The sequence below is a fragment of the Bos taurus genome, chromosome Y (genome assembly GCF_002263795.3).
Source record: "Bos taurus isolate L1 Dominette 01449 registration number 42190680 breed Hereford chromosome Y, ARS-UCD2.0, whole genome shotgun sequence".
Taxonomy (NCBI): Eukaryota; Metazoa; Chordata; class Mammalia; order Artiodactyla; family Bovidae; genus Bos; species Bos taurus.
The window spans coordinates 1,562,666-1,634,500 of record NC_082638.1 but is presented as its reverse complement, the minus strand read 5'-3'; the positions used below and the strand labels follow the sequence as shown (position 1 = coordinate 1,634,500).

Below are 71,835 nucleotides of genomic sequence, written 5' to 3'. Positions count from 1 at the left end.
TTTTTTGCCATACACTGACGTGAATCAGCCATGGGTATGTATATGTGTCACTTGATTTACAAAATTTTAAGGCAGGAAAATGGCGGTGTTCCAAACAAAGAACTAGAGAGATTGGATCTTGCCAGTGGCTAGTTAGAAGTCACCTCGACACACACTGCTTGATCTTTTGCCAAAGATGACGACGAAATAGCTCGGGGAGCAAGCCGCTCTGGCCGAATGTGACTAATATTCTTTTCCAGTAAGCATACTCAGCCTCCACCGGAGACCATGAGCTGGATTTCAGGGAAAAACCCAAGAATATTCCACATTTCTCCTAGGATATTCCCAGCAGAGCACATTCCCAGGTCTGGAAGCACTTAAGCATCTCTTGCTTACTTGAGAAAAGTCAGAAAGGATTATTAAAACAGATTGGAATGTCGAACCCAGCCTGTCACTGTTGCTAAGCGGTGTTTGTGAACCGAAAAAAAAGATGCTGAAACAGGAGAAACAGTGACCCTGGCAACATAGCTGTGAATGCAGTTCACCGCTCCCACAGGGGAAAGGAGCTGTGAATATTTCAGAGAACACAATAAGTTGGCCGCTGACAACCAAGAAAATAAGAGAGAGAAGTTGTCCAAAGAAAATACAGTTAACTTTCTCCTTGTCATGGTTCCGTTACTGAGTCGTGTCCGACTCTGCGACCCCACGGACTGCAGCACACACCAGGCTTCCCTGCCCTTCACCATGTCTCGGAGTTTGCTCAAACTCTCATGTGTTGAGTCAGTGATGCCATCCAACCATCTCATCCTTTATCATCCCCTTCTCTTCCTACCTTCAATTTTTCCCATGATGAGCAGCTGTTCCATTGAGTTTGGAGGGCTGGAAAAAAAAAAAAAAAGATGGAAAAAAAAATGAAACAGAACTCTTACTGTTTATGATGTCAGCTCTGAAAGGTTGTTGTTGAATCACGCGAATACACCGGGATTCTTGGCCCCCAGAGGAGAAGAATTCAATCCGGGGCCAGAGACGAGGCTTGATCGCTCAGAGCTTTTGTGTAATAAAGTTTTATTAAAGTATAAAGGAGATAGAGAAGGCTTCTGACATAGGCATCAGAAGGGGGTAGAAAGAGTACCCGCTTGCTAGTGTTAACAATGAAGTTATATAATCCAAAGAATATCTGGAGGTAGTAAAGACCTCATCAGACCTACTCCCATAATTTACATTTTAAGATAACACTGTCCTTAGGCAAGATACATCCTTGTAAAGACCAGGTCTACTCCCATTATTAACATTTTCAGATAACAGAAGGTTGAATCCAAAGACTGTCCTTAGGCAGGATACATTATTGTTCTATAATCCTAAGGAATGTGGAGAAAGAAAAAAGTTTGTCCTTTCTTCCTCCTTGAGAATTCCAGAGCCCTCTCTCCTTGGGGACCCCTAGACTCCCTATCAACCTGCCTAGGAAATGACTCTCTCAGCTCTTTGGGTGAAAGTGTAATGGATTCATTCATCAGATAAGACGGGGCTTATTCAGCACATCGATTGCACAAACACTGCTTGATCACCTCGTGCATACAGGTCAACGTACTTTTTGTGGGCAGCAGTTGAGTAAAAATGGAAGTGGGATCTCAAGGGCTTCCCAGATAGCGTTCGTGGTAACCCACCTGCCAATGCAGAGAGAGTCAAGAGACACAGCTTCTTCAATCCCTGGGTCGGGAAGACACCCTGGAGCAGGGAGTGACAACCCACTCCAGTGTTCTTGCCTGGGAGACCCCCTGGACAGAGGAGCCTGGCGGGCCACGCAGCCTGTGGGGTTGCAGAGTCGGACAGGACTGAGCACACACAGCAGTTCTGTAGGAAACGGGAACGCTCCGTGGATGCTTGAGCCATATTGAGAGAAGGATACGTTCTGCTTCAGGAAAGGAGACAGCCCTAAGGGTTCATTTCTTGCACACACAGTCCTGCAGGGAGCATGAGAAGTCAGGTGGTAGATCAGATAGCCCCTTGGTTCTGCCCATGTAGACTTTACACGGTATGATTATTTTTAATATTTTAGTTAATTTATTTGTCTGTGCTGGGACTTCACTGCTACGTGCGGGGGGCTTTCTCTGGTTTCACTGTGCGGGCTTCTCATTGCGGTGGTCTCTCCTGCTGCGGAGCTTGGACTGTGGGTCCAGGTTTCCACTCCCAGGCCCCAGAGCAGAGGCTGAACAGTTGTGGTGCACGGACTCAGTTGCTCCGAGGCAGGTGGGATCTTCCTGGACCAGGGATCGAATCTGTATCTTGCTATCTATCTACTGAGCCACTGGGGAAGCCCACATTATGATTTTTGAGTAAGGGTCAGTTCTCTGCGTGTTATCAAAACCATCAGGGAAAAAAAACAAACATAGGGAATCTGAGGAAGGTTAGTATTCCACCTGTAGGGAACATTCTAGAGGTGAAGTGTGCTTCCCTGGTGGCTCAGCTGGTAAAGAAGCCACGTGCAATCTGGGAGACCTGGGTTTGATCCCTGGGTAGGGAAGACCCCCTGGAGAAGGGAGCAGCTACCCACTCCAGTATCCGGGCCTGGAGGATTCCATGGACTGTATAGTCCACGGGGCCGCAAAGATTCAGACACGACTGAGCGACTTGCACTCCGCATCACGTCACTAAAGGTGGGAGATTGGAATTTCAGCTGCGGCCAAGTACATCACAACTTTCTGGATGCAATTGGTCAGGGAGAAATTACGAAATAAGACATGTGACAATCTCACATTCACAAGTTACTCAAGTTGCCCCAGATCACATCGGTTCAGTGCAGTTCAGTTCAGTCACTCAGTCGTGTCCGACTCTGTGCGACCCCATGGACTGCAGCACGCCAGGCTTCCCTGTCCATCACCAACTCCCGGAGTTTATCCAAACTCATAGCCATTGAGTCAGTGATGCCATAATAAGGACAAAATTGGGAGTAGACTCACAGTTAACGTCTGGCAGGGACGCTTTATTCATGAAAGCCTGGAGATCCCTCTTTATGGGAATCCAAGGGTCCCCAGACGAACCCTACCAGCTCGGTGTCAACTCAAAGATTCTAAAGTGTCCAATGAGGAACTTCAAAGAAAAGTTTCCTGTAGGGAAAGAAAAGAGGGGTTTTCTTGGAAGTCTTTCTGTTAGGAAAGCAATCAGATGCTGATTCGCAAAAGTCAAACTAGGTACTCTTTTTTTTGTATCCTGAATCAAAAGTTATTTTCCTAGAGAGTAAAAAGCATGGTTCTTAACTCACTCCTCTCAGAGGACTTTAAAACAGCTTTATTCTAAAGTCACTCCCGTGCTCCCAGGGAAATTCTAAAGCTGAGTTTCCTTCCTGTGATTGTCAGAAAATTGCATTAGGTGGGTATGAACCAGAAGTCGTGACAATCAGGTATTGTTTCTCCATAACTCTTAGATGTATATTTTAGCATGTTTTTTTCCCCCTGCATACATTGGTTTAAATATAGTTGTTTGTTCGAAAGGTGGTGGTAGCTTGAAGATGTAAATCACAGGCTTGTTACCTCCTGCATGGGAAGCGGTCGTTTCCTGCACACGCAGGGAAGGTCATTCTTTTCCTGACCCCTTGGTCCTGAATGGTGCTCCAGGTGTGTGTCACAGACAAATGTGATACAAAAAGCAGCTGGAGATTCAGGGAGGTGTGTACTCATCATATATGTCGCTTTGTACTCAGCTTGATGCATCTGTTGTATGGTCACTAAGTCGTGTCTGATCTTTTGCGACCCCACGGGCTGTAGCCCACCAGCCTCGTCTATCCATGGGATTCTCCAGGCAAGAATACTGCAGTGGGTTGCCGTTTCCTCCTCCAGGAGATCTTTCCGACCCAGGGATCAAACCCACATCTCCCGCATCGGCACTGGATTCTTTACCACTGAAGCACCAGGGGGGTCTTCAGCTTGATGCATGCCAATGAGCAGATGGTTCATGAGGATATTAGGTTGTTCAACAGTCAGTGCAGTTTCAGAGTCGTAGGACAGATCCAGTTGGGGGCGTCACAGCCATTGGGTGTCCCTCTTCAGAAAAGCAAGGCCGTGGGTTTGTTTGTCCAGTCCCCTTCCTGTGCTGTGCTCAGTCACTCACTTGTATCTGAGTCTTTGTGACCCCGTGGACTGTAGTCCGCCAGGCTCCTCTGTCCATGGGGTTCTCCAGGCAAGAACACTGGAGTGGGTAGCCTTTCCCTTCTCTGGGGGATCTTCCCAACCCAGGGATCAAACCCAAGTCTCCCGCCTTGCAGGCAGATTCTTTACCAGCTGAGCCACCAGGGAAGCCCAAGAATACTGCAGTGGGTAGCCTATCCCTTCTCCAGCAGATCTTCCCGACCCAGGAATTAAACCAGGGTCTCCTGCATTGCAGGCGAATTCTTTACCAACTGACCTAGCAGGGAAGCCCAGATATATGATAAATCCTTAATAGATGATAAATAGTGAAAAGGTGGTATCTGAGACAGATGATGGACAAATAAGTATTTCAGTTCAGTTCAGTCGCTCAGTCGTGTCCGACTCTTTGCGACCCCATGAATTGCAGCATGCCAGGCCTCCCTGTCCATCACAAACTCCTGGAGTTCACTCAGACTCACGAATATCGAGTCAGTGATGCCATCCAGCCAGCTCATCCTCTGTCATCCCCTTCTCCTCCTATCCCCAATCCCTCCCAGTTCAGAGTCTTTTCCAATGAGTCAACTCTTCGCATGAGGTGGCCAAAGTACTGGAGTTTCAGCTTTAGCATCATTCCCTCCAGAGAAATCCAGGGCTGATCTCCTTCAGAATGGACTGGTTGGATCTCCTTGCAGTCCAAGGGACTCTCAAGAGTCTTCTCCAACACCACAGTTCAAAAGCATCAATTCTTCGGCACCCAGCCTTCTTCACAGTCCAACTCTCACATCCATACATGACCACAGGGAAAACCATAGCCTTGACTAGACGGACCTTTGTTGGCAAAGTAATGTTTCTGCTTTTTAATATGCTATCTAGGTTGGTCATAACTTTCCTTCCAAGGAGTAAGCGTCTTTTAATTTCATGGCTGCAGTCACCATCTGCAGTGATTTTGGAGCCCCCAAAAATAAAGTCTGACACTGTTTCCACTGTTTCCCCATCTATTTCCCATGAAGTGATGGGACCGGATGCCATGATCTTCATTTTCTGAATGTTGAGCTTTAAGCCAACTTTTTCACTCTCCACTTTCACTTTCATCAAGAGGCTTTTTAGTTCCTCTTCACTTTCTGCCATAGGGTGCTGTCATCTGCATATCTGAGGTTATTGATATTTCTCCCGGCAATCTTGATTCCAGCTTGTGCTTCATCCAGTCCAGCGTTTCTCATGATGTACTCTGCATATAAGTTAAATAAGCAGGGTGATAATATACAGCCTTGACATACTCCTTTTCCTATTTGGAACCAGTCTGTTGTTCCATGTCCAGTTCTAACTGTTGCTTCCTGACCTGCATACAGATTTCTCGAGACGCAGGTCAGGTGGTCTGGGATTCCCATCTCTTTTAGAATTTTCCACAGTTTATTGTGATCCACACAGTCAAAGGCTTTGGCATAGTCAATAAAGCAGAAATAGATGTTTGTCTGGAACTGTCTTGCTTTTTCCATGATCCAGTGGATGTTGGCAATTTGATCTCTGGTTCCTCTGCCTTTTCTAAAACCAGATTGAACATTAGGAAGTTCACAGTTCACGTATTGCTGAAGCCTGGCTTGGAGAATTTTGAGCATTACTTTACTAGCGTGTGAGAGGAGTCCAATAGATGATAGATAAAATAGAGACAGATATAGTTTATACATACATGTCAGAATAGCTAAATAGAGAAACAGAAAGATAATGGAGATGATAAGCAGGTAGATGATATTAATAAATAGATAGGTATTGATGGATTGATGGATGAATAGGTAGATGAATACATGGGTATATGAACGGGTGGAGAAAGAGAGGTGAAGGATGGATAGATATACAGATACGTAGATATGGGTGAATGGACAGATAGACAAATGGATGAAAAACAGATTAATGGATGGATGAATGGATAGATTATATGGAGAGAGACAGCAGATTGGTAAATAGATCGAGGTAGCTAGGTAGACACTTAGATGATAGATGTCTATACATCATTTATCTATTATCCGTCCATCATCTAAAAATGTATCTACCTACCCTGATCTATTTACCTATCTTCTCTCTCTGTCCATGTAATCTATCCATCCATCCATAGATACATAGACGTGATAGGTAGGTAAGCAGATAGAAAGACAGACACATAGACAGATAGATGTCATAGGTAGGTAGATAGAAAGATACAGAGATGGATAGATGTCATAGGTAGGTAGGTAGGTAGATCTATAGATAGATGTGATAGGCAGGTAGGTAGATGGAAAGATAGATACAATAGGTAGGTAGGTAGATAGAACGATAGACATAGATAGATGTCATAGGTAGGTAGGTAGAAGGATGGATACATACATCAGTTCAGTTGCTCAGTCGTGTCCGATTCTTTGTGACCCCATGGACTGCAGCACGCCAGGCCTCCCTGTCCGTGACCAATTCCCAGAGCTTGCTCAAACTCATGTCCATCAAGATGGTGATGCCATCCAGCCATCTCATGCTGTGTCGTCCCCTTCTCCTCCCGCCTTCAATCTTTCCCAGCATCAGGGTCTTTTCCAATGAATCAGCTCTTCGCATCAGGTGACCAAAGTATTGGAGTTTCAGCTTCAGCATCATTCCCTCCAAAGAAATCCCAGGGCTGATCTCCTTCAGAATGGACTGGTTGGATCTCCTTGCAGTCCAAGGGACTCTCAAGAGTCTTCTCCAACACCACAGTTCAAAAGCATCAATTCTTCGGCGCTCAGCTTTCTTTATAGTTCAACTCTCACATCCATACATGACTACTGGAAAAACCATAGCTTTGACTAGATGAACCTTTGTTGTCAAAGTAATGTCTCTGCTTTTTAATATGCTGTCTAGGTTGGTCATAGCTTTTCTTCCAAAGAGTAAGCATCTTTTAATTTCATGGCTGCAGTCACCATCTGCAGTGATTTTTGAGCCCAAGAAAATGAAGTCTGTCACTGTTTCCATTGTTTGCCCATCTATTTGCCATGAAGTGATGGGACTGGATGCCATGATCTTAGTTTTCTGAATGTAGAGTTTTAAGCCAGGTTTTTCACTCTCCACTTTCACTTTCATCAAGAGGCTTTTTAGTTCCTCTTCACTTTCTGCCATAACGGTGGTGTCATCTGCATATCTGAGGTTACTGATATTTCTCAAAGCAGTCTTGATTCCAGCTTGTGTTTCATCCAGCCTGACATTTCTCATGATGTACTCTGCATATAAGTTAAACAAGCAGGGTGACAATATACAGCCTTGACGTACTCCTTTCCTGATTTGGATCCAGTCTGTTGTTCCATGTACATACATAGATAGATGTCATAGGTATGTAGGTAGAAAGATAGATACTTAGATAGATAGGTGTGATAGGTAGGTACCTATGATAGGTAGATAGATGTCATAGGTAGGTAAATAGAAGGATAGATAGATAGATAGATATGACAGGTAGGTAGGTAGATAGGTAAGTAAGTAGATAAGTAAATAGATGTGATCAGTAGGTAGGTAGGTAGATATTATTGGTAGGTAGATAGATAGATTGATAGGTAGGTAAGTAGGTAGGTAGATGTGATCAGTAGGTAGGTAGGTAGATATTGGTAGGTAGATAGATAAATTGATAGGCAGGTAGGTAGGTAGATAATGATAAGTAGGTACTTAGAACAATAGACATAGGTAGATAATAGGTATTTTCTAGGTCTCTCTCGTGTTGCTGTGTTAGTTCCTTTGGAGCCACGCATGCATATATACCGAAGCCATGCTCATGAAAATCTGAGATGTGAAAACACGAAGGTCATGCAAAGTCTCAGCAGGTCTGTTATACGTAGGGTTATGTTCATCCAGACCTAAAAATCCAGCACATCATGGCAGCCGCAAAAGTGCCCCTGCGTTTCTCTCTGTGACGCCGTCTCTTGCACCATTAATCTTTCAAATGTCAATTCCGGGAGCATCTTATTAGAGGGTCCCCTCCCACCGTGAACACAGCACAGCGCTCACACCCACGAGAGCAGCGGGTCAAAGCCTGACCGGGTCTAGGCAGGTGGGATTCATTACCGAACGTCACCCACCCCAGCACGCACACATTCGCTGGTCCTCTGGGCAAAAGCAAACGCTGAAGAATGAAAAAAACACAGCCTACACATGTTCTTGGGAGCTTTCCCTTGCTCCTTGGGGCGGGGCAGAAACCCGCCCCAAACATGAGGGACACTCAGAGTCTCTGCAAAGCCTCCCTGCCAAGGCAGTAAAAAGGGAAGTGTTAGTGACTCGGTCGTGTCCGACTCTCTGCGACCCCGCCGTGGACTGTAGCCCACCAGACTCGTCCATGGGATTCTCCAGGCAAGAACACTGGAGTGGGTTGTCGTTCCCTCCTCCAGGGGATCTTCCCGACCCAGGGATTGAACCCAGGTCTTCTGCTTTGCAGGCTGCAGCCCGCTTGTCTCCTGGTTCTTTGTCCCAGGCGGTGCCAGCCACGGGCCCCTTCTGCCACATCCGCCCTCTGGTTCTGACCTGGGTACTGCCTTTCACCTTAGTGTGTCTGGTTGCATGTGTGTGTTTCTGCATGCATTTATATGTGTGTGTGTACACGCTTTTGTGTGCACTGTAGACGTGCATGTGTTTCTGCATGAATGCACGTCTGTGCATGTACTGCTGTGTCAGTGTAGGCATGCGCGTGTCACGGCATGACTTCATCCGTGTATGTGTCCATGAACATATGTAGCTTTACCTGTCTCTGTGTGTCCTCGAAAACAGTGCCGTGTCTTCGGAAGGAGAAATATGGTGTGACATCCCTTCTATATGGAATCTAAAATGACATGATGCAAAGTAACTTACTTACGAAACAGAAATAGACTCAGAGACTTAGAGAGTGAACTGGTGGTTGCTGGGGGAGGATGGGGAAGGGATACTCAGGGAGTCTGGGGTGGACATGGACACACTGCTGTGTTTAACATGGAGAACCAGCAAGGACCTGCTGGACAGCACAGGGAACTCTGCTCAGTGTCACGTGGCAGCCTGGATGGAGGGGAGTTTGGGGGAGGATGGATACATGCATATGGACGACTTAGACCCCGACTGTCCACCTGAAACCATCACAACATTGTTAATCAGCTCTACCCCAATACGAGATAAAACGTTTTCAAAAAGCAGTCTGCTTCTCACCTCCATTAATCCTGCATGCTTTTCCACTCCCCAGATGCCGCCGTTCCAGATAACAAGGCAAAGAATGAGCTCATTAAAACGTCCCTCGTTTGTGAAGCTCACAGCACATCTCACCAGCATTTGTTTTTAGACCATGAAAGGTTTATGTTAAAATAAATCCTGAGATACTCCACACCTTCAGACATATTTCCAAGAGGAAAAAAAAAAAATGTTTACCCGTATAAATGTCTGACAGATAAATGAAAACTTACTTCAGTGCCTAGAGATCGTATCTGAAACTTCAGGCAGTACACACATCCACAGCAGTGGGTGTCACCTATAAATATTATGAGATTCGTATTGCCAACAGGTTTCTCTTCAGGGCATTAAGATGACATTGGATATCTCATGTGTACGCTGGTTAATCTCGTCTAAAATGAACGCTGTCTCATAAACACACACAGATATAGAGAGTGTGGAAGCCCAAATTCATCGCTTCTATCCACCATCCTCCTGTAGCTCACAGTGACCTCTGAGAAACATAAGGAACAGATTCTATGCCCTTCCAAATGTGACATATGGTTAAACTCAGGGCCAGGAGATCCATGGTGTGAAAGGGAATATTTCCTGCCGTATCACTAAAGAAAGGGTGTCACAGTCATCAGAATTGATGCTTTTGAACTGTGGTGTTGGAGAAGACTCTTGAGAGTCTCTTGGACTGCAAGGAGATCCAACCAGTCCATCCTAAAGGAGATCAGTCCTGAATATTCGTTGGAAGGACTGATGCTGAGGCCGAAACTGCAGTGCTTTGGCCACCTGATGCGAAGAACTGACTCATTGAAAAAGACCCTGATGCTGCGAAAGATGGAGGGCAGGAGAAGGGGCTAACAGAGGATGAGATGGTTGGATGGCATCACCGACTCAATGGACATGAGTTTGGGTAGACTCCGGGAGTTGGTGATGGACAGGGAGGCTTGGCGTGCTACAGTCCATGGGGTCGCACAGAGTCAGACACGACTGAGCGACTGAATTGAACTGAGTCGTTAGCTCTTGCAACCACTATGGATGGTGAGCCAGTGAGCCCTGAGGAAGCTCAGGATTCGAAGACACAGGATACAGACCCCACGTAGCTGTGTGCTCAGTCGTGTCTGACTCTTGCAACCCCATGGACTGTAGCCCTCCAGGCTCCTTTGTCCATGGGATTCTCCAGGCAAGAACACTGGAGTGGGTTGCCGTTTCCTCCTCCAGCGGATCTTCCGGACCCAGGGACCGAACCTGCGTCTCTTGTGTCTCCTGCACTGGCAGCCGGACCCTTTACCACTGAGCCACCTGGAGGCTCCTTGGCAGCTGTGCGGTACAGATCGAAGCAATGATTTCAGCAAGCCTAGACCCTTACATCTTCCTGTAAACAGAAAGGCACTGCAATTCCCTAACTTGAGATATCTGATCTTCCTTCAGTTAAGAATAATCGTTTGATGTTCAGACTACCTGCCCTTTCTTGCAAAACTTCTGTATCATCTGATTCCTCCCTTTGCCTCCTTGGAGTAGTGCTCTCAGGGCCGTTTGGGATGCCGCCTCCCAGGCTTAAAGTCCTGAAAATTCCAGCCAAATGAAGCATAGCTCTCAACCCTTACATTGTGAATGTTTGTTAAGTCCTCAGTGGGTAGCTCTGTCCCACTGCTAACATAGCTTTGCATCAGGGCTTCCCTGCCGTCTCAGTCGGTAAGGAATCGGCCTGCCGTGCAGGAGACCCAGGTTCAGTTCCTGCGTTGGGAGGATCCCCTGCAGAAGGAAATGGCAACCCACTCCAGTGTTCTTGCCTGGAGAATCCCATGGACAGAGGAGCCTGGTGGGTTGCAGTCCATGGGGTCGCAAGAGTCGGACACGACTAAGCAACAAAACCAGCCCCTGGCAGAGGCAGATTTGGGGGGTAATGCAATTCAGATCCACAAGGAGCAGAAGGAAAAGATACATCACGGCGACCATTATTTTGCATGTAGGTCCAAGTCAGTTACGGCTACTACGCACAGATGTGTTAGAGTTCCCCGTGTCAGCTGCAGACTGATAGTTGCCATCCATCTCTACAAAGACTAAATCAAGCATTGCTGCACCTGCCAACCTTCAACATCCCCTGAAAGGAGTTGAGGGTGGAGAGCAGGAATAGGGCATGTGCTCCTGGAAAAACTGGCATGAGGGGTTTTCAGGTAGTTAGATGTTTTTCAGGAGCTAATTTCATGAGCCCAATTCTTGTATCTCATCATATCTAGAAAAAACACTAAAATCCTTCGTGGTGATGACTCGTCCTTGTGATTAGCACAAATTGCAGAAGACCCACAAAAACTTTCTACAAAAATTGTTATTGCGTGAACTCCCCTTTCGCCAAAATCATATATGTATCGACCTTCCTCCCCTGCCTGTTTGGAGAGGTCTCAGAACTATGTGAGATGCTGTCTCAGCCCTCGTTTTCCCCTCACACCTGATGGCGAAGAAACAACTCATTGGAGAAGACCCTGATGCTGGGAAAGATGGAAGGCAAGAGAAGAGGGTTGGCAGAGGATGAGATGGTTGGATGACATCACGGACTCAATAGACAAGAGTTTCCGCCAACTCTGGGAGGAAGTGAAGGACAGGGAAGCCTGGCGTGGGTCCATGGGGTCGCAAAGGGTCGGACACGAGGACGCCAACAGCAAAAACTTAACTTGCAACTCTCACCTTTTTTAAGTCTCGCCTCCCCCCCCACCCCCCGCCCCGTCTCCAGAGAAACACAGCCCCTGAAAGTCACGAGGCAGGAATGCGTCCTTGCCTGGGACGGATGGTGCGGGCAGACAGCTCAGGTATCAGACACAGTAAGCTTGGAGATTTATCATCTTGGAGGTTTGCACTCCGCTCTGCGCCTCTGGGCAGACAGCTGCGCCCCAGCTCTTCCAGGGGAGGTGACGTAACTGGGTCTGGAAAAGGCAGGCAGAGCGCTGCTAAGTCTAAAGCCTGTGTTGTCTGCAGAAGGTTGGGAGGAGATCTTATACCCTTTATCAGTCTTATCTACCGCCTTTGTAGCCAAAAGCCCTCCCTGGGGGCGTCCACATGTCCTTGTAAAATCTCCAAATATCACCGGCCTGGGGGCGGGGTGGGGGCGGGGAGGGGAAACGTAGCCTGTCAGAAAATGTTGTTTTTGCAAAAGCATCCTCTTTTAAGATAACGTGTTGGAGCCACAAAGAGGGCCTCGCTGGCAGTCCAGACTTACTCATTTTCTCTGGAAAAAGAAAAAACTTGGAAAGATTAAAAAAAAAACAAAAAAAACACACACTCAGACAAGTTTCCCAAACTGACCCTGGGAGCATTTGTCACGCTTGGCCGATGGTAAGTGCAGTGGAAATATTGTTAGAAGGTCTCCTGTCAAGTCATTTCTCGGGCCGGGGGCGGGCGGAATAAAGGAAGGGTCTACGGTGACCGCTTGTACATCGGCCAAAATCGGTGGGTCTTGTTGCGTCCCGGGGAGCGCTGTCTTCTTGGCAATGAGCTGTAGCACAGCTAAGGAAGGGGCAACTGTGCTTAGATGTCTGGGTAGTTGATCAGACCCAGGGATTCCTGTGGAGAGAGATGTCCAACCAGAGCTTACGTTTTCCACTCTGGGTGCGTGTTAAGCTCAGTTCAGTTCAGTCGCTCAGTCGAGTCTGACTCTTTGCAACCCCATGGACCTCAGCACACCAGGCCTCCCTGTCCATCACCAACTCCTGAAGCTTACTCAAACTCGTGTCCATTGAGTCAGTGATACCATCCAAGCATCTCATCCTCTGTCGCCCCCTTCTACTCCTGCCTTCAATCTTTCCCCAGCATCAGGGTCTTTTCCAGTAAGTCAGTTACTCACACATTCAGTTCAGTTCAGTTCAGTCAGCTTTCATTAAAAAAAAAGAAGAAGGAGCGTTTTCAAAAACTTAATGATAATTTCCTTCGCTATGACACTAATGCTAGGTATGCGTCAGTCACTCAGTCGTGTCCGACTCTTTGCAACCCCCTGGATGTATCCCGCCAGGCTCCTCTCTCCGTTGGGATTCTCCAGGCAAGAATACTGGAGTGGTAGGCATTCACTTCTCCAGGGGATCTTCCCGACCCAGGGATCAAACCGGAGTCTCCTGCATTGCAGGCAGATTCTTCACCAGCTGAGCCACAAGAGAAGCCCATATTATATATATTAAATAGTAGTAGTAATATATAAGCTATTTTGGTTCTGTGTCCGACTTATGTTTGTGCAAAGGTATATGAATGGCGATGAATCTGTGAAAGTGAAGTCGCTCAGTCGTGTCCGACTCTTTGTGACCCCCATGGACTGCAGCCTACCAGGCTCCTCCATCCATGGGATTTTCCAGGCAAGAGAACTGGAGTGGGTTGCCATTGCCTTCTCCGGTGGTCGCTAGAGCAATGCAGATAAAAAAGCACGGTGAGGTACCACTTCACACAAAACCGAACAGAAAAGAGTAGAAAATCAGAGTTGTCGATGAATACAGTACAGATGAACCTGCCTTCAAAGGAGAAATAGAGACACTCTACAGACGGAGAGAACAGACATACGGAGCCCAAGCGGGGAACGGGGTGGGTAGGGTACATTGGGGAATTGGAATGGACACATACACGCTATTGATGCTGTGGATAAATAGATTACTAATGAGAACCTACAGTCCAGCATAGGGACCTCTACCCAATGCTGTGTGGCGACCTTGTGCTCACCTCAGTGGGAAGGAAATCCAAATGAGGCGATTTATGTATTCATGGAGGTGATTCACTTCGCTGTAAGGCAGACACTAACCCAGCATGGTAAAGCAACTCTATTCCAATAAAATATATATTTTTTAAAAAACGAGGAGTGAGGGGCAAATTCAGAGACTACCCCTGACGTATACACATGACCGTGTGTGAAATAGATGGCGAGTGGGAAGCTGCTTCCCAGCCCAGGGAGCTAGAGGGGTGGGTGCGGGGGTGGGAAGAAAGCTCAAGAGCCAGGGGATGTATCTACAGTCACAGCTAATTCGTGTTGCTATCGAGCTGCAGATAACGCAACGTTGTAAAGCCATTATCCTCCAATTAAAAAAGAAGTATTGAATATGCATCTATATGGACTCCGAGAGCCAGGTGTGGGCAGGGCTGGGCTCTCTCCTTGGGCGTGTAGACGGCGGTCTGCTGCCTGAGGCCTCAACGTGCTTGTTCCTACGTGTGTCTGTTTCCTCACCTCTTATAAGGACCCCAGCCCTTCGGGGTCAGGACCCACCCCTGTGACCTCATTTGACCTTCATCCCCTCCCCCGCCCCCCCATTTAAAGACCCCCATCTCCAAATACAGTCACATCCTTAGGTCCCGGGGGTGGGGGGGCGGGAATCAGGATTTCAACTCAGGAATTTGGCGCAAAACCTCAGTTCAACCCACCCGTCTCCGTGGGGAGTTTGGGTTTGTACAGACCCACTGAAGTCAGCGCTTTTTCAGTTCTCGTCTCCCGTCAAAGAATGCAACCCTCCCCTCTGGTAATCGTTCCGGGGGCCGGAGAAGAATGTGCTTGACGCTTGCCAAAGGAAGCCGAAACCGTGCTCGCGGGTTTTTTCATCCTTTGCATGTCCCTCCCGAGAGCGTGTCCTTGAGTCTCCCGGGGGTCCCGGGAAAGAGAGGGACGGAGGGAAATGTTGGGGTCAGGGCAGGTCTCACTCGCTCGTCCTGGCTCAGGGGTGCGTCTCTTCCTGTGGTTATCATCCCATCGAGAGACTTCACCTAGCATCTCCTGTCCTAGGCTTTGAGGGACTTGGGGACTCATTGTCATTTCACACCAGTAGCTCGTTCGTAAGACAGAACCTATTGGCAGGGAAGCCATGGAGATGCAGACATAGGGAACGGACTTGCGGACCCAGAGGGGGAAGGGGAGGGCAAGATGAATTAGACAGAGAGCCACGTGCAAACATACATATCACGACATGTAAAACAGGTGGCCAGGGGGCATTTAGGGCTTCCCTGGTGGCTCAGACGATGAAGCATCTGCCTGCAATGCAGGAGACCCGGGTTTGATGCGTTGGTCTTTTTTTTGTTGTTGTTTTTTAAGAGTTGGTTTCTTTTTATTCTGCAATAACTATGCCAACTTTCCTTAATATGGAAGCTGACCAGTCAAGAATCTTAAGCTGACCACTTAAGAATCCAAGTGGACCGTAAAGCTGATATCCGTACTCAAACCTGTAGCTTGCTTTTACTTACAAAACTGTTAGAATTTCTTTTCCTAAAATGTTCACAGCACAGGTACTCATTTCGCTTCTAGTTACTGCCGGGGTTACTGGGATTTGTGTGAGCAACGGACCCAGTGGGTATCACCAACCCAACACGGAGATCTGGAATTGGGATCGAACCTGGCTTATGGCCACGTCTTGCAAAGTGCTGAAAGCTCAACCTAGAACCTTACAGAAAGCTAAAATCATGACTGCCGGAGTGGGTCACATTATAAACCATGGTTCCTACTCCCTCCTCGCCCAACACCAATTAGCCTTCTTGTGAAGACAGTGTAAGAAATGGTTTTCAACCCAAGAGACAGCAATGTAGGCGTCCTAAACAGGGAGGAAACCTCAAGGTCTGGTTTTGACGGGGGAATAGGGAACGAGTCCCAAGTTACACAAGACTCCAAAAACTCGGGAAGAAGCTGACCTGAAAGGGAAGAAGCTACGTAGCTGTTATTTTGTGGTTGTTGCTAAGTTGTATCCAACTCTTTGTGACCCCACGGACCGGAGCCCACCAGGCTCCTCCTCCATCTATGGGATTTCTCCGGGCAAGAATACTGGAGTGGGTTGCCATTTCCTGGGCCTTTGACCGTCCTTTTTTCTCATGAAACACGACCCAGGTTTTACTCTGAAATAAGCCCATGTGTAAGATTTCCACTTAGCGTCATGAAGTGTGTGGTTCGTTAAGTCTGTACTTGACCGTATAGGAATAGAGATTATTATACATTCTCATTCTACTTTGGGAAAAGGTACAATTGTTTTTACATGCTGTGTGCTGTGCTAAGTCGCCTCCGTCGAGTCTGACTCTCTGTGACCCTGTGGACTGTAGCCCACCAGGCTCCTCTGTCTGTGGGATTCTCCAGGCAAGGATCCTGGAGTGGGTTGCCATGCCCTCCTCCTCCAGGGGATCTTCCCAACCCAGGGATCAAACCCAGGTCTCATGTCTCCTGCTGCCTGCTTTGGCAGGCGGGTTCCTTAGCAGTACAAGTGAAGTTGCTCAGTCGTGTCCGACTCTTTGCGACCCCATGGACTGCAGCACGCCAGGCTTCCCTGTCCTTCACCCTCTCCCAGAATGTGCTCAAACACAATCTGACCAGCTCAATCTCTGTCGTCTCCTTGTCCTTCTGCTTCGATCTTTTCCAGCATCAGGGTCTTCTCCAAGCAGTCGACTCTTTGCATCAGGTGGCCAAAGTGTTGCGGCTTCAGCTTCATCATCAGTCCTTCCAAGGAATGTTCAGGGTAGATTTCCTTTAGAATCGACTGGTTTGATTTCCTTGCGGTCCAAGGGACTCTTATGTATTTTGTACAGAATGCAATAAGTTGAGAAATACATCGCAGACACAGGCCAGAATAGGAAGCATAGAAAGTAACACAATTTGTATATCCATCTTACCAAATTCATCTGGACATCACCTCAGAGGAAACGGTAATGAAAGATGGCACGTTTTGGGTCTTAACCTCCAGCATCAAAATCCCTCCATTTATAAAATCTATACACTGCATGCCTAGGAATGAGGTGTTTTCTCCAAGAAATGACTCTTTTTATTACCATAACCCGTATATACATTTGTCCTGATTCTTACAAATACTTTTAAATAGGAAAAACAACTTCTGTTTATACCTGAGAACATTTTTTTTTTAAATAATGATTTTAGCAGATACGGATTGCCTAGAATAGCTTATTTATTCACAGTATCGGGAAAGGATTTCAATGGAAATGGCAAAATAGGATTTTGTTCTAAACACAGTATTTGGTGCTTGTGGTATGAAAGCTTCTGTCACTGAAGGTATTTTATGAAAGTTTCAGGGGTAAATTGAACAGCAATCCATTTTGCTATCCTTTTAACGTCTCTGAGAGTCCCTTGGACTGCAAGGAGATCCAACCAATCCATCCTAAAGGAGATCAGTCCTGGGTGTTCATTGGAAGGACTAATGCTGAAGCTGAGTCTCTAAGACTTTGGCCACCTGATGCAAAGAGCTGACTCATATCAAAAGACCCTGATGCTGGGAAACACTGAAGGCTGGAAGAGAAGGGGACGACAGAGGATGAGATGGTTGGATGGCATCACTGACTCAATGGACCTGAGTTTGTGCAGTCTCTGGGAGCTGGGAGTTTGTGCAGTCTCTGGGAGTTGGTGATGGACAGGGAGGCCTGGCGTGCTGCAGTCCACGGGGTCGCAAAGAGTCGGACACGACTGATCGACTGAACTGAACGGAACACCTCTTCATTTTACTGTTTAATGTTTTTGCAGTCACTCTGTGAGGCAAATAAGCCCATGACAGGCATGCAAAATGTGAAACTTGCTTGAGACTAATGTAAGTCGTCTACCTACAAAGGAATTCCATTCCAAGAGCACGTTCCTAAGTCCACTTCGTAAGTGCAACAGAGTTGCCTGGGTACCCAAAGTAATAGGAGACGGAGGGCAATCTGTGACGTCACTCATTCCTGACTTTGAGGAAGTGCACCTTTGAATCTTTGAAAGTTCGAAACTTGAAAGTTCATCTGTAGGGGACTTACTGTATTTCAGACTTGAGTCTTGGGCTTTGCATTAGAACATAGCTGTCCATCTTCTTCTGGAGAAGACTCTTGAGAGTGCCTTGGACTGCAAGGAGATCCAACCTGTGCATCCTAAACAAAATCAGTCCTGAATGTTCATGGGAAGGACTGATGCTGAAGCTGAAGCTCCAATACTTTGGCCACCTGATGCGAAGAACTGACTCATTGGAAAAGACCCTGATGCTGGGAAAGATTGAAGGCAGGAGGAGAAGGGGACAACAGAGGATGAGATGGTTGGATGGAATCACCGACTCAATGGACATGACTTTGAACAAACTCAGGGAGACAGTGAAGGACAGGGAAGCCTGGTGTGCTGCAGTCCACAGGGTCACAAAGATAGAGTCAGATACGACTTAGCCACTGAACAACAGCAACAATACCTCCCGGATCAGAACATAAGCTCTGTGTGTATTTGAAGGTGATGTAGGAGAAATGACATCTGTGAAAGCTTTGAATTGAAGGCAGTAAACAGCAACTTATTTCCCCACAGTAATAAAAAATAATAATAATACTTCCCAAAAGATAAAAGTTAAAAACTATATGGCAAATCTTTTTTTTTTTTTACATGATAGTGATTATCATTGTAGCTTCATCTAGATATCTTCAGTGCTCTTAAAGACATTTATTAAAACCAAAGGAAGCTCTGTTTCCATTCACATGCCCTGAAGGCCGAATTCCTACGTGTCCCTGACAAGCAGAGCTTAACACGGGATATTTCTGTAGCTTTTCCGTCATTGGCACAGAGGCCTCCTGACAGGATACCATGCAGGACTAATTGGTGCCCTATATAGCAGGGCAAAGCTCGTTTCCTATCCACACAGGACGTGTGAAAACTGGAACCTCTGAGACTCTGTGTCAGTGAGCAATTTGAGCAGAACACCCGTGGTTCCGTCTTCTCACCCGCTGCAAAGCAGGCTTTAACGTTCCATGAAACATAGAATCGGGTCCTGTGCAGAGACCTGGATGGACCTAGCGTCCGTCACACAGAGTGAAGTCAGCCAGACGGAGAAAAACAAGTACCAATATTAATGCATATATGTGCAAGCTGAAAAAAAAACAGGTACCGACGATCTTATTTGCAAAGCAGAAATAGAGACATAGAGAAGAAAGGTATGACGGGGTGGGATGAATTGGGAGATTGAGACGGAACATATCTACACGATTGATACTCTGTATAAAATAGAAAACTAACCAAAACCTACTGCACAGCCCAGGGAACTCTGTACTCACTGCTCTGTGGTGACCTAAATGGGAAGGAAATCCAGAAAAGAGGGGATATGCACACGTAGCTGATTCGCTCTGCTGTACAGTGGAAACTGACAGAATGCCCCAAAGCAACCGTGCGTGCATGTGTGCCAAGTCGCCAAGTCAGGACCCACTCTTGGCGACCCCGTGGACTGTAGCCGACCAGGCTCCTCTGTCCATGGGGATGCTCCAGGCAAGCATACTGGAGTGGGTTGCCACGCCCTCCTCCAGGGGATCTTCCCCCAACCCAGGGATCGAACCTGCCAGACCCATAAGACGTGTCTCTTACATCTCCTGCCTTGGCAGATGGGTTCTTTACCTGTGAAGCCCAAGGCAGTTAGTTATACTCCAGTGAAAATTTTTAAAAAAAAATTAACTTCCATGGACAAAACGGCTCCTCTTTCTAACCTGACACCACCTGGCTTCATCAGTTCCGCGTCACATCCACCCACAGAGAACACCAAAATGTAGCATTGCAGAAACCCATCTAAACTGTGTATGCAAAAAAAAAAAAAAATGTTCTCAGTTTTAAGGTAGCAATCTGACCAGGGCTTTTTAAAGATTATGCAGCGGAAATAACATTCCTATTTTGTGAAATGCCATCAAACCATTGTGAGTGTTTATTATGTGCTGAAAGCTCCGTTAAACGCTTGGCCTTGGGCTTCCCCGGTGGCTCAGTGGTGAAGAATCCACCTGCCAATGCAGGAGATGTGGGTTTGGTCCCTGGGTGAGGAAGATCCCTTGCAGGAGGCCAGGGCAACCGGCTCCGGTATTCTTGCCAGGAGAATTCCATGGACAGGGGAGCCTGGCAGGCTACAGTCCATGGGGTTGCAAAGGTTTGGTCTGAGCGTGCACACACCCACACACATTTATAGCTACTCCAGGAAGAACTTTTGTTATTATCCCCATTTGAGGAAGATTTAGCCTTGTCATGGCGATTTGAGTTGACAACTACACCATCCATCGGTCCATCACTTGGCGTCCACCATGGATTCCATCTGATGGGTTTGCTTGTTTAGAACAAGAAAGAGCAAGGTCCATACTTGAATGGGGATGAGTGAACGCCCAGCTCCCGTGAGTCTCACGGGGTTCATTGTCTCAGTGCCGTGGGTGATAGCTCTCTGGACACACGTTCCAGATTTGGGGAATGACCCAGGAATTGGTTTCTACCAGGCTGATTCTGGGCTTCCCTTGTGGGCTCAACCGGTAAAGAATCATCCTGCAATGCGGGAGACCTGGGTTCCATCCCTGGGTTGGGAAGATCCCCCTGGAGACGGGAAAGGCTACCCACTCCAGTATCCTGGCCTGGAGAATCCCGTGGACTGTACAGTCCATGGCTCATCTCTGCCAACACAAACACACTTTCTGGTCTAGCTGAGACTCAGCTACTTCATACTAGTAAGAAAAATTTAGCGAGATGAAACATTTAATAGCACTTCATTAAGATTATACCATCTGAAGCCACTTGGCTTCCGAACACTTAGCTGTTGTCATGACCTCGGGTCTATTTACTGATGAAGAAGAATTAAACCAGTCTGCTTTTTTTTTTTTTCCCCCTTTTCCTGGATTAAAAAGACTGTAAAAGAAACTTTTTATCTAAGAGTTAGACTTGTCAAAAGGCATGTGCATTCATTTACCACGAACAGAATCCAAAAGCTGAATTTTCATCTTCCCCATCCTAATTTTTTTTTTTTTTTCTTTCAAGCTCTTGGCTTGGTCTCACCTATTTTTCCTTTTGGTTCCGAAGGCATGTCCAAAAACCACTCCCAGAAAACAATTTAACGAGTTTTCTCTTCCTAAAGTATTTTCATAATCTATCATGTCAGTGTGCCTTCTTCTTAAATTTATATATTTCCACAAAGGAAAAAAAAAAATATATATATATATGATCTTACTGGCACACGAAGTGACACTTATAGTCATGATCGTAATAAAGTACATCTACCCCAAATGCCAGAGGAATGAAGAAAACAGATTCTTGTGTCTCCGGTAACCTTAGAAATGCGTTCAGTTATTTTTATGGCTTCTCTGGGCCAGCCGAGCACGCAAATGGTATTCAGGTTGGGTCGTTAGGATACTAATGTTTTGTGAAGTTTGTAAAAACTCATGCCTGCTACCCCTCAGTTGTCTTGGATGTGTGTGCGTGACAAGTGGTTTCAGTCGTGTCTTAACTCTTTGCGACCCTACGGGCGGTAGCCCGCCAGGCTCTTCTGGATTCTCCAGGCGAGAATGCCGGAGTGGGTTGTCATGCCTGTCACCCCTGTGTAGTCTTTGATTTCATGAACCCCAAATCATCTTTCCCTTGACGTCCCTCAGCTCTTCCTTTTCTGGGGTCACACCTAGGATGCTTTTGAACTGTGGTGTTGTAGAAGACTCTTGAGAGTCCCTTGGACTGCAAGGAGATCCAACCAGTCCATCCTAAAGGAAGTCAGTCCTGAGTGTTCATTGGAAGGACAGATGCTGAAGCTGAAGCTCCAATCCTTTGGCCACCTGATGCAAATAACTGACTCATTTGAAAAGACCTCGATGCTGGGAAAGATAGAAGGCAAGAGAAGAAGGGGACGACAGAGGATGAGATGGTTGGATGGCATCACTGACTCAATGGACGTGAGTTTGGGCAAGCTCCAGGAGCTGGTGATGGGCGAAGCCTGGCATGCTGCAGTTCTTTGGGTCTCAAGGAGTCAGATACAACGTAGCAACTGAAAAATAACAACAAATGGCAAATCAGAAGAGTCTTGGCAAAAGTGACCTGGTAGAGTCACTGATCCTAAATTATAGCCTAAACTAAATCTCAAGGGACTGTTTAAAGTTGGCAAGCCACTTAAGCACTCTATCTTTATCATCATATTAAAAATGGAATTAGTTAGCAATGGTATGCACTCGGTGAGCTTCCCTGATAGCTCAGCTGGTAAAGAATCTGCCTGCAATACAGGAGACCCCGGTTCGATTCCTGGGTCGGGAAGATCCCCTGCAGGAGGGAAAGGCTAACCACTCCAGTATTCTAGGGCTTCCCTGGTGGCTCAGCTGGTAAAGAGTCTGCCTGCAGTGTGGGAGACCTGGGTTGGCTCCCTGGGTTGGGAACATCCCCTGCAGGAGGGAAAGGCTACCCACTCCAGTATTCTGGTCTGGATAATTCCATGGACTGTATAGTCCGTGGGGTTGCAAAGAGTCGGACACAAGTGAGCGACTTCAGTTTCATGCACTCAAAACATAGTTACACTTTCTTTTAAGACTGGACTCTTGAATTAGTGGCAATATTTGGGTTAAATTAAGGTTTAAAAAATAAAAGAATTGTCTTCCGAAATGTGGATTGGGTGAGAGGCAAATACACGTATTTCTATGTATACTTCCCTCGCAATAATTTGTTCAACGGCCAGAGAATTCTTTTTTTTCCAGATTTCTTAACCCTGTTAGACAGGAACTCCAAGAAACAGAGCAAGTCCATATGCGTTTTCATTCTTAGGGGATATTATCCTTTTGAAAACCATTACCCGAGCGTGGAGGAAGCAGAATTAATCTCTCCCGGAAAAAACAGGGGTATCTGCCATGAGGCGTTTTTCATCAGTCGCCTGTCTTCTACGGCTGTTCTTCATTTTCTTAGAATTTACTGAGCACTGAAGTGACTTTTACTTCAAGATCATAAAATACAAGACAAAATCGAGACCCCCCCCGTTTTCAACAGTTTACAGGCATTTGCACATAAGCTCGTGAAGAAAGTGTCTTTTGGTGAGTGTGAAGAGTTGGACACGACTTAACAACTTAACAACAGTGAGTTCGTTGCCCACCTCAAATCGAGATATATTCTGGAGGGCTGAATGGCCTTGAAGGCTGAATCCAGGAGTAACTCTAAAGATAAAAATAAAATTGCTAACTAGAGACGTTTTATTTATCCCAGCGGATATTTCTACCAATGTGTTTGTGTGTGTGTGTGTATCTGATGTCTGAGTCTGGGAAATTAATGGGGCAACTTTGGGGTGGTCAAATAGTTAAGAATCCATGCTTCTAGGCAGGGGACATAGGTTTGATCTGTGGTTGGAGAACTAAAAGCCCTGTGAGTGTGTGTGTGTGTGTGTGTGTGCACGCGCTCAGTCATGTCTGAATATTTTGTGACCGCATGGACTATAGCCCATCAGGCGCCTCTGTCCATGGGATTCCCCAGGCACGAATGGTGAAGTGGGTTGCCGTGCCCTTCTCCAGGGGATCTTCCCAACCCAGGGATCAAAACTGCATCTCCTGCATTGGCAGGCGGATTCTTCTTTTTACCACTGAACCACCAGGGAAGTCAAGATCCCTTGGTGCAGCCAAAAAAAAATTTTTTTTTAAATAAATGGGTCAAGGATTATAATGTTTATAGAGAAGAAGGTTTCTGTGGGCTGAATTCTGTCGCCTGCAAAATCCTTACGTTGAAGCTCTGACCCTCGGGACCTGAGAACGAAACCGTATTAAGAGATGACAGTCTTCGAAGCGGGGATGAAGGTAAAATGAGGTCACCGGGGTGGGCCCTGATCCCATAGGACTGGGGTCCTTATAAGCAGAGTACCTAGAGTCTCTGCTGCACAGCAAGAGAAACCACAGCAATGGTAAGCCTGCCCACCCCAACTAGAGCATAGCTCCTGCGCGCCGGAACTAGAGAAAAGCCCGCAGCAACGAAGACTCAACACAGGGAAAAAAAAAAATCTTGCATGGAAAGAGATTGGAAATTATCTGTTTAAGGAACAAAAATTTCCCCAGAAAAATAATTGCAATTTGTTGCCAAGGTAAATACAGTTCTTAAAACCTCGAGACGGATAACATCGGCAGGTACTCCTTTTTGCCCTGAATGCATTCGTTCATTGATTTGCATTGATTGAACTCTCATATTAATTAATGTATGGGCACCACCCGCCAAATGTGTTCTTTACTCCCAAAGAGACTGTCGAGAAAAATTCACGATCACGACAAATGGCTGGGAAGCGAACAAAGCTTGTCCCACCTTGAAAGGACGCCCTGTGTGAGCAGGTGATTGATTTTAATGGGTGGTCATGTCAGTGAAAAAGAAAATCCCTCTGTGACAAAGATGAAACCACCGGGCTCTCTCCCATCTTGCAGAGGATTAGAATAGATATTTTGCAGGAGTAGGCTTGCAAGGTTCATGTTGCTGTTGCACCGAAAACAGAAATGAATGAACAGGTCTTTTTCTACACACCAGCCAAACACGCCTGCAAGCGTTAAACAATTTTAGTTATTATTATTTTTTTTTTTAGCTAGTCCCAGGTGTCTCAGTGGAAAGAATCCTCCTGCCAATGCAGGAGACCTAAGAGAAAAAGGTTCACTCTCTGGGTCGGGAAGATCCCCTGGAGGAGGACATGGCAACCCACTCCAGTATTCTTGCCTGGAGAATCCCATGGACAGAGGAGCCTGGTGGGCTACAGTCCATGGGGTCACAACGAGTCGGACATGACTGAGGGACTGAGCAGGCACACACACACACACACACATATATGCAATATTTCATTGTGTATATGTACCACAACTTGTTTATCCATTCATCTGTTAGATCCAAACCAAACACAAAAACACACATTTAGCGTTGATGGAATTCCATATGCAAATAGGCGTATACATTCCACCGCCTTTTTTCATCCGCTACGTCTTCCCAGAGTCACCAACACACCGCCATGGAAGCAGTTGAGGCAATGAAACAATACGAACCCATCATTTCAGGATGTAACCAAGAAAGCTATGGTGGATCAAAGTTGTTTTCCTTTTCAAAGAATCTGAAAAGGAATAAAGGGCCATGCAAATGAACTTATGTACGAAATAGAAACGGACGCACAGACTTGGAAAACAAGTTTCTGGCTACCAGAGGCAAAGGAAGGGGAAAAAGTCTTAGTTGCTCGGTCATCTCTGACTCTTTGCCACCCCCTGGACTGGAGCCCACCAGGCTCCTCTGTCCTTCGGATTCTCCAGGCAGGAATACCGGAGTGGGTTGCCATGCCCTCCTCCAGGGGATCTTCCCAACCCAGGGATGAAACCCAGAATTTGCATTGTGGGCAAGTCCTGTACCATCTGAGCCACCAGGGAAAACCAAAAACGAAGGGAGAGAGGGATAAATTAGAAGTTTAATTAGAAGATACACATTACTGTATATAAGATAGATAAACAACATGATCCTACTATATAGCACAGGTAACTATATTCAGTATCTTATAATAACCAGTATGAAAAACAACATGTGTATGTGTGTGTGTGTGTTACTTGCTCAGTCATGTCCAACTCTTTGCAACTCCCGTGGACTGTAGCCCGCCAGGCTCCTCTCTCCATGAGATTCATCAGGTCTCCAGGCAAGAATACTGGAGTGGGTAACTAGTCCGTTCTCTAGAGGAGCTTCCCAGACCCAGGGATCGAACCCATGTCTCCCGCATTGCAGACAGATACATATATCCTTAACTGACTCCCTTTGCTGTACGCCGGAAACTAACGCAATACTATAAATCAACTATTCTTCAATTTAAAAATCTAAAGAAAAAATTATTCCATTCGAGCCGAGAAAGAATGTTCACTGTTCATTAAGTACCTCACCCCAAGTCAGGCATCTTGAACCTGACTCCTGGCAGCTCGAGAAGACGGATCCCAACACGCTCGTCAGCCCCGAGGCATAAACAGAATTGGGCAGTTATTAGCATTCATAGTGCTTGAGACAAGCACAGCGTTGATCCTTTACGCTCCAGATGCCAGTGTTTAGATGAGAAGCAAGAAGGCATTAAAGACAGTGCGTTTCTGTGGGGGGAATAAGGAAGCCCTTCAGACGCAGTCACAAACTGTGGAGTCGGAGCTTCCCAAGTACGTTCTCTGCTCTTGAGAATCATCGCCGGGGGCCACAGGAGCAGCTCTGGAGGGACACAGTTTCCTGTTTAACTTTCTCGTCCAAGACAGGCAGTTCCCGGTAGCGAACTCTTTCAACAGTTCCGAGGCGCAGTCCTTGTATCCATGAGATTCTTGTTTTTGTTATGTGCCTGCTGGATGCCAGATCCAAAGCTACGATGTTGGGCGGGTTACGAAGTGAGCCCGACCAGATTCATTAGAATCAGATGAGTCAACTGTGGTAGGTGCTGTGAGGCAAATAAACAGGTTGCTGGGGGACAGAGAGACAGTGGGTTGGTCCGGCCGGTTGGAGATGGATGTCCCACGGAAGACGCAGTACATGCAAAGATCTCCAGCAGAAGGAGGTGAAAGGGGAAGGAGAGACACAGTGACTGGCATGGGAAAAGGGGAGACAGGTTAAAAAGTGAGACCGGGGATGGAGAGAAGGACCACAATTTAGGATCTTATGCATCGAGCCAGCGCCATCATCCCTTGTGAGCCAGCGCCATCATCCATAAGAGCCGTGGCAAGCTCTGAAAAATCTAGGGAGAGAGAGCTTCCTCGTGTAGAAGAGAATTTTGGCCAAGTGACTGCCTCCAAAAGTCACGTTCAAACAGTGACTGCAAGCCATGAAATTAAAAAAAAAACAAAACACTTTCTGCTTGGAAGGAAAGCTATGACCAACCTAGACAGCATATTAAAACTCAGACACATCACTTTGTCGACAAAGGTCCGTCTAGTCAAAGCTATGGTTTCTCCAGTGGTCATGTATGGATGTGAGAGGTGGACCATAAAGAAAGCTGAGCGCGGAAGAACAGATGCTTTCAAACTGTGGGGTTGGAGAAGACTCTTGAGAGTTGTTTGGACAGCAAGGAGATCTTCAGGGTTGATTTCCTTGAGGATGGACTGGTTTGATCTCCTTGCAGTCCAAGGGAGTCTCAAGAGTCTTTTCTCCAACGTCACAGTTTAAAAGCAGCAATTGCAATCCAACGGACTCTCAAGAGTCTTCTCTGACAGCACAGCTCAGAAGCATCAATTTGTCGCCACTTGGTCTTCTTTACGGGGAAGGTCCTTGCTGCCCCCCAGAATCTGTTCATGGGAAGCAGTTGTTACCCAGAGGAACCTACCAGTGTCAGCAACTCTCGGCTCAGCAGCTGAGCTGCAAATGCGGTTTCCACCCCGAGCCTGCTGACCACGCTCTGGAGAACCTCTCGGCCAGATGCTTCAGGCCATCCATCTGCTCATGTGGCTGGCGTGTGGACAGCAGCCAGCCCTCCTGGGGAGGAAAAGGGGCAGACGACCTGGTCCAGGGAGGGGGGGACAAGGAGTCAGCATCCGTCCCTTCCCCCCCAACCCCCCACCACCAGGAAAATCCCAGGAAGGAGCTGAGCGAGATTCGTCTTTCCTAAAAGAACTCAACAAGGATTCGAGCCGTGCATCCGTGGTCTCCTGGAGGCCACAGGAAATGTTGCGGGCGAGAATCTGGCGACTGCCAGCGGGACTGACTTTGCTGGAGCGGAAACTCGGCTCCCACGCAGTGGACAAAAGCATGCAAGGGAAGAGATCAGAAGCCCCAGGGACGGTGGGCTGAGGAAACGAGAGAATTCCGGTAGCAGGAGCAGGAACGCTGTGGTCAGTGTCTCCTGGGGTCCTCCCTGCCTTCCTGGGGCGACCGTCTCGCATCTCTTCTGCTATGTAGCATCCTCCTCGTCTGCCCGTTCACTACCTCCTGTCTCCCTCCTCAGTCTCTCTTCCCATCGTTTTTTTTTTTTTTTTTTTTTACTCATCCTCCTCCAGTCTCCAATCTCAGAAAAGAACTCTGCATCCAGCCAACCGACAGCTTCCTGTGTTTCATCACTTTGTCTCTTTGGGGCTCATTTTCTTTAAATATAAGACTGTAAGGACTTCCCCGGTGGCTCAGCGGTAAAGAATCTTCATGCAGGAGATGTCATATCAGAGTACAAGATCAACTGAGGTCAAGCCGTGAGTGGGTTTCCATTTTTTGTCAGATACACCCCCCACCAATCGAGCGTGAAGAATATGATAGAAACAGCCCATAAAGAAGGCTGAACACCGAAGAATTGAAGTTTTAGAATTTGTGCTGCTGGAGAAGACTCTTGAGCGTCCCTTGGACTGCATGGAGATCCAGCCAGTCCAGCCTAAAGGAAATCAACCCTGAATATTCATTGGAGGGACTGATGTTGAAGCTGAAACTCCAATACTCTGGCCACCTGATGCGAAGAGCTGACTTGTTAGGACAGAATGTGATGCTGGGAAAGATTGCAGGTGGGGGGAGAAGGGGACGACAGAGGATGGGATGGTTGGATGGCATCACTGACTCGATGGGACTGAGTTTGAGCAAGCTCCGGGAAATAGTGAAAGACAGAGAAGCCTGGCGTGCTGCGTTCCACGGGGTCGCAGAGAGTCAGACACGCCTGAGCGACTGAACAATGGCACAGAGAGCAGGCAGAGAGGACCAACCCCACCTGAAAGAAACTCCCTCCAAGATCAAGCAGAGAAATGAAACTCCCCTGCCAGGGGAATATGTTCCCGGCTTCCAAAGAAGCCGTCCTAAGCCGTTGCCCTGCGTCTTGCTGGAGGTGAGCTAGGGCAGGCAGCCTCTTGAGCCTGACGTTTGCAGCTGGACTCCCTACGGAGATCCCGCGCTGGGTTCTAGTCAGAGCACTATCTCCATGTCTAGACTGTGTTTGGCCGCGCTCACCCGGATAGCGTGGGCTGGCCCCGTCAACCCTGGGTCTTTGACCACAAAGCCGGCGACAGACAGCTCTGTGGTACAGGAGAGATGACGTCCCTTCCATCACGTCCCCTTATTTTCTTTGTTTACATTGACGTGTAACTGCTTTACAATGTCGTGTGGCTCTCTGCTACACAATCAAGTGGATCAGCCGCGTGTAGACATGGATCTCTTCCCTCTTTACGCCTCCCTCCCATCCAGATTCACCTCTTGCTTCCCCCCGCCCCCAAACACACACACTGGATACATTTCACTGAGAAACCTCCCACACACGATTTACCTAAAGCGCCGCTTGCTTGAGGTCATTTTTGGCAAAAGCCCCGGATACTAATAAATCATTATTTTCTACTTTTCCTATTGCTGGTCCTTTTTTTTTTTTTCCTGGCATGTGTTATTCTGTTAATTCTCCAGGGATGTTTCCACATCTCCGCGGCGGCCCCTCCTGTGTGTTCACACGTATCTTAAGTCATCCCAACGTCTCCTCGGTAGGCAGCATGTCTGGAATGCTAAGGGCTCGGACGATGATCCAAGTGGGACCTGAAGCCTGAACTCAGGGTTTGGCTTCCGTCTCTTGAGTGCTTAAGCCACTTGTCTACACAAAAAAGCCTTTCAGAGCTCAGCAGCATCATTATAAGTGGGCTTCTTTTTCTTCTGTTTTCACATCAGGATCTTGGAGTTCTTTCAACCCATAAATAAATGTGGATTTGTGTGTGTGTGTGAAACAAACTTTTTGCTAGAAATCTTTTTTTTTTTTTGCTTTGCTTTTTTTCTATTTCATCTCCTTCCAGGGAGAAGACTGTAACTCAAGGGGGGTGGGGGCCAAAATGATGATCCAAGTAAGAATAGTTTATGATGGGGCGGGGGAGATACAGACATTTATTGCATTTTTGTTCCACCATAAAGCTGGTGGCTCAGATGGTTAAGAGTCTGCCTGCAATGTGGGAGACCTGGGTTCCATCCCTGGGTGGGGAAGATCCCCTGGAGGAGGGCATGGCCACCCACTCCAGTATTCTTGCCTGGAGAATCCCCATGGACAGAGGAGCCTGGCGGGCTGCAGTCCATGGGGTCAAAAAGGGTCGGACACCACCGAGCGACCAACACAGCAGGAGTGGGACCATAGCAGAAACCCATTCCTAATCACGCCCTCCAGTTTGAAACTGGAAGTGTCCTTTGCTGGTGCTTTCTCCGAAGGGCCAAAGGATATTTCTCTCTTTTTAAACAGATTTGCAAACTCCCTTTTATTTTTGTAGAAGGACATGTGGGATGTCGGTTCCCTGACCGGGGATCAAACCGGTGACCTTGCATTGGAAGTGCAATAGTCTGAACTACCGGACCGCCAGGAAACTTAACAAAGGACGTTTCTCCATGTGTAGGGTCTCAACAAGAGAACCTGTGCAAACCTGTTTCTTAACATTCTGCTGCAGCGCTTGCGGCTGTGAAAAGGAAGTCACTTCTTTCGAGAAGGACAGAGTTTTCGGACGGCCCCTGCCTTTTTTAGCCCTGCGCCGTTTAGCTGCAGGGAGAGAAGGCGGCTTCGGTTCTGTATGGCCTGCTCTTCCGGCCTTGCTCTTGTCCGGTTGCAGTTCGTGGACTTCTCGTTGCGGTGGCTTCTCTTGTTCTGGAGCCCTGTGGGCTCTTAGGACGTGAGGGTTTTAGTAGCTGCAGCTTCCAGGCTTTGTTGCCGCATGGCACAGGGGAATCTTCCAGGACCAGGGATCGAACCCATGTCTCCTGCATTGGCAGGCGGATTCTTTACTACTGAGCCACCAGGGAAGCTGCAATCTCAGTTTTACAACCCTGACTACATGGTCACGTGGCCTGGGGAGCCGAAGAACAATTCCACGGCTAGGTTCTCAATCCAGGAGACTTCGTTTCAGTGGATCCCCCGCTCAAAAACTGCGGTGCATGGATCCAGAGCATTAGTATTACCTGGGAAGCGCTGGAAATGCACAATTTGGGGCCAACTACTTCAGATATGTGAAGTAAGAATCTCTGTTGTGTCTGACTCTCTGCGACCCCATGGACTGTAGCCCGCCAGGCTCCTCTGTCCACGGGATTCTCCAGGCTAGAATACTGGAGTGGGTTGCCATTTCCTTCTCCAGGGGATCTTCCCGACCCAGGGATCGAACCTGTGTCTCCTGCATTGGTGGGCGGACTCTTGAGCACCAGAGCCATCCTTGTTCGGTCGCTAAGTCGTGTCCGACTCTTTGCGACCCCATGGACTGCAACACGCCAGGCTTCGCTGTCCATCGCCAACTCCCGGAGTTTGCTGAAACCCATGTCCATTGAGTCAGTGATGCCATCCAACCATCTCATCCTCAGTCGCCCCCTTCTCATCCTGCCTTCAATCTTTCCCAGCATCAGGGTCTTTTCCAATGAGTCTGTTCTGCGCATCAGGTGGCCAGAGTATTGGAGCTTCAGCTTCAGCATCAGTCCTTCCAATGAATATTCCCAAATAAGAATCTGTACTGTACCAAGACCTCTGGGTGACTCAAAAGAACGTTGAGACTTTAGAAACACTGACCTAGTAAGATTTCTCCGATCCATATGTTGTGGGGTCTTCTTGCAAAGCATGACACGTAATACCGTATCTCCTGGAATTAGCAAGCACTGTTTTTATTTTAAGAAGCTCCTACCAGGCGGTCCATCCATGAGAACATTCTCCCCGCCCCCAGCACCTTCTTCACTAGACTTGAGAGACACAGCATCTGCATTTTTATTTTTAGATCTCTTTAATAGACGCTTGCCCTCAACCCTTTAATTTAACACAGCAACCATGATGAGCCAGAAACGAACCTGAAACCTCTTTTCAAAGTAAACAGTGTTGAGAAAGAATCTTTTGACACTTCATCATATTTCCCCCCCTAAACCGAAGCTAACCACCCCCTCAAACCATCCACTCCCATTCCAGGGCACCATGGAACTCTTAAAAACAAATTATACGTAAAAAATTCGCCACCACAAATTCCCAGATGATCAGTAACGGGGCAAGTAAGCACAGCTCACAAAGAAGAAAGAAAAAAAAAAAGGGGGGGGGGTGGAAAAAAAAAAAAAGCAACCATTCTTTCCGCGATGGTTTTATTTTTTTAATTTGGAAATTGGCTTCCTTTTTGAATTCGTCTTCCAAGATGTACAGTGGCTTAAGCGGTGGCCCCTTGCCATCTGCTTTACTCAATTTAAAACTCTTCTCATCATATTCTTTTTTTGATCCCCACTTTCTCTGCTCTTTTCATCTACCTGCTCTGTGACAGTGAAATTGCGCATTTGTTCTGAACAGCTGCAGTTTTCAAGGTCTTTGCCAGAATCATCAAAGCGGAGGCATTTGCTTCTCTTTATTAAGTTTAAATCTTTTTTTTTTTTCCTTTACACACTGACACGCTGTAGATTGTGGATGATTCCATTCATGCCTGGTACTTGTAATGAATCTTCACTCCTTTTTCAGTGAAGACATGTTATGCTTTGCGTTGATCGCATAGTCTTATATGCTGCTGCTGCTAAGTCGCTTCAGTCGTGTCCGACTCTATGAGGGTAGCTGAAATGGTAAAGAATCCGCCTGCAATGCAGGAGACCTGGGTTCGATCCCTGGGTGGGAAAGATCCCCTGGAGGAGAGCATGGCAACCCACTCCAGTATTCTTGCCTGGAGACTCCCTTGGACAGAGGAGCCTGGCGGGCTACAGTCCATAGGGTTGCAAAAGAGAATATAAGTTAGTGCCTAACACTAACACTTTTCATACAGTAAAATTATGGCAGATTTGTGTGTGTGTGTTGTGGTCCCTCTGTAAAAACAATTCAAATGAAAATGTCTCAAATTGTCCGTTTCCTCCCCCTCTTTTGCATGTAGTCGAATTAAAGATTCAAAGTATGTCTGGAGCATCAAAAGTGACCTCTGACTCCAGAGCTAAAACAAAGACGTTTCCAGCCTTTGGAAAGGATGTCGCTCCTGTTTTCCAAATGCTAGTCCTCTGATAGTTTGCAAATGCAAAAGGCATCCTTTAAAAACACCCAGAAGGCAGGGGCCTGAAAGTCATCAAAGGAGCATAGGATGCATAGGGTAGCGTCACATACAGGGCAGGAATGTTTTAAAATACTTTCGGTCCGCATTTCTGCTTTCAAAGAAGAGCCTCTGTTTCCTGTGGGTTTAATGCTTTGTCTGTTAGCCTTCTGACCGGGAGATGGGAGAAGAAAGGAGAAACAAGGGCCAGCAAGCAGGTTTCATTTGAGCAGATGACTCCTAACGCAGTGGGATTTGAGCCAGATGGAGAAAGTCTTCCACCAAAAGACAGCAATATAGTAATAATAATGCTGTGTATCATTGCAATGTCTACGTAAATGATATAATATACTACTATATATTATTACCATATATAATATATAATTATTATATAGTATTACCATATATAATATATAAAAATACTATGTATTATTACCATATGTAACAATATGTAATATAATACTATTATATATTATTGCAATGTATATATACAATATAGTAATAATACATTATAATATATATACCAATACTATATATTATTTCAATGTATATATGATAATCTAATACTATATATTATTACAATGTATATATTATATATAACATTACAATGTATATATGATAATATATAACAATAATACTATATATTACAATATATAATATATAATGTAATAATACTCTATTATAATGCATATATAATAATTACAATGTATATATAGCAATATATAATACTATGTATTATTACAATGTGTATATAACATATAACAATAATATGTATATTATTACAATGTATATAAGATAATATATAGCATAATACTATATGTTATTACTATCTATATATAACAATATACTAACAATATATATAATACAATAATGATGCTATGTATCATTACAATGTGTATACAATATATAATATAATAATATATATTATTACAAGTGTATATAGTACAGTATATATATTACAATAATACCTATTACTATATATTATTGCAACAATATAGTAACTACTCAAAATTATTATATAGAAAGTGTTATATTGATTAATTATAATATACAATGTAATATATTATCAACAATAATATTTTTTTTACATTTTTGTCTTTCCTGGAAGAATTTCTCCATCTGCCTCAAATAACAGTTAGTTAAAGTCGCTCAGTCATGTCCGACTCTTTGCAACCCTGTGGACTGTAGCCCACCAGGCTGCTCCGTCCATGGGATTCTCCAGGCAAGAACACTGGAGTGGGTTGCCATTTCCTTCTCCAGGGGATTTTCCTGACCCAGGGATCGAACCCAGGTCTCCCGCATTAGAGGCAGACGCTTTAACCTCTGAGCCACCAGGGAAGCCAAATAACTGTTTTAGAGTAATTATTCTACAAAGAGAATAACCACTATTACTATTCTATTGATGCAATAATTATTATTATTCTGTTGACACCAAAGAGTCTGATATTCGGTCTCCTGTCCACCCGTGCGTGCGTGCTAAGTTGCTTCAGTCCTGTCTGACTCTGTGTGACCCCGTGGACTGTAGCCCGCCAGGCTCCTCCGCCCATGGGATTCTCCAGGCAAGAATCCTGGAGTGGGTTGCCATGCCCTTCTCCAGGGGATCTTCCTGACCCAGGGATGGAACCTGGGTCTCCTGCATTGCAGGTAACTGAGCTACAAGGGAAAGCCTCCTCGCTGTTTACCGTAAACTTATTTTCTATGCCCGTGAGTCTGATTCTGTTTTATGAATAAGTTTGCTTGTGGCATATTTTAGGTACCACATGTAAGTGGTATCACATGTATGAGATCCGTTCTTTTCTGACTTCCTTCACTTACTATGACACTCTGTAGATCCATGCATGGCATTATTTCATTCTTTTTATGACCGAGTAATATTCCAGTGTATACAGATAGCACATCTTCTTCATCCATTCATCTGTTGATGGACATTTGTGTTGTTCCCATGTCTCGGCTGTTGTAAACAGTGCTGCTATGAGCACTGGGATGCGTGTAATTATGGTTTTCTCTGGATATATGCCCAGGAGTGAGATGGCTGTATCACATGGTATCTCCATGTTTAGCTTTTTAAGGAACACCCACACTGTTCTCCACAGTGCCTGTAGCAATATACATTCCCACTCCGTTTTTAATTATTCTTGCATTTTATCTTCAAATAGTCAGATCGTCTGAGGCTTTTTTCTTCCTACATGTGTTCTCCAGTCTTAACACTAGGAAAGGGTATTGAGGACTTTTATAGAAGTGGTTCAAAGAGGGCGCAATCAGCTCATGGACATTGTTCTGATTGATTAAGAGTTAGTCCCTCAGGCGTGTCTGACCCTCTGCAACCCTGTGGACTGTAGCCCGCCAGGCTCCTCTGTCCGTGGGATTCTCCAGGCAAGGATACTGGAGTGGGTTGCCATGCCCTCCTCCAGGGGATATTCCCCAGCCAGGGAAGGAACCTGGGTCTCTTGTGTCTCCTGCATTGGCAGGCAGACTCTTGCCCTCCTGAGCCATCAGGGAAGCCCCGTTTTGAAAGGATGTACAAAAGCAACGGCTGGTACAAGGGTTTTAACCAGGACATGCACAGACGTGTATTTATTCCTACAGTAAATAAAACATAGGCACCACAGGGATTTTTTTTTTTTTAACATTTAAAAGACAGCCAGGGAGAGGAACACTCATTGAAAAAGAGTGATGCTGGGAAAGACTGAAGGCGGGAGGAGAAGGGGACGACAGAGGATGAGATGCTTGGATGGCATCACCGACTCGATGGACATGAGTTTGAGCAAGCTCCGGGAGTTGGTGATGGACAGGGAGGCCTGGCGAGCTGCAGTCTATGGGGTCGCAAAGAGTCAGACACGACTGAGCAACTGAATGCCAACAGGGAGGTGAAGTACTCCTGCACGTCTTACATGTCCCCTGGGGGCGGGCATACCTATGACCCACGAAGGTTACAGAGACATGGATTTATAGGGCTGAATGTAATGAATTTTGGCCTACATCGCAAAGACTCAACCTTGTATCATGGAAGGCGGGCAAGTTACGTAGTCTGGCTGGGAGCTTGACAGGAATGGTATGGAATTAATTTAGCCCTTGCTGAGGTGACAAAATCAGATGGGAACTACATAAGCAGGTAGGAACCTGCCCACTGTTGAATTTTATTTCCTTTTGAAGCACGGTTAACCTGTTCTTCCAAAGGTTCCTGCACACCAGCCGTCCTGAGTTCAGCCCGTGGGCTATCTATTCATGCTGGGAAAGATCGAAGGCAGGAGGAGAGGGGGGCGACAGAGGATGAGATGGTTGGATGGCATCACCGACTCAATGGACTTGAGCTTGAGCAAGTTCTGGGGGTTGGTGATGGACAGGCAGGCCTGGTGTGCTGCAGTCCATGGGATTGCAAAGAGTTGGATATAAGTGACCAACTGAAGAACAACCTTTTAGGTCTCCTAACCACTAAAATTACAGAAGGATCCAGGTCATCTGACTTCCTCTGAGTCTGTACCATCCCCCAACCCCATCAAGGTTGAACTTGCTATTGCAACACTGTATTATTTTTCCAATTAGCCCAGGCCACACACACACACACCTCCCCCCACAAGTATACACACAGGCTATTGTTTCTGTGGGCTTCCCAGGTGGCGCGAGTGGTAAAGAATCCGCCTGCCAATGCAAAACACTCGGGTTCAATTGCTGGCTGGGTGGGGAAGATCCCCTGGAGAAGGGAATGGCAACCCACTCCAGTAGTCTTGCCTGGAGAATCCCGTGGACAGAGGAGCCTGGTGGGCTGCAGTCCATGGGGTCACAAAGAGTCGGACATCACGGAAGTGACTGAGCAGGCACGGACTGTTTCCAGATGCAGAAAGTGTTCATTGTATCTGTATTCCTTCACAAAATACACTGTATATCGATATATATATATATATATATATATATATATATATATATATATAATTCTGCAGGTGTCTCATAGGTGTGTTGGCCCCAGGGTTGAAATTTACATACGATCACATCCCTCGCTTTTTTTTTTTTTTTTTAAACTTCCTTCACCGTCAGGAAATGTTTAGTCTCTCGGAAAGACGGTTACATAAGATCGCAGCCTGAGGTGTGTCACTTGAGGATACAGGATGTTGAGCTGAGTAAACGGAGTCAGCTCGCCTGAGATGCTCTTGAAGGACGCGTAAGGGAGAAGGTGGGTGGTTTGTTTAGAACACGAATCTCAGGACTTTGCCTGGCGGCCCACTGTCTTCTCTGTTTTCCGAGGGACTTGAACGACTCTTTGTAAACTCATGCGTAAGTGAGCCTGCTCATCCCAGTTCACCAGCTTCCCCCGGTGGCTCAACGGCTGATAAATCCGCCTGCGGTGATGGAGACAGAGGAGATGCAGCTTCAGTCTCTGGGTTGGGGGGATCCCCCGGAGGAGGGCATGGCCACCCACTCCAGTCTTCTTGCCTGGAGAATCCCCAAGGACAGAGGAGCCTGGCGGGCTACAGTCCATGGGGTGGCAAAGAGTCAGACACGGACTTAGCACTTACTTATGGCAAAATTGTTTCCATTTTGTCCAGAAATCCCATTTCGCATAACCCCCACGATGATGGGTCACTCTTGAGTTCATGTCCTTGCGTGGCTACCCTCCGGGTTGACCAGGAATTTCTCCAGCCTGTTTGGCAGAAATAATTCAGCTGAGCTGGGGAGATCTGGGAGCCTCCCTCTGATGGGTCCTTCTTCTTTTCTATTTTGAAATATGCAGTTGAGAAAAATCTGGAAACATTTGAGTGAACGCCATGGAATGGGAGACTTCCACTGACTGTGGTATGAAGGAAGGGAGAAACACAAAAATAACCCCTCATTCTCAGAGCCAGTAGCTCGGATTCTCATTTAAGGCTTCCCCCTAGACAGACAGGGGGGCAAGTTTCACATGCAACATTCCTCAAAGTCTCTGCTCAAATAAAGATGCTGCTTCCCCATCAGATACCAGTCCACCCCTGGGATTCCCCGGCTTGGGCAAGTACACACTGCCTGTTCAGACTTCTTTTTTTCTTCACCCCCTTTTGTCTCCACTCACCCTAGAATACTGAGGGCCAGTTGTCCTTCTGTTGATGGAGAGTGAGTGGTGGTCATGGAGGCAGAATTCACTCTTACAACCCCTGTTAAGCAACGGGACTGAAAATCGCTCAGTCCTGTCTGAGTCTTTGCAACTCAGTGATCTTTACCGTTGATTCCATGTCTTGTCTATTGTTAACAGGGCTGCAATGAACATTGGGGTCCATGTATCTTTTTGAATTATGTTTCTTTTTTTCCCCCCCCTGGGTGGAAGCCCAGGAGTGGGATTGCTAAGTCGTATGTTCATCAACAGAGGGATGGATAAAGAGGTGGTGATGTGCACTAAGTCGCTTCAGTCCTGTCTGACTCTTGGTGACCCCCTAGACTGTAGCACACCAGGCTTCTCTGTCCATCGGGATTCTTCAGGCAAGAATACTGGAGTGGGTTACCATGCCCTTCTCTGGGGGAATCTTCCTGCTGGAGGGATTGAACCCAGGACTAAGTCTCCTTGCTGCTAAGTCACTTCAGTCGTGTCCGACTCTGTGCGACCCCATAGACATCAGCCCACCAGGCTCCCCCGTCCCTGGGATTCTCCAGGCAAGAACACTGGAGTGGGTTGCCATTTCCTTCTCCAATGCATGAAAGTGAAAAGTCAAAGTGAAGGCGCTCAGTCGTGTTCGACCCTCAGCGACCCCACGGACTGCAGCCCACCAGGCTCCTCCGTCCATGGGATTTTCCAGGCAGGAGTACTGGAGTGGGGTGCCATTGCCTTCTCCAAAGTCTCCTTAAGAATCCAAAAAGAACCTGGAGTCTTTAAAGAAGCTGATAGGCAGGTTCTTTAGGACTACTGCCACCCGGGAAGCCCAAAAGCCAGTAATGTGTGTTGTTAGTTCAGTCGTGTCCAACTCTTTGCGACTCTTTGGGACCCCATGGACTGCAGCACGCCAGGCCTCCCTGTCCATCACCAACTCCCGGAGTTTACTCAAACTCATGTCCATTGAGCTGGTGATGCCATCCAACCATCTCATCCTCTGTCGTCCCCTTCTCCTCCTGCCTTCAATCTTTCCCAGCATCAGGGTCTTTTCTAGTACATTGGCTCTTTGCATCAGGCAGCCAAAGGATTGGAGTTTCAGCATCAGTCCTTCCGATGAATATTCAGGACTGATCTCCTTTGGGATGGACTGGTTGGATCTCCTTGCAGTCCAGGGACTCTCGAGAGCCTTCTCCAGCACCACAGTTGGAAGGCACCAATTCTTTGGGTGCTCAGCCTGTTTTTCTCTCTTCCCAGTGACTGCCCTTAGCCTGCCTTAACTCTGCCCAGGTGGTCTCACTGCTAACAGCCCTCACCTGACCCCTTGCCCTTTTTTTCCAGTTCTCCTTCCTCCTGGAAACCAACATAGGTCCTTCTCTGCCCGCTTCCCCTTCTGCGTTACAGAGAGCAGGGTCCTCTCCAGCCTCGATTTCCCCAGCCCTCCCCTCCAGCCCTCCATCTCACTTGCCCCAGCCAGTACTTCGGGGCTCCCCAAAGCGCTCATCCGGGCCCAGCCCCTTCAGGCTCTCCAAACCGGGACAAGAAAAAAAAAGAAAGCATTCCACCTTTTTTTTTTTTTTGGCAGGAGGATTCAGGCTGGAGGAGGGATGGTGGCTGCCAGGAGCCACAGGAGAAGCGGGAGGGCGTGGCCGGGGGCTCTGGTTGCAGCCTCGCCTACGGCTCCTCCGGAGATGCCGGCGGGCGCCCCCGGCTGCCTGCAGCCTGCACTCGGGGTCCGGAGGCGCCGCCAGAGAAAACTCCAGCCCGCCTGGGGGAGCGCAAGCCGTATTCCTTCTCTCTTCCCCCCGTGAAAGGAAAGACACAGTCCTCCTCCAAATCTTGCTGGGAAGGGCGCTCCGGGCGCAGACCTCGGGGCTGTGCGCTCCCGGGTATCTCTCCGTCCCTCGGGTACCCCCCGGAGTTCCTCTCGCGGGTGAGGGGGCCCGGATACTTCCCCACCGCCCGACCCCCGCACCAGCCCCTCCAGCTTCCTCCAGCCGGCCGTGTGTGCGCGGGGCCCCAGCGGTTCGCCCCACCGGCGTGGACGAGTCGTGCCCACCCGGGCCGCGGCGCCATGCGGAGCCGAGAGGAGGGCTGAGCGCGCGGCGGCGGCGCGGCCAGGGTCCCCCGCGCCCCGTCTCCCCGGGGTGGGGCAGGGTGGGGCTGGGCCGAGGCGTGCTCTCGGGGAAGGCTCTCGGCGACGGGAATAAAAGGGCGCCGCGCTGGGAAGCCGAGCCGCTCGCCTCGCCCCCCGGGCAGCAGGACATGGCCCCGGCCGACCCCCGGCGGTGACTCGCGCGCCCCGGCCCGGTGAATGCTCTGGGCGCACCGCTCCGGTGGGTCGCGGCTTCCGACGAACAGGTGAGGACTGAGGGCTGCCTGGGCGCCCCCGGCGGTTGCTGGGGAGGTGGGGGCGGGGGGGCCTGCTCTGTCTGCAAGGGGTGGAGAGAGTTGGAAAGGGGACCGGTATTGCATTGGGGGGAGCAGGGGGCGAGGGCAAAGAAGACTTCTGGAAATGTTTCCTGGCGCTCTTTTAAGGGTACAGCTACCATCCAGAAAGAGCTTTCCTGGTGGCTCAGCTGGTAAAAGAATCAGCCCGCCATGCGGGAGATCTGGGTTCGATCCCTGGGTGGGGAAGATCCTCCTGGAGAAGGAAATGGCAACCCACTCCAGTATCTGGCCTGGAGAATTCCGTGGGGTCGCCAAGAGTCGGACACGACTGAGCGACTAAGCACAGCACAGCACCATCCAGCACAGAAGCTGACGGAAATCATCCCGGAAGATGCACAGACTAGGTCTAAGGTCCCCTTTCCAAAGTGGCCTCTCTCTCCTCCATCCCTGGTTTCCTGGGGACCCCCCGACAAGACCCTCAAGTGTAACCGGCTGCGCTCCTGCGTTGGTGGCGAGGGGCAAGTCACAGTTGCGGGGCCGTCTCCCCAATTTCTCCAGATCCCTAAGACTCTCCACCGCTAACCCCCGCCCACCTCCTCCTTTTGCCCTGCAAAGTGGGGAGACGCAAAGCAACCCCCTTCCTCTGCCGGGGGACGGGGGTGTGGGTGGGTGGGTGGGTGGGGTCTCTGATCCGCGCGCAAGCTGAGGAAGTCAATAGTTTGGGGGAGAGACGCCCTTTGGTGTCCGAGTCTCCGGCGTCGGAGACCCTCGGGGTAACCCGAGCCGCGCTCCGGGAAAGCTCGTTCGTGAAGTCACGGCGCAGCCTGCCCGGGCGCGCCCGGAGCGCGCGCTGGAAGCCGGCCAGGGGCGCAAGGCCGCGCGTCCGGCCCCTCCATAGTCTACCCCGCCGGGTGGACGCCCGCCGACTGCTTCGCGCCCCGAGTCCAGCTTCCCGGGGGTCGCCGGGCGTGCCCGGAGATCGTGCAGACTCAGGGAGGCTTCTCCGCGAGGCCTCGGGATTGGGGTTCAAAGGGGAGCGGGGGCGCGTCCCTGCGGTCTTCTGGCGGGGGGGGGGGGCGCCCTGGGTAGAAAGCCGAGCGCCGGGGACGAGCTCCGCCTGCGGGGGGCATGAGCCCGTGTGGAGGGTCAAGCGCGCGGGTGAGGGGCCTGGAGAACCGAAAAACGCTCTGCAGAAGCCGGTCGGTTCCAAGGCGGAGAGGAGGCGCCTGGGCTCGGTGTTTGCAAAGCTGCTTGCACCGTCAGCTCTTTAGGAGCAGCTGAAAAACGAAACGCGTAAGGGCTTCAGAAAACGTCTGTTCCCAGGGCCCCTAAAGGGCGAGAAACGCTGTGCATGCATCTGGGGTGTCCCTACAGCCCGGGAGCAAATAAAGAGTGTTTATGATCAGAAGTCGGAGTTGGCAACCGTGGGGAACCGGCGCATTTCTCTATCCGTGTTTCTCCACCTTCCCTGTGTTGTTACTTACTGATCCATAAACTTCATGCAAGAGTTGCCGAAAGTGTGATTTGATGAAGGCATGACTGATGCATGAAGAAATAGTCACTGACTTTCTAAAGGAGGTAGCGGCTGATGCAAGCTAATATTTTATCTGATCTTTTCCTTCCTTTTTTCTTTTTTTCTCTTTCCCTATTTTCCCTTCTGATCTCCCTTCTTTCCTATCCTTTATACTTCCTTCCCCCCCCCTCCTTTTTTTTTTTGGTCTTACTGACGTTTTTTTGTTTGCCTCAAGATTCTTCATCAGGCTATTCCTTGCCTCTGTCTCTCATGGCACATTTTTCAGACATTTCTCCAAATTTGCTCCCTGGTAAAGAATAATGTTTTTCCCTCTCAACATTTCGGTTCTTCCAAGGGAGGAAAAAAAAATTAAGGAGAGGAGACAAACCCACATACAATGGAATACATTCTGCTTTAGTGAACATCTCTATAAGCCCTTGAAGATGGTATGAGTAAAACTTTAAGGAATGCCATTAAAAGAAGGAAATACTTCTGGTCCTAATGGATTTCCTGAGAAGCTTGTTATTCAGTTATATACAGTATGTAACGGCTCGAGATAAACATCGGAGGTGGATAGATAACAGTTACTTTTATGACTTGAAACATGTTTCAAATAATGTGGGTGTTAGCCGCTCAGTCCTGTCTGACTCTCTGCGACACCATGGTCTATAGCCCACCAGGCTCATCTGTCCATGGAATTTCTCATCGCTATATATAAGCACAAATATATATATATACACATTCATACAAGTATATACTTGTGGGTATATATACATTGTTGTTTAGTTGGTAAGTCATGTCCAGCTCTTTTGTGACCCCTGGACTGTAGCCCGCCAGGCTCCTCTGTCCATGGAATTCTCCAGGCAAGAATACTGGAGTGGGTTGCCATTTTCTCCTCCAGGGGATCTTCTTGACCCAGGGATTGAACCCTGTGTCTCCTGACTTTCCTTTATTGGCAGGCAGGTTCTTTACCACTGAGTCACCTGGCAAGCCCTTATAAATACATTTATACAAATACATATTTACATATACATATATTTGTATATTTGTGTATATATATACATTTTTACAAATGCATACTTATGCATATAGGACTTCCCTGGTGGCTCAAACAGTAAAGAATCTGCCTGCAGTGCAGGAGATCTGGGTTTGATCCCTGAGTCAGGAAGATTCCCTGGAGAAGGAAATGGGAACCCCTCCCAGTAGTCTTGGCTGGAGAATCCCATGGACAGAGGAGCCTGGCAGGCTACAGTCCATGGGGTTGCAAAGAATCGGACATGACTGAGTGACTAACCCTTTACTTTCAGCTTTCATACTTTTATACAAATATATGTTTGTATATATACACCCATTTGTGTATTTGTCGGTATGTACAGGGCTTCCCTGGTAGCTCAGCTAATAAAGAATCCGCCTGCAATGCAGGAGATCCTGGTTGGCTTCCTGGATCAGGAAAATCCCCTGGAGAAGGGATAGCCTACCCACTCCAGCCTTCTTGGGCTTCCCTGGTGATTCAGCTGGTAAAGAACCTGCCTGCAATGCGGGAGACCTGGGTTGGATCCCTGAGTTGGGACGATCCCCCTGGAGAAGGGAACAGCTACCCACTCCACTGGGCCTGTCAAATTCATATCCTCCCTTAAAACACAGCGACATTTCCAAGTTGTAATATCAATGTCAAGAGTGAAGGCTGTATTCTACAGTTGCATGAAACTGAGTGGCAAACGACAATTGAAAAAAAATCTTAAAGTTTGTGTTGCTCCACACACATGCTTTGCGTCATTCAGACGCCCCATGGTGACGCCTTGGGAAGCTTAGCGTCGTGAGGCACAGTGCAGGTAAAACCAGCTGGCAGTACGGAAGGGCTGTCTGACACCTGGCTTTGTGTGGTTCCCCGACAGGTGTGCCGGGATGGCCCACCCGGACGAGATGCCGATGACATGGGCGCGATGGCGGGCCCTCTCCATGGTGCTGATTCTGCTCTGGGGACGCCCCCACGTGGCACTGGCCTGCCCCCACCCCTGCGCCTGCTACGTCCCCAGCGAAGTCCACTGCACGTTCCGCTCCTTGGCTTCCGTGCCCGCTGGGATCTCTCCACATGTGGAAAGAATCAATCTGGGGTTTGTACCACATTCCTTCTGAGCCATCTCAGCCTCCTCGCGAGCGGGCGGGCGGGTTTCGTGTACGGGTGTGTGAGCACATATGTGACGGTGAGTGTGTATTCGTGTGTGCGTCACCGTGTCTTGCATGATGTGGGCCTAATCAACAGGACATTTATAACTCTACTAAATGTGGTCCTTTGGGGCTAGTATCTGACTTAATCCATCAGCACGAGTCTCTGTCACAAAGCTTGATTATGAGCCATCAGAGACAGCTTCGGCTCCTTGATACATTTCCATTGTTAACAATTCTTTAATGCACTGCAGATGCAAAATATATGATGCATGCATAAATATACTAATAGCGTTTAAATAGATTTCAGCAGTTATTACAAAACGATAAATAGAATGAGTGAGACATCTTCGACTCTGTAAATTATCAGTATGACGCAATCGTGACTTTGATGAAATAAGAGTTCTTTCAGGTTTTGCCTATTTAAAATATTGATGTCTTTTAAACAGTTTTTTTTTTAATGTATTTATTTATGTGGCTGCATCAGGCCTCAGTTTCAACATACAGAATCTTTAGTTGTGTGACGCCAACTCTTAGTTAAGGCATATGGGATCTAGTTCCCAGACCAGGGATTGAACCTGGGCCCCCTGCATTGGGAGGAGCATGAAGTATTAACCACTGGACCATCAGAAAGTGAAAGTGTTAGTTGCTCAGTCCTGTCCAACTCTCTGCAACCCTATGGACTGTAGCCCACCAAGCTCCTCTGCCCCTGGGGATTCTCCAGGCAAGAATGCTGGAGTGGGTTGCCATGCCCTCCTCCAGAGGATCTTCCCAAGCCAGGGATCAAACCCCCGTCTCTTACATTTCCTGCATTGGCAGGTGGGTTCTTTTCCACTGGCACCACCTGGGACCACCAGGGAAGTCCTCTAAACAGATATTTTAGTGCTGCATTTCGGGTAGAACTTTTACATTTCAATTTTCTTCTATACCCATATGTACTTTCTATACCTAAGTGTCCATTTCCGTGAATTATAGGTACTCATAAAATTTTCATACGAAACCATCATTTGCACAATTCTAATAGTAAACAATCATTTGGAGTTCTTCAGCAAAATATGCTAGCTACTTCCTACCACCTATAAAACAACAAAACTATTTAGGGTTTGATGAACAGACGTATTAGTAAGACAAAGTGACCAGTAAGACAAAGTCCTCTTCGAGTACAGAGCCTTGAAAATTCTTGCCTTTATCGATTAGAAGCTCCAGTAAAAGAGTGAAGGAATGGGCAGTAAGAGAGTGAGATAAACACTTCAAAAATCTATAGCAATGGACCATGAAATAGCTCTCTCTCAAAAAAAAAAAAAAAGCTTGGCAAACTTGACTGTCTGAAAAAAAAAAAAAATCTAACCACGATGATGATCACTCCACAGGGAAAAGACGTTGGCTTTGCCAGAAGAGAGAATAGTAACCATTTCCTTTTTATAATCGTTAAATCGTTTGACAATTTTAAAACCAGTTTCCTTTTCACAGTCCTCCGATTTATGCAGAAGAGGAACTAAAGCTGCTTTGAATCGGGTAGAACGGGCGCTCCGAGTTTGTAGAAAGGAAAACAAAGTTGATCTGCGATCACTCTTGTCTCTTGGGCTTCCCCAGTGGCTCAGCGGTAAAGAATCTGCCTGCAGTGCAGGAAACGCAGGAGACGCAGGTTCATTCCCTGGGTCAGGAAGATCCCCTGGAGGAGGGCAGGACAACCCACTCCAGTATTCTTGCCTGAAGAGTCCCACGGGCAGAGGAGCCTGGTGGGCTATAGTCCATAGAGTTGCAAAGAGTGGGACAACAACTTAGCGACCGAGCATGCAAAGACTTTGCCATTGGAAGCAAAGACAGATATCAAAATGACTCTTTTTCCTACTTCCGCCAACAGTATCTTGAGATGGTCTCATGTAATATTCAGTTCAGTCATGTCCGACTCTTTACAACCCCATGAACCGCAGCACGCCAGGCCTCCCTGTCCATCACTAACTCATGTCCATTGAGTCGGTGATGCCATCCAACCATCTCATGCTCTGTCGTCCCCTTCTCCTCCCGCCTTCAATCTTTCCCATCATCAGGGTCTTTTCTAGTGAGTCAGCTCTTCGATTCAGGTGGCCAAAGGATTGGAGTTTCAGCTTGAGCATCAGTCCTTCCAAGGAAGAGAAATAAACAAGACAAGGACTAGTTTCATGGCACCAACACATAATACTTCCATCTGGCTTAAGGTGTAACTTGATTCAGCGTACCATGTTTCTATTGTCTGATTCATGTTGATGTATGGCAGTAACCAATACAACATTGTAAAGCAATTATCCTCCAACTGAAAATTAAAAAGAAAAATTAAGTACATGTAGTAGAAGAATATCACTCATAATGTCACAGCACTGTTTCTGGATAGTGTTAGTTGCTCAGTCATGTCCAACTGTTGTGACCCCGTGGACTGTAGCCCTCCAGGATCCTCTGTCCATGGGATTCTCCAGGCAGCAATACCAGACTGCGTTGTCATTCCCTTCTCTAGGGGATCTTCCCCACCTGGGGATCAAACCTGGGTCTCCTGCACTGGATGTGGCTTCTTTACCATCTGAGCCACCAGGGAAGTCCAGCCTCAAAGGAGATAACGAGGCTGGCATGGTGCGTAATTTTGTTGGGAAAAAAGCAAAAGAGAAAACAGCAGTGTCTACTGCAGATAGAACTCAGGGTCTGAGTTGCCTGTCAGCAGTTCTGCAAAGGGTTGAAAACCCTCGGGGAATGACCGATTATTGGCAGAGCGCTCCTGATTTTCATTCCCACACAGATGTTTTTTTAGGGTTCTCATTCAGCATTGAAAGAAAAAGAGTGGCTCTTTCCTGTTTTGAAAGAAAGAGTTGTTCTTTCCTGTTGGGACAGCCCCAAAGATTTTTTTTTTTTTTTCAGAAATGACTTTCCATTTTTTTCTATTCTAGGTTTAATAGCATACAGGCTTTGTCGGAAACGTCGTTCACTGGACTGACGAAGCTGGAGCTCCTCATGATCCATGGAAATGACATCCCCAGCATCCCCGACGGGGCTCTGAGAGACCTCATTTCACTCCAGGTAAACCAGGCGTGGTGGTTTCCCAGGTGGTTCAGTGGTAAAGAATCTGCCTGCCAATGCATGAGACACTGTTTCGATCCCTGGGTCGGGAAGATCCCCTGGGGGAAGAAATGGCAACCCACTCCAGTGTTCTTGCCTGGAGAATCCCATGGACAGGGGAACCTGGTGGGCTGCAGTCCATGGGGTCATAGAGTCGGTCACAACTTAGCTACTAAAACCAACCAAACTGGGCATATATGACCAGCACTAATTGCAACCTCTACCACCAGCCGTGGAGAAGGAAAACTTTAAAATCCTCCTTCACAATGAATGAAAAGGCCACTTTTTCTAAACATGAAAAACGAGCTTCATGTCTTTCCTTCCCAGACCTTTGTTCTGCTTTCTGTTCCTGTCTGTGGTGTTTTCTTTTATTTAAATTATAAACAGGGCTTCCCTTGTGGCTCAGCTGGTAAAGAATCCACCTGCAATGCAGAAGACCCCGGTTCAATCCCTGGGTTGGGAATGTTCCCTGGAGAAGGGATAGGCTACCCCATTCCAGTGTTCTTGGGCTTCCCTCGTGGCTCAGCTGGTAAAGAATCTGCCTGCAATGTGGGAGACCTGGGTTCGATCCCTGGGTTGGGAATGTTCCCTGGAGAAGGAAAAGGCTATCCCACGACTGAGCAACATTTTCCACTTCCGGTGCAACATTTTCCACTTCCGGTGCAACATTTTCCACTTCCGGTGCAACATTTTCCACTTCCGGTCTTTGTAGGTTTTCAAGTTCAGCTACAATAAGCTTCGCGTCATCACGGGCGAGACCCTGCAGGGGCTGTGGAACCTGGTGAGGCTGCACATGGACCACAACCAGATCGAGTTCATCCACCCGGAAGCGTTCAGGGGCTTAACCTCCCTGAGGCTCCTCCACTTAGAGGGGAACCTGCTTCGCCAGCTGCACCCCGCCACATTCTCCACCTTCGCCTTCCTGGACTACTTCAGGCTCTCCACCGTGAGACACCTCTACCTGGCCGAGAACGCCATCAGCACTCTCCCCACCGGCATGCTGCAGAACATGCCGCTTCTAGAGAACCTCTACCTGCATGGCAATCCGTGGGCCTGTGACTGTGACATGACCTGGTTTCTGCAGTGGGACGCCAAAACCAAAGGTAGGAACCGCACAGGCGGCTCAGACGGTCAAGAATCCACCTGCAGTGCGGGAGACCTGCATTCGATCCCTGGGTCAGGAAAATTCCCCTGGAGGAGGAAAGGGCAGCCCACTCCAGTCTTCTTGCCTGGAGAATCCCCATGGAAAGAGGAGCCTGGTGGGTCTACAGTCCATGGGGTCGCAAAGAGTCAGACACGACTAAAGCGACTTGGCACAGATAAATACAGAAAAGCCGCAAGACGTTTAGCAGGGAGAAAAATATAGTTTGATTCTGTAGACATGAGTTTGAGGAGCATTTGTACCATTTGATGGGCTTGTCAAGTCGGGCGTCGGTGTGCCTCTCCTAGGATGGGTTTGGAATGGAGAAGCATAGACAGGACTCATCGGTGGCCAGTAGACGGTAATTGAAACCACCTGCGTGGGCGAGACCCTCAATGACAGGGCAGGGCAAGAAGGGAGGGGTCTCAGACCCAGTCCAGGAATAGTTCATCCATAATGAGTTGGGCAGAGAAACACTGAAAGTGTCAGCGTTGGCCAGAGTAGGACAAAATTCTGGAAGATTGAGTGTCCAGGAAGCCAAGAGTAAGAATGTGAATCCAAAAAAGAAAATACTGCCTGAAATGAAAAATTGTTTCAAGAGAAAATGTAGTTATGAAAGGTCAATGTGACACGGCCCGTGCCAAGAGTTGGTTCTTAAGTGTTAGCCATTCAGTTGTGTCTAACTCTTTGCAACCCTGTGGAGTGTAGCCCACCAGGCTCCTCTGTCCATGGGATTCTCCAGGCAAGAAGACTGGAGTGGGTTGCCATTTCCTCCTCCAGGGGATCTTCCTGACTCAGAGATCGAACCCCAGTCTCCTGCATTGCAGGCGGATTCTTTACTATCTGAGCCACCAGGAAAGCCCCACAGTTGGTTCTAGGACCTGGAAATACATTCATGGGTTTCAGAGACTTACATAGGTTCTCCTGGACCTTCATAAAAGGAAAATTGCATCATATGTATGAAGAGAGATTCTTTGTCAACTTAAAAATGTCTTTTCCTTGCTGCATGTGGGATCTAGTTCCCTGACCAGGGATGGAACCCAGGCCCCCTGTGTTGGGAGCACAGAGTCTTAGCCACTGGACCACCAGGAAGTCCCTAACAATATCTTTTTAAAAAGTACTCCCTGTCAAGAACCTCCCAGACCCTGGTTAGTTATCACACATGAGGTTAAATGGATTTAAGCTGCTAGGTGACATCACGGATACCAGGTAGATAAAATCTTGAATCTTGGCTGAGATGCACCCAGGTGATAAAAATGCAAACACAGGGTTCATCCTCTGTCCATTCTTCGGGTCGTTGACTTAGCACATGTTTGTCTGCTGCTGTGTTTCAGGGGTCCTGAAGTGTAAGAAGGACAAAGCGTACGAAGGAGGTCAGCTCTGTTCCACGTGCTTCAGTCCCAAGAAGTGGCACGGACAGGAGCTTCAGAAGCTGCGGGATGTCCGCTGTCAGAAGCCTTCGATCGAGTCCCCGCTGAGACAGAACCGGAGCCGGAGTAGTGAGGACGATCAGGACGAAGACGAGGGTGCTGACCATCCCTTCTCCCCAGACGGGTTCCAGTTCCCTGCGTGGAACGTGTCCGTGAACATGAGCGACGAGCACGGAAACACGGTCCACCTGGTCTGTGACATCAAGAAGCCCACCGACGTGTACAGGCTGCACTTGAACCAGACGGACCCCCAGGAAATAGAGATCAATGCCACGGTCGCCTTAGACTTTGAGTGTCCCATGACGCGACAGAACTACGAGAAGCTCTGGAAGCTGATTGCCTACTACAGCGAGGTCCCTGTGAAGCTCCACCGGGAACCGGCACTCGGCAAAGACCCCAGGCTCGGCTACCAGTACAGGCAAGATGCGGACGACGACAGCACGCTGTACTACACAGGCGTCAGGGCCCACGTCCTCGCCGAGCCAGAGTGGGTCATGCAGCCGTCCATAGAGCTGCAGCTCAACCGGCGTCTGAGCTCAGCCAAACTGGTGGTGCTGTCGTATTCGTCTCGGCACGCCCTGGTCATGTCCGCCAAGGACGCGAGGCTGTCTCCTAGCAGAAGCTGGGTTATGATTGAGCCTGGCAGAGCCGTGCAGAGAGCCCAGACTGTCCTGGAGGGGAGCGCCTGCCAACTGAGCTGCAACGTGAGGGCCTCCGAGAGCCCCTCCATCTCCTGGGTGCTCCCGGACGGGTCTGTCGTGAAAGCGCCGATGGAAGACCGTGACGGCAGGTTCTCCGTCCTCACCAGCGGCTGGCTGAAGATCAGGTCGACGCAGCCGTCGGACGCTGGTCTGTACCAGTGCATCGCTCGGGTGAGGGATGAGACAGACCGGATGCTCTACAGGGTCCTGGTACAGCCGCCGGTCATTCAGCCTCCCGACGCATATACAGTAACCATTCAGAAGAACCCAGGGGAGCCTGTGACACTGCCTTGCCAGGCACTGGCTGTACCGGAAGCCCAGATCAGCTGGATCCTTCCAAACAAAAGGATGCTGAACGCAATGGCCAACGCCTCACATGCCTACGTGCTGGCCGACGGCACCCTTTCCATCCCCAAGGTTCAAGGCAGCGACAGTGGTTACTACAGATGTGTGGCTGTCAACCAGCGAGGGTCGGATCATTTTACGGTGGGGGTCCAGGTGAGCAAGAAGGGGTCCCGTGGGTCTCCGAAAAGACGCGGACGCCCGGGAGGCAGGACTCTTTCTGGAGGGCGAGGCGGGATCGTGGAGGATGAAGGCGGATCCGGCATGGGAGATGAAGAGAACACATCGAAGACGGTCCTCCACCCACAGGACCAAGAGGCGTTAATCCGAGCAACGGATGACGCCAGCGGTGGGGGTAAGAAGACCAGGAAAGGGCGCAGAAAGCTGAAACCCTGGAAGCACCCCACCAAGGAGCCGGAGACCAACGTTGCCGAAGGCCGCAGAGTTTTCGAGTCCAGGCGGAGGGTAAACGTGGCCAAGAAGCAGATTAATCCAGAGCGCTGGGCAGATATCTTAGCCAGAGTCCGTGGGAGAAGTCTCCCTAAGGGAACGGAAGGACCGCAGGTCATCACAGTCCGCGCACCTTCACTGATGAGGCAGGAAGTGACTTCACCTCTGCCTGCCGTCGCTCCCGGCTCAGTATCGCCCGTGCAGACCACAAGCAGTTCAGAAGAATCGTCGGGAGATATGTTCGTGTTTGGCGAGGAAGAGCAGGCTTCCAGTGCTGTCTCCTCCCCTAGGACCATTCCGCTCCAACCTGGCCATGACGGAGTCGTTCATAGCGAACCCAGAGTGACAGGCACTCGCTCGGAAGAATTTATTGATGAGGACTCTTCTGAGAAGACCGTGGGTGCAACTCCCACTGAAGTTGACTCCAACCAGACCCCAGCCACGACACTGGCATCTGTACTTTATGAATCTTCTACTCTGCAGACCCTGGAAATGGAACACAAAGAGCCCACTGAGGAAAATGTAGCCACAGACAGCTGGTCCACCCTCCATGTTGGGTCCGTGCCAGAGGCCACATCCCCTGAGGATGAATCTCCGATGGACGCCGTACCTTTGGCTGAGTCTGAGACTGTGACCTACTTTTACCCCGATCTGGGGACAAATTCACAACCAGCTGAGAAGACCGTGAAAGAACAGGCCTCCACACGCTTCACACCAACTCCCGCCTCGTGGGTTGCCGAGGCTAGGACGTCTGAGCCGCTTGAAGACCCCACCTTAGGGGACCCCAGCATCCCAGTTGAAACTCACCTCCAGGAACAGACAGACAGCCCGCAGCTTGTGGAAACTGGTTTAAGCACTCCAGGCCACCCACTGACTCCTGAGGGCATGAAGGAGACTTCTCAGACACTTCAGGAAGAGGGTACGCTAGAGACGCACCCCACAGACTCCAGAAGCATCAAGGGAAATGGGCAAGCCGTACACCTGACCACCCCGCTTGACTCGACACTAGAAGTGGTGAACAGCGTCACTGACTTTCAGCATCCCAGGGAGTCCATGCCTGGCGTTGTGTTTGGCAAGGACATGACCACGGCACCAGTGACCACGCCAGCCCAAAAGGACACTTCACCGTCGGCGCTGACCACTCATCCTTCTCGAAAGAGGCCCAACGGGAGGAGGCGATTCCGACCCCACAAATTCCGACACCGCCATAAACAGACCCCGCATACGACGTTTGCCCCGACAGATGCTTTCTCGCCTCCACCGACCCAAGTCCCCGAAGCGAAGACTCCAAGCCTTCAAGTGGCAAGTTCTCTGGTTCCTACGACCTGGGTTAACAGTGCCGTAGGTACCGCCGGACGCTTGGACACGGAGGAGCATGCCGAATCCGTATCCAGGGGCAGCCCACACAGGAAACAGGGCAAGAAACGCAACAGACACCGATACATCACTTCCACCCTGAGCTCTGCAGCTTCCGTGTCCAAGCCCAGCTTTTCTCCAGAAGATAAGCATAGAATCTCTTTTCCCCTCAGTTCCCAAGCTGCGCTTTCCCCTACGACCGTCTCTTTCACCACTGGAGACCCACGGGAGATAACCGGCATGGGAGCTTATAGCACAGCCAGCATCAGCAAAACATATTCAGCTTCTGACAGATTCCAAGAGACTGTTCCAGTCACACGCGAGCCTGCGTCAGACGGACAGGAAACGAAGAACCATGGTGTCACAGACCTCAGGGACTATCAAACCCACGGTCTGGTCCCTGGAGACTCAGTCACCCATGCGGCATCACCTTCTGTGGCCGAGGTCTCCCCTGCGAGAGGATTTAAGGAGGTGTCTCTGACGTCTCCCTTTCCAAAAACGACAAGCTGGGATCCCCCAGGGGCAACCCAGCTTGGAGTGGAACACACAGACCCACCTGTTACCAGCCCTTCGGAAGCTCTTACAGAATCACCCTCTGTGAGAGAGTCAGCGGATCTAGGTGAGTTTTCGCCTTCAGCGGCGGTCTCTACGCTGTTTCAACCCCAACGTGCGGCTCCTTCAACGACTCTCCCCGTCCTAAAAGTAGAGGCATCCTCGAGTCTGGCGGAAACCACCGTCCGTGATCAGGGAGGCCGTGAAACCACTCACACTACTGTCCGTTCTGAAATCGGACCCCAGAGTTGCGTGTCCACTCCCACCCCACTGGAGGAGCCAGAATCGCCATTCCCACCCACGACTCTGATGTCTTCCACAGAGACCACTGCAGAGCCCACACCACCTCTTCCTTCAGGGACGTCCCCAGCCTGGAAAGCTTCCAAACACCATGTCACCTTCCATTACGTGGGGACCCCAGAAACCAAAGCGCCTTCTGTGAATAACGAAGTAACTCAACATTTATCGAAGGCACACCAGTTATCCACGCCCTCTTCCAAGCAGGACAGATTTACCTTGACTCCAGAGGAGGCATTAAGAAAGGAAGCGTTTGATGGTACAATGAAAAACATGCTTCCCCATGTTCCAGACAGTCCAGATGAGGCTGGGAGGGTCCCGGTTTTCCACCAACCAGCCAGAGTTCCCGCCACACCAATCCCACCGAGAGGAACCATGAGACCCCCGCACACGGTCACACAAAGCCCCTTCAGATACTCGGTCACCTTCCAGCCCCCTCGTCACCTGACCCGCAAACCGGGAGTCACTGCGTACCCGTCGAGGGTTTGGCCAGAGGGCAGGCACGCCACGACTCCGAGATCACCCAGTTATCCGACGACTCCTGTGGTGGTTTTGTGGCCTGGTTCCAAACCTAGCGTTCCTGGTACGGTGACCGGCCAAGGAGCTGACCGATTCCAGGGCAACTCCAGATCGTTTGCAAATAACCACCTGCCCGATCTAAGAAGAGACCCCGTGGGCAAGCTTCCGAATTCAAGAGCGCCTCCTCTTCCCGGTGGAAGATTCCCTTTCTTTATCAACAGGACCCTGTCTTTCCCCCAGTTGGGAGGTACTCCGAAACCTCAGGGACCCAGCTCTCCAGCCCCAGCGTTGAGAGACAGAAAGGTCAACGTAGGTCCCCACACTCGGATCCACTCTCAGAGCATCTTCCACATGGACCTGGGGCCCCCAGCGCCTCCCATCTTGCACCCCCCCAGGACCACAGCACCCCCGTCCATGAACGTACAGACCATCCCCCCGGGCTCCTCCACCCGGAGCTCTGTCCCTTTCACGACGTCTTCCGTCCCACCCTCCAGAAGCTTCCATCACGGCAGCACAAAGCTCTTCTCTGCCGGAGGGCTGCCTGCGTCCAAATTCTGGACGCTCGGGGAAAAGCCACAGATCGTCACCAAATCCCCGCAGTCCGTGACCGTCACCGTGGAGACAGACGTCACGTTCCCCTGTGAGGCCACGGGGAAGCCCAAGCCCTTTGTGACTTGGACCAAGCTGTCCACAGGTAGGGCGTTTACACGTCAGGCGTTCCAAGTGGGGCTGGTAGGTGGGGAAGGGGGAGTTCCTTGAGTATAAGAAGTCCACGTAGAAGCAGAGACTGTCAGAAGAGGACAATGGGTAGGTGTGATGGGAAACGACTCCAGACAATCTATCCATGGGTGTATCCCTTTACAGAGACGGGGGAGTGAGAAATGAACAAGGGTGTGAGGTGTTTGTTTTTTTTTTTTAAAGCAGCCGTGGAAACACGTAGCATTCCCTAGCCGGGACTTAGGGCTTCCCAGGGGCGCTCGGAAGTAAAGAATCTGCCTGCCTTTGCGGGAGACGCGAGTTCCATCCGTAAGTCGGGAAGATCCCCTGGAGAAGGGCATGGCAACCCACTCCAGTATTCTTGCCTGGAGAAACCCACAGACAGAGGAGGCTGGCTGGCTATAGTCCACAAGGTCGCAAAGCATCAGATGTGACTTACTGACTAAATGACGACAAACTGAGGCTTAGAAATGTTCCGCACAGGAACCTCTTGCCTTATCCCTCTGAGATTCAGTGCAGAAGTCATCCGCAAACCATGAGGGGCTTGCAGGAAGGGAGGGGAGTGAGGGGAAGTCCCCTGCATCCTCCCACTGGCTTGGAAGGTCGCTGGAGTTTGGTCTCAGCTCGGCGGGCCTTGGTTTTCTTTGAACCTGGAGCTGTGATTTCAATGAGTCAGCCCCGTCTGCCATCACTGAGCACCCTACACGGGGCGGCTGGAGCAGCCAACTTATTTTCTGACCGTTTGGGAGGTTGGGAGTCCAAGATCCTGGTTACAGTGGGGCTAAGTCCTCCTGAATCCTCTTTAGCGTATCAGCGGCCGTCTTCTCACGTGATCATCTGTCTGTATGTCTGATGTTCCCATCTCCTCTTTTTATCAGAACCCCGGCCGTATGGGATCAGGACACACCCTCATAGACCTCATTTTCTACCTTCATCCCCTCTTTAAAGACCATCTCCAAGCACAGCCACATTCTGAGCTTCTAGGGGTGGGGGTGGGGGTCCCAACTCCAACGTAGGAATTGATGGTGGAAGGACAAAATTCAGCCCATATAACAAGGGTCCGTATGACGCTCTCTACTTGGCAGGCCGGGGTGCTGCAAAGACCGCTTTGCTTCCTCCGAAACGACCCATCTGCTTGGATGTCCAAACAGATTCTAGGTGACATGAGGAATTAAACGTGATGATCGCCCCTCTAGGTCATTGCCGAGCACCAGGCTGAGCTACTTGTGTTATTTAGAAGCTTCCCAGTCACTGTCTGTATTGTACACATGTAGGGTATATATGTCAGTGTTCCTCTCTTGGTTCATCCCACTCCACAAATCTGCGTCTCTTATTTCGGCCCTGCAGTCTCCGTGAACATACCTCCCTTTTCCTCTTTGTCTTTCCATCTCTCTCAAGCACAGCTGTGTCCTTCAGGCTTGGATTCTGTTCAGAAGGTTGGGGTTGTTTTTTTTTTTTTTCCCCCTCCATCTGCCATGTGGATAACCCAGGAAGTGACCGATGCTGTTACACTAGAGACAGCTGTACATTCTCTGCTGATCTCACGCATGTTAGATGTTTTCCAGTCGTGAGAAGAGGCTCTGGACGCAGGCAGATTACTGACATCTTTGAAGGCTCCATGCCGGACGCCAAACGCTTCCCTAATGATTTAATGAGGAATTTGCTGGAGGAAGCGAGTTGGGGACACCGCGGGGTTTTTCGTTCTGAAAGGACTCTGCCTCGGATGGAAGGCGTGTCCCTCCACTGAAGAGACCCCATTTGCATTCATTCTTAGCGTCCTCTGTACCTTGTTCCATCGTAGAGTATCCCTGTACCACACCCCCTCCCGAGACCATCATGTATCTTCCTCTACCTGACTGGGATTCTGCTGCTTAGCACCAGCTTTTCCTTTGGAGAAGGGCACAGCAACCCACTCCAGTATTCTTGCCTGGAGAATCCCCATGGACAGAGGAGCCTGGTGGGATACAGTCCAGGGGGGGTCACAAAGTCGGACACGACTGAGCGACTAACAGTTTTCCTAGTTAGCTCCAGTTTTTGTTGTTTTTTTTTAATTGGAATATAATTGCTTTACATAATGCTGTGTTGGTTTCTGCTATACAATAACGTGAATCAGCTAAAAGTATCCATATATGCGCTCCCTCTTGAGCCTCCCTCCCAGGCCCCATCCCCCTGTCTAGGTCATCAGAGAGCCCCGAGCTGAGCTCCCTGGGCTATACCCCAGCTTCCCTCTGTCTGTTTCACACACGGTCGTGTGTATATTCCAGTGCTGCTTTCCCGACTCACGCTACCTTCTCCTTCCCCCACTGTGTCCACCTGTCCCTCCTCTACATCTGCGCCTGTATTCCTGCCCTGTAGACAGGTTCATCAGGACCGTCTTTCCAGATTCCATATGTAGGCGTTAATAGTACAATATCTGATTTTCTCTTTCTGACCTCCTTCACTCTACCACAGACTCTAGTTTCCTCCGCATCACGGCGACAGACTCAGCTTTGTTCCTTTTCATGGCTGAGTAATATTCCATTGTGTGGGTACCACATGTTATTGCTCCATTCCTCTGTGGATGGACACTGAGGTTGCTTCTGTGTCATGGTTCCTATGAACAGTGCTGCGTGAACACCAGGGTGCATGTGTAACGGCTTCCCTGGTGGCTCGGTTGGTAAAGAATCTGCCTGCAATACGGGAGACCCCAGTTCGATTCCTGGGTTGGGAACGTCCCCTGGAGAAGGAAATGGCAACCCACTCCAGTGTCCTTGCCTGGAGAATCCCATAGACAGAGGAGCCTGGTGGGCTTTACAGTCCATGGGGTTGTAAAGAGCCCCTGGAGAAAGGATAGGCTACCCACTCCAGTATTCTTGGGCTTTCCTGGTGGCTCAGCTGGTAAAGAATCCACCTGCAGTGTGGGAGACCTGGGTTCAATCCCTGGGGTTGAGAAGATCCCCTGGAGAGGGGAAAGGCTACCCACTCCAGTCTTCTGGCCTGGACAATTCTTTGGACTTTATAGTCCACGGGGTCCCAAAGAGTCAGACACCACTGAGTGACTTTCACTTTCTGACTTACTTTACTCTGCATGACAGACTCTAGGTTCATCCATCTCTCTACAAAGGACTCAATTTCGTTCCTTTTCATGGCTGAGTAATATTCCTGTGTGTGTGTGTGTGTGTGTGTGTGTGTGTGTACCACATCTTCTTTATCCATTCATCTGTCGATGGACACTCAGGTTGCTTCCGTGTCATCACTGTAAACAGAGCTGCAGTGAACGCTGTGGTATGTGTATTTTTTGTTTTTGTTTTGTTATGGTTTTCTCAGGGTATACGCCCAGGAGTGAGATTGCTGTATCGTGTGTTAGTTCTATGTTTCGTTTTTTAAGGAGTCTCCATGCTCTTGTCCATTGTGATTGTATCAGCTTCCATTCACACGAACAGTGCAAGAGGCTTCCCTTCTCTCCACACCCTCTACGGGATTTATCATTTGTCAGTTCAGTTCAGTTTAGTTGCTCAGTCGTGTCCAACTCGTTGCAACCCCATGGACTGCCCCACATTTTGAGTGGGAAAGGAATAGATGGCGTAGTGCTAAGTCGTATTCAAGTCTCTGTGACACCAAACAGCAAACGCAAAAAGACCCACCCCCCAGTACCTCCACAATCGCATGCGTCCTGGAGGGGTGGGTCTTTTGCTCTTTGCTGTGTGGACATAAAGAGGAGAAATCAGTCAATTAAAGGGCTTCGCAGGTGGCTTACTGGTAAAAAACCTACCTGCCAGTGCAGAAGACTCCAGTTCGATCCCTGGGTGGAGAAGATCCCCTGGTGAAGGGCCTGGCAACCCAACTCCAGTATTCTTGCCTGGAGAATCCCACAGACAGAGGAGCCTGGCAGGCTACAGTCCACGGGGTCACAGAGAGTCGGACATGACTGACGCAACTTAGGACACACACACACATGAGAAGATGAGAGCAAGTCCTGGGGATTTGGGGCCTTTTGCTTTTTTTGCTGTTTGGACATGAAGAGGAGAATCAGATTAAAGGGTTTCCCCGATGGCTCAGTGGGAATGAACACAGCTGCCACTGCAGGAGACTCAGGTTCAATCCCTACATCTGGAAAATCCCCCGGAGGAAGGAAATGGCAACCCTCTCCAGTGTTCCTGCCTGGAAGAATCCCACGCACCGAGGAACCTGGCGGGCTACAGTCCTTGGGGGGGGGGGGGGCGTCGCAAAGGGTTGGACACTACTTAGCACCTGGGCAGCTGCAACGCACAGATCCATTAACTAATAATCTTTATTCCATCCTTGTGGAAAGGGCTCGGTGTGCATCGCACCTGATGGCAGGTGTCTTTTGAGTTCCAGGTGCTCTGATGACCCCCAACACCAGACTGCAGCGGTTCGAGGTCCTGAAGAACGGCACGTTCGTCATCCGGAGCGTCCAGGTGCAGGACCGCGGGCAGTACGTGTGTACGGCCAAAAACCTGCACGGCGCCGACCGCATGGTGGTCCTCCTGGCGGTCACGGCGCAGCAGCCCCAGATCCTGGCCTCCCACTACAAGGATGTCACCGTCTACCTGGGCGACACCATCGCCATGGAGTGTCTGGCCAAGGGGACCCCGGTGCCGCAGATCTCCTGGGTGTTCCCCGACGGGCGCGTGTGGCAGACGGTGTCCCCCGTGGAGGGCAGGGTCACGCTGCACGAGAACCGGACGCTGAGCATCAAGGAGGCGTCCTTCCAAGACAGGGGCGTCTACAAGTGCGTGGCGAGCAACGCGGCGGGCGCCGACAGCCTGGCCATCCGCCTGCACGTAGCGGCCCTGCCCCCGGTCATCCACCAGGAGAAGGCGGAGAACATCTCGCTGCCGCCCGGCCTCAGCATCCACATCCACTGCACGGCCCGCGCCGCGCCCCTGCCCAGCGTGCGCTGGGTGCTCCGCGACGGCACCCAGATCCGCCCCTCGCAGTTCGTCCACGGCAACCTCTTCGTCTTCCCCAACGGGACCCTCTACATCCGCAACTTGGCGCCCCAGGACAGCGGGCGCTATGAGTGCGTGGCCGCCAACCTGGTGGGCTCGGCACGCCGGACCGTGCAGCTCACGGTACAGCGCGCGGCCGCCAACGCGCGCATCACCGGCACCTCCCCGCAGAGGACCGACGTCCGCTACGGGGGGACCCTCCGCCTGGACTGCAGCGCCTCCGGGGACCCCTGGCCGCGCATCGTCTGGAGGCTGCCGTCCAAGCGGATGATCGACGCGCTTTTCAGGTACGTACGTACGGGGGCGCTCCAGACTCGCCATCATTCCCCCGGCACCTCCACGAGCTCCCGGGGACACCTCCGCGTGCCTCCGCGGGCACTTACCTGCACCTCCCCTTGGAGTTTTCTTCTTGGGGCACCTCCCTCCGTCTCCCGTTGAAATTTTGTTGTTCAGTCGCTCAGTCGTCTCCGACTCTTTGCGACCCCATGGACCATAGCACTCCAGGCCTCCCTGTCCATCACCAACTCCCGGAGTTTACTCAAACTCATGTCCATCGAGTCTGTGATGCCATCCAACCATCTCATCCTCTGTCGTCCCCTTCTCCTCCCGCCTTCAGTCTTTCCCAGCATCAGGGTCTTTTCCAATGATTGGGATCTGGGGAGACACCTTTTTGTGGGGTCGGTACAGGCAAGGGAATGAATGGGCTTCCCTGGTAGCTCAATTGGTGAAAAATCCACCTGCAATACAGGAGAGACCCTGATTCAATTCCTGGGTGGGGAAGATCCACTGGAGAAGGGATAGGCTACCCACTCCAGTATTCTTGTGCTTCCCTGGTGGCTCAGATGGTAAAGAGTCCATCTGCAATGCAGGGGACCTGGGTTCGATCCCCTAGGTCGGGCAGATACCCTAGAAGGGTGTGACAACCCAGTTCAGCGTTCTTGCCTGGAGAATCCCACAGACGGAAGAGCTTGGCAGGTTTCAGTCCATGGGGTTGCAGAGTTGGATAAAACTGAGCGACTCAACAGCAACAACACAGGAATAGATAAAAACCGTTTGCCTTCTTTTTCTATAATCGGATTTCAACAAAGCACATAGAAGCTCCAGATGTTATGTTAAAATGTATCAGCAGCAGAAGGAAAGGAGGGGAAAAGGAAAATTGAAAGGCATGGTGACAGCACACAGGTCGCACGTTTGGAATTCTTAAAGTTCATTTCAGCTGCAAGGAAATGCACCTTGCCTTGTTGCCCTGTCTTCGAGCCCCAGATGTATGAATCTCGAGCAACGGGTCTCAACCAAGGGGGATTTTGTCTCCAGGGGACTCTGGGCAATTTTGGGAGACATTTTTGGTTGATGTGACTTCAGGAGTGGGGGAACGGGGCTCCCGGCACGTGGTGGGTGGAGACCAGGGCTGCTGCTCCACACCCTGTGGTACCCAGGATGCCCCACATCAGAGAGTCGTCCAGTCCAGGTGTCAGTAGGGCTAAGGCTGAGAAACCCTCAGCTAGCACCAGAGACTTTCTAATTATCTATCTATCCATCCATCCATGCATACATACATCTATCCATCTATCCATCCATCCATCCATCCATCTATTCACCCATCCATCCATCCACCCATCCATCATCCATCCATACATACATACATCTATCAATCTTGCATACATACATACATCTATCCATCCATCCATCATCCATCCCTCCATCCATCCATCTCTCCACCCACCCATCCATCCATCTACCCATCCATCCATCCATCCATCCATCTATCTGTCCACACATACATCTATCCATCTATACATACATACATACATCTATCCATGCATCCATCTACCCATCTATACATACATACATACATCTATTTATCCATCCATTTTCTGTTTATCCGTCCATCCATCCATCCATCTACCCATCCATCCCTCCATACATACGTCTATGTATCCATACATTCACGTATCTATCCATCTACCCATGCATACATATATCCATCCATCCATCCATATGTGTGTCTATCCATCCATCCATCCAAATGTCTGTCTGCCCATCCATCTATCCATCCATCCATCTATCTATCTATAGCTGTGGTTCTCAACCAGGGATGAGGAGGCCCTCGGGGGACATCTGACAATATCCAGAGACATTTCTGGTTGTCACAACTTGGTGGGGGGTGCTCCTGGACCTGGTGAGTGGAGACCAGGGATGCTCCTCCACATCCCACAGTGCAGAGGACGCCCCACATCAGAGAGTGGGGAGAAACCCAGGCTGAGAAACCCTGACCTAGCTTAAGTGGCTGTCTAATTATCTATTCATCTGTCCATCCAACTGTGCATACATCTATCTATCTGTCCATCAATGCATACATACATACATCTATGCATTCATCCATCCATGCATCTGTCTATCCATCCATACATGCATACATCTATCCACCCATTATCTATCCATCCATCTATCCATCCCTCCATCCATCATCCATCCCTCCATCTATCCATCCATCCATCCATCTATCCATCTATCCATCTATCTATCTATAGCTATGGTTCTCAACCAGGGATGACAAGGCCCTCAGGGGACATCTGACAATATCCAGAGACATTTCTGGTTGTCACAACTTGGCGGGGGGTGCTCCTGGACCCATTGAGTGGAGACCAGGGCTGCTCCTCCACACCCCACAGTGCAGAGGATGCCCCACATCAGAGAGTGGGGAGAAACCCAGGCTGAGAAACCCTGACCTAGCTTAAGTGGCTGTCTAATTATCTATTCATCCATCCCTCTATCCATCCAACCATGCATACATCTATCTATTTGTCCATCAATGCATACATACATACATATATGCATCCATTCATCCATGCATCTGTCTATCCATACATACATGCATACATCTATCCATCCGTCTATCTATCCATCCATCCATCCCTCCATCTATCCATCCATCCATCCATCTGTCTATTTATCCATCCATCCATCTATTCATCTGTCAATCTACCCATCCATCAATCTATCTACCCATCCATCCATCTATCCATCCATCCATCATCCATCCCTCCATCCATCCATCTATCTATTCATCCATGCATCCATGCATCCATGCTACTGTTTAATTAGTATAGATCAGGAGAGCTGCCCCAAACCCCACCGTGGACAGTCATCCAGCCCCTGATAGTAGTGCTGAAGCTGCAAAATCCTGGGCTGCTGCTGCTGCTGCTAAGTCCCTTCAGTTGTGTCCAACTCTGTGAGACCTCATAGATGGCAGCCCACCAGGCTCCCCAGTCCCTGGGATTCTGTAGGCAAGAACACTGGAGTGGGTTGCCATTTCCTTCTCCAATGCAGGAAAGTGAACAGTGAAAGTGAAGTCACTCAGTCGTGTCGGACCTCAGCTACCCTATGGACTGCAGCCTTCCAAGCTCCTCCGTCCATGGGATTTTCCAGGCAAGAGTAGTGGAGTGGGGTGCCATTGCCTTCTCGAAATCCTGGGCTGGTTCCTCCCAAAGCCACCGTCTCTTTATTCAATGTTTCAAGCTGCGGAGGAGAGAGACAGTGGTTGGCAGCAGGGAGGCAAAGCCACACCCATGACACCATGTTGAAACCCCCCACTTCCCCGGCTCTTCAGCCTCCAGAGCTGGGCAGCTCGGTGTGGGTTCCTCTCTGGGGACAGGACCAAAAAAAACAGCGTCCAGGGTTCTGCGCAGCCACCCAGTCTCCTTCCAGTGCAGGAAAAGGTTGCTGTCGCATCCTCCCAGCCTGTGTATTTTAACTTCAGGCGGCTGGGTGGTACCTCGCGAACTTTTGCACAGTCGATCCGGAATACCACGTACCCAGTTTTCCCAGAATATCTTCCAGCTGGGCCGGTGTCCTGCCACGCGGAGGCCTGTTTTCCATTGACGTTGGCAAGGCTGAGGCAAGTGTTGAACGGACGCTGAGATGAAGGATGGTCATTCCAGCGTCGACGGGGGCCGTCCTACAGCTTCTGGCTGTAAATCATAAACGGCGGTCTCTGTAGCTTCGTTATTCCTAGCTTCTGGCTAATTACCTTCTCAGAAAAAAAGTGTCATTAAACAGCCCATGGGAGTTTTATAAAAGAGCGGGCTCTCTGCCCTGCCTACATGCTGGGATTGTTTAAAAAACACAGCTATTGGACTTTGGCGTCTTGAAGCCAAGTCTCCCGTGCGGTGGAGCCAGGCGCCTTTTTCAGGCTTGCCCTGGTGATTCTGATTGTGACCAAGGCTAGGATTTGCTGCCATAGGTATTTCTAAATGTTTTTCAGACGTGTGCTACTGTATACGTTTCTGGAGTCCGACCCCAAGACACATTAAAACATCTTTGTCTTCTCCCCTGCCATCCAGTGACCGACGAATTCACGTAGACCTGACTCTCTTTCTCACGGCCAGCAAAACAGTGTTTTTAGTCCTTGTCAATAGGTGCTTATGGCTCAGTTGGTAAAGAATCTCTCTGCAGTGCAGAAGACCTGGGTTCAGTTCCTGGGTCGGGAAGATCCCCTGGAGAAGGGGCATGGCAACCCACTCCAGTCTTGCCTGAGGAATCCCAAGGACAGAGGAGCCTGGCGGGGCTACAGTCCATGGGGTGGCAAAGAGTCAGACACGACTTAGTGACTAAACCACCACACTAGGTGCTTTGATGAACAATAATCAGGTGACTCAGTGGTTAAGAATCTGCCTGCCAATGCAGGAGATGAGGGTTCGATCCCTGGGTCAGGAGGATCCCCTGGAGAGGGAAATGGCAACCCGCTCCAGTATTCTTGCCTGGAGAATCCCATGGAGAGAGGGGCCTGGTGGGCTACAGTCCATGGTGTCTCTAAGGAGTCAGCCATGACTTAACAACAGCAGCAATGACGTTATCAGGTTGAATTCCATCACAGGCATTTTTTTTTTTAAATTAACCATTCCATACATGCTATGAGATGATGCAGTGTACAGGAAATATTTAGGGATGAATGTTCAAGTTCCCCCTACAGAAGCCAGAATGGTCATTTATAAGTAATTGAGATGTTGGACACTTTTAAAGTAGCAACTTCCCAAATGTCTTAACCCGTTATTCAAAGCATTAGCTTTGCACTGCTGGAGGAGATGCCAATATATATTTATAAAAATGTCCTGTACCTAGGGTAGGTATTTCTTTCTTTCTGTGTTACCCCTTTATGCTGAAAACCTTTTTTTCTTATATAACTCAGCAGCATGTGAATATAGGTCTACTGCATGGGGAAATGGCATGTCAGCATAGGGGAGTTCGAGCTGGTGAGGATCTGTAAGCTTTAGTGGAGACGGAAATGGCAACCCACTCCAGTATTCTTGTCTGGAAAACCCCATGGACAGAGGAGTCTAGCAGGCTACAGTCTTTGGGGGTTGCAAATAGTCAGACACGACTGAACCACTGAGCACGTTGACATTGACACATTCTAGAGAAGAAACTGGTAGATCAACAGCACCAAGTTCTGAAGCATCCTACCTTAGCGTTGAAACTCTTCAGATCACCACACCTCCGTGATCCTCGGTGTCGCCGCTTGCTTCCTGTTTGCCTCACAGTTCAGTCCAGCAGCATGAGAACTGTCAAGGGTAGAAATCGTCCATAAAGTGCTTTCTTTAGGAAAAATTTCACCTCTTCCTAAGGTTAATGCATATTCATTCTGTCTGTGACTGTAGCATTTGATCTGATTTTATCATTACCCTAAGCACCGCACTGGCCAGCATGCAAATATTTGATCCATACATACACCCCCACACTAACAGGCTTGATGTCATAGGCTGCATTTCACATCTTTGAATCCGTGGCCGGGCCAGCCAGAGGGCAGGCTCCACCGGGAAGTTCTTATTCATGGTAAATTAATTGCTTCTGTGTTTGGGTACTGTCCCCTCTCGGCTGTAAAAACCATCTGACGTTTTGAGTGGCAGCCTTGTGTACTGGTGGAGTTTCTCTGGTGACTCAGCAGTAGAGAATCCGCCTTCCAGTGCAGGAGATGCGAGTTGGATCCCTGGGTGGGGAAGATCCCCTGGAGAAAGGGCATGGCAACCCATTCGAGTGTTCTTACCTGGAGAATCCCATGGAGTAGGCGACTCAGTGGTAAAGAATCCGCCTGTGATGCAGGAGAGGTGGGTTCGATTTCCAGGTGGGGAAGATCCCCTGGAGAAGGGGCATGGCAACCCCCTCCAGTCTTCTTGCCTGGAGAATCCCATGGACAGAGGAGCCTGGCAGGCAACAGTCCACAGGTCACGACACGACTTAGTGACTATAAACAACCAACCTGAGCACCGGTAGTTCTCAGAACCCCAAGTTTCTGTCTGGCTTTGGTGCTCTCAAGCCAGGTGAGAGAGAGCGTTTGGGAGACTGACTTTCTTCCTCCTTTTCTTCTTCCCCTGTCAGCTTCGACACGAGGATCAAGGCATTCGCCAACGGGACGCTGGTGGTGAAGTCCGTCACCGACAAAGACGCAGGGGATTACCTGTGCGTCGCCCGGAACAAGGTGGGTGACGACTTCGTGGCGCTCAAGGTGAATGTGGTCATGAAAGCCGCCAAGATCCAGCACAAAGAAGCCAACGACCACCGGGTCCTGTACGGGGGCGATCTCAAGGTGGACTGCCTGGCCACGGGGCTCCCCAACCCCGAGATCTCCTGGAGCCTCCCGGACGGGAGCCTGGTCAACTCCTTCATGCAGGCGGACGACAGCGGCGGGCGGGCCAAGCGTTACGTGGTGTTCCACAACGGGACGCTCTACTTCAACGAGGTGGGCCCGCGGGAGGAAGGAGACTACACGTGCTTTGCGGAAAACCAGGTCGGCAAGGACGAGATGCGCGTGCGAGTCAAGGTGGTTAGCGAGCCGGCCGCCATCCGCAATAAGACCTACTCGGTGATACACGTGCCCTACGGGGACGTGGTCACCGTGGCCTGCGAGGCTCAAGGGGAGCCCACGCCCAGGGTCACCTGGCTGTCTCCCACCCACCGGCTCATCCCCGCCTCATCCGACAAGTACCAGGTCTACCAAGACGGCACGCTCCTCATCCAGAAGGCCCAGCGCTCGGACAGCGGCAACTACACATGCGTGGTCAGGAACAGCGCCGGCGAGGACCGGAAGACCGTCTGGATCCACGTCCACGTGCAGCCGCCCACCATCAACGGCTACCCCGAGGCCATCACCACGGTGCGGGAGGTGGCCCCCGGCGGGAGCCGCAAGCTCATCGACTGCCGGGCGGAAGGCGTGCCCGCGCCGCGGGTGCTCTGGGCCTTCCCTGAGGGCGTGGTCCTGCCCGCCCCCTACTATGGAAACCGCATCACCATCCATCGCAACGGAACCCTGGACATCAAGAGCCTGCGGATGAGCGACTCGGTGCAGCTGGCGTGCATTGGGCGCAATGAGGGCGGGGAGGCCCGCCTGGTGGTCCAGCTTACCGTCCTGGAGCCCCTGGAGAAGCCCGTCTTCCACGACCCGGTCAGCGAGAAGATCACGGCCATGGCTGGCCACACCATCAGCCTCAACTGCTCGGCCGCGGGCACCCCGACGCCCACGCTGCTGTGGGTCCTGCCCAACGGGACGGAGCTGCGGAGCGGCCAGCGGCTGCACAGGTTCTTCCACAAGGGGGATGGCCGGCTGCACATCAGCGGCCTCTCGTCCGAGGACGCTGGTGCCTACCGCTGCGTGGCCAGCAACTCGGCAGGCCACACGGAGAGGCTGGTGTCCCTGAAGGTGGGGCTGAAGCCCGAGACGAACAAGCGCTACAACAACCTGGTCAGCATAGTCAACGGGGAGACCCTGCGGCTGCCCTGTGTACCCCCGGGTGCCCGGGGGATGCGCCTGTCCTGGACGCTGCCCAGCGGTGTGGTCCTGGACGGCCCCCAGGTGCGGGGACGCTTCGCCCTCTGGGAGAACGGCACCCTCACCGTGCGGGATGCGTCAGTCTTCGACAGGGGCACCTACGTGTGCAATGCGGACGGTGAACACGGCCCTTCCGTCGTGAGCATCCCGGTGATCGTCATCGCCTATCCTCCGCGGATCACCAGCGAGCCCACACCGGTCATCTACGCCCGCCCCGGCAGCATCGTGAAGATGAACTGCATGGCCATGGGCATCCCCAAAGCTGAGATAAGCTGGGAGCTGCCCGACAAGTCGCATCTCACCGCGGGGACTCAGCCGCGTGTCTATGGCAACAGATTCCTGCACCCGCAGGGATCCCTAACCGTCCAGCAGGCCACCCAGAGAGACGCGGGCTTCTACAAATGCACTGCAAAAAACCTCCTGGGCAGCGACTCTAAGACCACCTACGTCCACATCTACTGAAACGCCAAACCCGGCGGCAAGGACTCCACTTATGTCGCTCGAAAGGGAAAGTCATTCAGTTGTGTGGGACTCTCTGCGACCCACACCCCTGGACTGTAGCCTGCCAGGCTCCTCTGTCCATGGGCTTCTCCAGGCGAGAATACTGGAGTGGGTTGCGATCGCTTAGGAAGTTAAAATGAAGCCTGCTTTGAGGGTCACAGCTGGGGCCAGAAGGTCAGAGCTCGAAAAGGGTTCGTCTCGGGCCACAGTGGCATGCCAGGAAAGACTGAAGGCTGAAGGAGAAGAGGGTGACAGAGGATGAGATGGTTGGATGGCATCACAGACTCAATGGACGTGAGTTTGAGCAAACTCTGGGGAGACGGTGAAGGACAGGGGAGGCCTGGCGTGCTGCAGTCCATGGGGTCGCAGAGAGTCGGACACAACTGAGCGGCTGAACAGCAAACAGTGGCTGCCCCTCTCCAGGTTGGTGGGTTTCAGGCTCACATTGACCTTGACCCACGCTTGACGATGAGAGGAAACAACCGCAAACGCTGTAAGGAGGTATCTGCCGCTATGAGGGGACTTTGTGACATGTTTACAGAATGCCAAGCACTCTGGTCTTGCTTTTCACGACACTTGGGTGCAGATCTCAACTTCTGAGTTGCTGGTACCACCCTGCCGCTTGAACGAGCGTCTGTAGAATCCCTAAGAAGCACTCACTGCAAATAAATCATAGAGATTCACCGTGCCTTGCTACCCGCCTGCAAAATTCGTTCCCTAGTTAACCTGCTGCAGTTTCAACATGATAGAACCTTCTAGAATGAGTATCCATCTTTCCGTTATTTCAACATTCCGCTTTGCCCAACAAAGGCTGAGAACCACAATGATTGAATTTTTTTCCCCCCACGTACAAGTGTCATACAATACATCTCGTTTTATAAGAATGCTTTCTTCCTGGAACTCACTTTTTATATAGTGTTTTATATATATATATATATTTTTTTTCTTTCTAATCAGACGATGAGAGTAGAAAGCAAAAGACGTACTTTCTGTCTCATTAAAAATAATAAATTATTGGTCTTTACAAGACTTGGATACATTAGAGCAGGCATGGAAATTCAATTGAAGCAAGTTTCCTCCTGAACTTCCTTCAAATTCGTGAACCAAGAAGATATTACTGTTCCCGGGGATCCTATGGTGGGGGGAGGAGAGTGACATACTGAATTTCCTTGTTTATAATAAAGTTTATCCCATGAAAGTTGCAGGGAGATGAGAGGAAATGGAGCAGAAAGCAAAGTTGTGACCCCAGAGAATAAACCCACTGCCTTGTGGACAAGCCCAGAAATCGCTTTCTTCCTATCCATTTGTATCCACTGAAAGTTGATCTGTGATTTCCATGACTGCTTTACTGTATTTTTAAGGTCCATATAATGTACATTGGATAATAAAATAATATTTTCCAAAGAGCCAAGCAGTCATGACAGCGATATTTTTCAAGGGCAAAAGCACATGAGTTGGCATTTGAGTTTTACATTAGACTGGTTGATTTAACTTCCCTGGTGATCCAGTGGTTAAGACTTTGAAGATCCCACATGCCTCAGGGTCAAAAAACCGAAACCTAAAATGGAAGTAGAATTGTAAGAAATTCAATAAAGACTTTAAAAATGGTGGGCCACGTCAAAAAAAAAAACAACTTAATAAATCAGATTGGTTAACAATTGCTTTTATCTACCACACTGGAATTACTCCATTCTCTGCAACCCTTTTTATTACAAAGAAACTGAATCTAAGGGGGGTGGTTCTGGCAACCCCTTTGACAGGAAGAAAGGGTGGAAACAGTTCCGATCTGAAACAAGATAATTTGAGGCTGAAATAATGGTGTCACGGCAGTCCTTCAGCTAATTTTCTTTAGGAAAGAGACATCTTGGGTGCATGTCCCATGCATGTTTTGGCTTTCCGTGCTGAGAAGCGGGTAAAAAACAAGATAAATATTTGGGAAGAAGGTGAGTTTTCAACATGCCGCCAGTCTGGAAAGAAATAGCAGTCCTTGAAGCAAAAGAGAGCTTGGCCTGCCACCATTCTGGGAAGCGTGGATGCTGTCTCAGGCATGAATCCATTTATGGGCTTAAGGATAACTCCACAGCCCTTAGGATGTGCCTGGTACCAGGATGGGGTACCAGGGGGTACCCAGATGTGTTGGAAACATGTCCTGCTTGAAGTGTTCATGCTCCATAGACAAAACGCTTTTATCTCAGACAGGGTTTGTCAACATTCGCAGCACAAACTTTGGGTGCTGGGTTATTTTCTGGAGTGGGGGCTGTGGTGTGCATCATGGGGTGTTTAGCAGCATCTGTAGGCTATGCTCATGGAGCACCGGTAGCCTCTTGCACTCCAAGTGTGTGGCAGTGAAATAATGGCTCTAAATATTTTCAATGCCCCCCCCCCATCACCCTTAGTTGAGAACCACCATGAGAGATCTTAAGTAGATACGATTTGGTAATACATAGCTAGCTAGCTACATGATACATACATGATGGATGGATGGATGGATAGATGGTTGATAGATATATGTGAATATCAGTTCAGTCGCTCAGTCGTATCCACCTCTTTGTGACCCCATAGACTTGGGGTCGCTAGGAGTCGGACACGACTGAGCAACTTCACTTTCACTTTTCACTTTCATGCATTGGAGAAGGAAATGGCAGCCCACTCCAGTGTTCTTGCCTGGAGAATCCCAGGGATGGGGGAGCCTGGTGGGCTGCCATCTTGGGTCACACAGAGTCAGACATGACTGAAGTGACTTAGCAGCAGCAGCAGCAGCAGGACTGCAGCATGCCAGGCTTCCCTGTCCATCACCAACTCCCAGAGCTTGCTCAAACCCATGTCCATCGAGTCAGTATATAGTATTCATATACGGTAGATGACAGAAAATAGCTAGATGATGAAAGGCTGTTGCTGAACCATGAAAGACCCCAGGATTCTTGGTCTCTGGAGGAAAAGAATTCAATCCGGGGCCAAAGACGAGGCTTGATGGCTCAGAGCTATTGTGTAATAAAGTTTCATTAAACTATAAAGGAGATAGAGAAAGCTTCTGACATAGACATCAGAAGGGGGCAGAAAGAGTGCCCCCTCTCTAGTGTTAGCAATGGAGTTACATACTTTTTAATTACTTATTACCATGAATCAAAAGAATGTCTAGAGGTTGGAAAGACCTTACTAGACCCACTCCCATTATTTACGTTTTAAGATAACAGGATTAGCCAGAAGGTTTTTTTTCCAGAAACTGTCCTCAAGCAGGATACATTATTGTTATATAATGCTAAGGAATGTAGAAGAAAAAAAAGTTTATCCTTTCCTCCTCCTTGAGAATTCCAGACCCCTCTCTCCTTGAGGACCCCCAGACGTCTTATCAACCTGCCTAGGAGTTGACTCTCAGTGATATGATAGATGAGATAGATAAACAGGTATGTGGATAGACGAATGGATAGATGATTGATAGATACATAGATGTATAGATAGGTATGTATAGATAGGTAGATTGATTGATAGGTAGACTATGTAGATACCTAGATGGATGAGACATAGAGACATAGATGATACATAAAATAGATAGATGTGTGGATAGGTGGATGGATGGGTGGACAAATGATTGCTGGATACATAAAGGCGTGCCTGTGTGCCAAGTCACTTCATTCGTGTCCGGCTCTTTGTGACCCTACAATCTGTAGCCTTCCAGGCTCCTCTGTCCATGACAGTTCTCCAGGCAACAATACTGGAATGGGTTGCCGTGCCCTCCTCCAGGGGATCTTCCCCCACCCAGGGATCGAACTCACAGTTCCTGCGGCTGCTGCATTGCAGACGGGTTCTTCACCAGGTGAGCCACCGGGGAAGCTCGGATACATAAATATATAGTAGGTAACAGCTAGCTAGCTAGATGATGATAAAGGAGATGATGGAAAATAGGTAGAGCGAATAGGTAAGATAGCTAAATGATAGATGAAATAAATAGGCATGTGGATAGATGAATGTATAGAAAGGTAATACATAAAT

The 71,835-nt window shown here is 49.2% G+C and overlaps 1 protein-coding gene across 2 annotated transcripts; it reads left to right on the top strand.

The window, feature by feature from the left end:
* The first annotated feature begins 40,128 nt into the window (after positions 1-40,128).
* Positions 40,129-69,251, top strand: MXRA5 (matrix remodeling associated 5). 2 transcript variants are annotated; one of them, XM_002700420.6, is made up of 7 exons: positions 40,129-40,272; positions 43,711-43,929; positions 46,897-47,026; positions 47,778-48,168; positions 49,541-54,547; positions 58,909-59,809; positions 65,898-69,251. In XM_002700420.6, the coding sequence occupies exons 1-7, from the start codon at positions 40,226-40,228 to the stop codon at positions 67,804-67,806; spliced, it is 8,604 nt and encodes a 2,867-aa protein (XP_002700466.3). In that variant the 5' UTR covers positions 40,129-40,225; the 3' UTR covers positions 67,807-69,251. The 2 variants fall into 2 exon arrangements, with proteins under 2 accessions (XP_002700466.3, XP_005228525.2); XM_005228468.5 differs by having other exon boundaries at positions 58,903-59,809.
* The last annotated feature ends 2,584 nt before the right edge of the window (positions 69,252-71,835 follow it).

What these genes read in the sequence shown, in the direction of transcription:
- MXRA5 (XM_005228468.5), top strand. Translation starts at nt 40,226, where the DNA reads ATGCTCTGGGCGCACCGCTCCGGTGGGTCGCGGCTTCCGACGAACAG. An exon ending in TCGCGGCTTCCGACGAACAG is followed by an intron (nt 40,273 to 43,710) that starts GTGAGGACTGAG and finishes GTTCCCCGACAG; the next exon opens with GTGTGCCGGGATGGCCCACC. An exon ending in TTGGACCAAGCTGTCCACAG is followed by an intron (nt 54,548 to 58,902) that starts GTAGGGCGTTTA and finishes GTGTCTTTTGAG; the next exon opens with TTCCAGGTGCTCTGATGACC.